This window comes from Dipodomys spectabilis, unplaced genomic scaffold, assembly GCF_019054845.1.
Source record: "Dipodomys spectabilis isolate Male_0828 unplaced genomic scaffold, ASM1905484v1 ptg000105l, whole genome shotgun sequence".
Lineage (NCBI taxonomy): Eukaryota > Metazoa > Chordata > Mammalia > Rodentia > Heteromyidae > Dipodomys > Dipodomys spectabilis.
In genome coordinates, this window is record NW_024870782.1 from 1,742,241 (window position 1) to 1,814,329 (window position 72,089).

The window sequence follows — 72,089 nt, forward strand, 5'->3', positions numbered from 1 at the left end:
TCTATCTATCTATCTATCTATCTATCTATCTATCTATCTGTGTGTCTGTCTGTCTCTCTATCTATCTATATCTCTGTAGAGATATGTATCTATATCTCTGTAGAGATATAGATAGATAGATAGAGATATATCTATATCTCTGTAGAAATATAGATAGATAGATAGAGATATATCTCTATCTCTATCTCTCTCTATCAGCCACTACTATGGCTTGTTCCCAGGTCCTCAGAACTGGCTGGAAGCTCAGTTTGCCAAAGGCTTTTGTTCTACAACTGACCCTTTCATGAATTGGGCATTGTGGGCTGTGAGTTCAAATCCCAGCATGGCCAAAATTTTATATGTGGTGTCAGAAGCCAATTTTGACACATTTTTTTCCTTGTCTGTGAAAGTTCTGGGTCTCAGTATGATGTATAATCTATATGCAAATAGATCCATGTGATAAGATGTAATAAATGAAATAGATGCTATATATGTATTATCACTAAATAAAATAAAAACAAGGTTAATAAATGTCATAAGTTTTGAACCCATGCACGTAAATAGATCTCATATATAGATATTACTTTTTTCAGTACTGGGGCTTGAAATTGGGCCCTAAAATTCTTGCTGAAATTCTTGTCTTCAACGACGGTGAGCTTACTCTCCGCCATAGTACCACAGAGTTACCCAGACCCTGAGTTCAAATCCCAGGCCTGCCAGAAAAACAGTGCAAATTCCAAGCCAGGGCCTTAATATATTTTGGCTATGCCTGGGGCTTGAACTCAGCTCGTGCAACTCTGTTTCAGTTCTGATCATCCTAGGCTGCTGTGCAGCTTCTGGACCCACAGCCCATCCTGAGATCCTAGGACCTGAGTTCAAACATTGGGACTATCAAAAAAAAAAGTAGAAGTGCTAGGAAGATGGCTCAGTAAACAGTGCTTGCCTTGCATATATAAGGCCCTGGGTTAGATTCCTCAGCACCATATAAGCAGAAAAACCTGGAAGTAGTCTTATGGCTCAACTGGTAGGGCGATAGCCTTGAGCTGAAGAGTTGAGGGACAGCACCCAGACCCAGAGTTCTGGCCCCCAAACTGAAAACAAAGGAGAAGGATAACACTGGGAAGTTCCAGAAGGCAGTTTTATATGTTTTTTTTTCTTTGCATTGCAACCATTTTGGTTCTAAATGACAGGGCCTGGAAAGTGTACGTGACCTTGCCCTGCTGAAGTTTGGTGGGCTATCAGGGAAGCCATAGCCAAAATCAGCAACCTAGGCCTGGGTGTGAATCCCAAGACTGCCACCTATGAATGGCAGGAGATCCTAAGAAATGCATTTTGATATATATCCATACAAATGGAATGTTGCAAAGTAATAATTACATTAGTAGTGTATGATTATATTATAAAATTATACACAATAATTATAGTATATTGACTAATTTTCAATTAATACTTTATTATGTATTCAACCATAATACTTAAATAAAGGAAGGAATAATTTATTGATAATTCGTAGTAATATAGTATATATAATTAATTAATATACAGACATCCCTGTCTTGTTTTATACATACATATATATATGTACTTATATATGTATGTATATACATATGTGTGTGTGTGTGTGTGTGTGTGTGTGTGTGTGTGTAACAATCTACATATCTATTTCTACACTTGACATTCCTGGGGCTCTGTGGTAGAGTGCTCGCCTAGTATGTATGAAGCCCTGGGATCCATTCCACAATATCACATGAACAGAATTAACAGCAAGTAGTGCTGTCATTCAAGAAGTGGAGCACTGCTGTTGAGCATGAAAGCTTAAGGATTGTGTTTAGGCCCTTACTCAGGCCCCAGGACTGGCACCAAAAACAAGTTAGAATATTCTGACTGCAAGTATAGAAGGCCAGGATTTCAAATACCTCATCACAGAGCAAGCTGCGAGTCTGAAGCCGATGGATGCCACCTAACATGACTTAGCCAGAGGTCAACAGCTGCAACCCAGCACCATGGAACCAGATGATGCTGGCTCACCCCTTGCTGCTTGGGGGATGATATCAGACACTGGTGGGTTGAATACTCAGCCCTGACAGGAAGTCTGCGAGACTCTGAGCTATGCCTCAAAATGGTAGAGCTCTAGCCTTGAGGAAAAGATCTTCGGACAGTACTTCCAACCTATGAGTGAAATCCCCGAGGCTGATGATACTCCCCACAAAAAAACACCCCTCTAAACCGTAAGATGTTATCTTGTGTGGTTTGTGATGTGTATGTGAAAGAGTGGTGATACTGATGAAAGCACCTTAAATCTAAAGACAGTTTATACTATACAGCTATGTGATGAAACCTTCCTGGGGTGCTCGGTCCTGAGTCTTTCACGGGGTGCTGGATCATTCATGGGGTACTGTGTGCTAAGTCATTCACAGGGTGCTATGTGCTGAGTCATTCACGAGTTGTATTCTTTCATCTGGTCCTTATAAGAGCTACACAAGTAAGATGATTATGCAGATGAGTAAGTTGAGGCTCAGATATGTCCCCAAGGCAGGGCCAAATTTATGTATATATTTAGCTCTAGTGATGTCTCCTGCAGACAATTGTTTTGGTTTAATTTTCACCATCATGAACCTTGAACTCACAGCCTAGGTGCTGAATTTCTTCTTGGGCTTATGGCTAAAGTTCTACCATGCTGAGCCAAGGACCTCCTTGCAGCAAAGTGTCAGGGCTTAGGTGTCTTTAGCTGAGGTCTATCATCCTGTCTGCTCAGGAAGCTGAAGATCTTGGTTCAAAGCAATTTCAGATCATGGTCCAAAGCCAGCCTGGGCAGGAAATTCCTTGAGATGGTTATCTCCTAAAACCACCAGAAAGCCTGAAGGGGCCCTGTAGCTCAAGTGCTAAAGCGCTAGATTTGAGCTGAAGAGATGAGAGACAGCACCCAGGCCCAAACTTCAACTCCTCCAACTTAAAAGAAAAGAAAGAAAGAAACCTGAAGTGGAGTGCTGGGAATTTTTCCTAGGGGTAGACTGCTTTGCATGTGTGAAACCCTGGGTTTGAATCCTCAGTACCACATCCATAGAAATGTTCCACATCCCTGAAATGGCACTGTGGCTCAAGTGGTAGAGTGCTGTCCTTGTACAGGAGAAACTCAGATACAGTGGTTAGGTCCTGAGTTCAAGCACCAGGACTGGTATATGCACACACACACACACACACACACACACACACACACACACACACACACACACACACGGAGGCATCGTTGCCAATAATGAATCATTTCATTAGGTATAGCTCCCTAATTGTCTACCAGGAGCACTCTTGAATTAATGGTAGCAGTTTGTTTCAACATTGAAACATAGTCTTATAAAGACAGGATGAGTGCAGGGAACTTGGCCTGCCCCGGGATGTGGCAGGAAAATGAAGTTTTCCTGTCAAAACAGAGCACTGCGGAGAGAGAGAGCTTGGGGTAAAAAGAGGCCTTTTTCTCCTGACCTTCAGAGCCTGCCCACACTCATTCTCAGTAATTGGCCTGGATGAATTGTTTGTTACACAGCTGTACAGGAGTGAGGCCTTTTGTCGGCCTGTTCCAACAATGAAGCAGAGTTCCTCCAGCAGCCTTGGGTATGGAGAACCCCTCAGGCTACTCTGGGAACATTGAGGGTAACCCCGGAATATGCACTGTTTAGAAAGCACTGTCTGTGCTATGAAACCATTCTATTCAAAGCAAATTTCCTAGCTGGGTGCCTTTCTTCATAGAACCTCTGGATGTTCACTGATACAAATGCATGCATACATACTCAGACACATGGAGTTAATGGCTTTTTTGTAGCAGGTTCTGAGGCTTGAACTGTTAGCCTAGACATTTTCCCTGAGCTCCTTTTACTCAACGAACCATTTTATTGTGTCTTAAACCATGATTATGATAGCCTGGGATGCAGCTTCTATACCCACATATGATCCAGGGAACCTAGGACCCGAGTTCAACTCCCAGCACTGGCAAAAGTACATCAAACCAACAAAAATGGAGGAGGAAAAACCCAGGAAGTTTCACACAACAATTTTACATTTGTTTCCTCAGCACTGTTACCCTCCTTGGTCTCAATGACTAGTCTTTTAATTGTAGGTGACCTTGCATGACAAAAGCTGGAGGGGTATCAGTAAAGCCTGAGTCCAACCCAGATATGTAGGCCCTGAGTTCGATCCTGGGACTGCACCTACACACTGCCGAAGATCTAGGAAACTTGTTCCTATGTATTGGAACACTAATAAAATGTTTGAAATGTACTAATTGAATTACTAATTAGTTAGTCATTCTAGTATAAGATTGTATGTAATAAATATAGGTCATTGATTAATTCTTCATTAACTGTTCTACCGTGATTAATTAATAGAGGCATAATTTTAGACCGAATAATTGGTAGTAAAAGAATATATTAAAAATAAGATATAGACATCACTCTTTATATAGGGTTATACACTAGAATCTACATAAATGTATATCTGTCTGTATATATTTATGGATGTATATACATATGTAAATACACACAAAAATGCACACACACACTGCAATCTAAACATCTATCTGTTTATATATTGGCCATTCCTAGGGCTTGATCTCAGGTCCTCAATTTTGCCTGCCAACTGCACTTGCATCAGACTACTCTGCTAACATTTAACCATTCATGAAGTGAATTCATGAGTTCAATTCACAGAACTGCCAAAAACTTAATCCTGGTGGACAAAATAATTGTCCCACTTGTTTTCCTTATCAGTGAAAGTCCTGGGTCTCAGGAATGATCTAGAATACATAGGGAAAATTTTGTCTTATGTAATAGGATGCCAAAAATGGTATATATAATCATGCTCACTAAAATGCATAAAAAAATTAATAAAACACAAAATAAAATGAATACACTAACCTTAATATGCAGTAAATATGTGTATGTAAATATAAATCATCTGTTAAAAATGTATATGTATATTATTCTTTTAAGTGCTAGGAATTGAATTCAGGCCCTAGGAACAGGCCTGGATTTCTTGTCTTCCAGCACGGTGAACTTCCCCATCCCCGACAGTGCTGCAGATTTACCCAGACCCTGAATTCAATTCCCAGGCCTGGCAGAATAAAGGGCATGAATTTCAAGCCAAGGAGCCTCATAATATTTTAACTATTTTTAATGTATGAATATATGTACCTATTTATTTATTTTTATTTTGTCAAGCACAGAGCTTGAACTCAGGTCGTGGCAATTCTGCCTCAGCTTTGATCATTCTAGGCTCTGGTGCAGCCACTGGACCCACAGCCGAACTTGGGTTTCTGGGCCCCAGAGGCTGACAGGAAAAAAATAATAATGCGACACAGAAAAAAAAAAAGGCAACTTGCAGATGGTTGACAGTTTTACATTTGTTTGCTTTGCAAGGTGAACATCCTATGTGTGAATGACACATTTGAAAAATGTCAGTAACCTGGGTTCACTGAAGGCTGGCGGGCTACCAGGAAAGCCATAGGCCAACACGGCAACATAGGCCCTGTGTTGGAAACCCCTTCCTGTCCTCTACCAATGGAGGGAGATCTTAAGAGTCTCATTCCTATTCATAGGAATACCGATGGAAGATTATGAATGGCAAGGTGGAATTGGTTGTTTCTGGATACTACTATACAATTAGACAGAGTGATTTTAGGAGGCCAATGGATATTAATGAGTTTTTTTAAACATTCAAAGAATATTATTACATGGACGCAATAGTTTCCAGACAGTGGATGATTTAATTAATAATTCATTAAGTATGAAAAGAAAAATATTAATTATATGGAAGTATACTAAATATCCAAGAATTGGTAGAAATGTGGTCAATATAACTGAAGAATGTATAGACATCTCTGGCACTCTATAAAGATCTATATTTTATTGTGTAATACTATCTGCTTGTCAATCTGTTCTTATTTTGTCCATCCCTGGGGCTCGATCTCAGGTGCTGGAAATGACTGTCAGCTAAATATGCTCCAGGCTGGCATGCTGACACTCAGCTTTGTAGGCTGTGAGTTCAGATGCCAGCACTGACAAAAATTGAATCATGTAGTAAGAAGTCCATGGTGACTCATGTTTTTCTTTTCTGTGAAAGTCCTGCATGTCAGGTGTGAGGTTCCATACATAGGCAAATCTATATCCTATGTAATAAATATTTCATGTGTAATAATCATCAATAAAATAAATGGTAACTAAATGAATAAAGCAAAAATAAAATGAATAACTATACTAAGTGCGATATGGGGGTCAGCATCTGGGGCTCTATCTCAGGGCCTAGGAAAGGCCTGGCAGCTGAATTGGCTATAGGTTGCTATGCTGACCGTCACTCATTCATGAATTGAACCTTCTAGGCCCTGAGTTTAGATCCCAGCACTGCCAAAAATGTAATTGTGGAGTTTAGAAGTTGAGTGTGACACACATTTTCTTTTTCTTTGAAAGTGCTCAGTGTTAGGTAGAATGTATAATTCAGATGCAAATCTATATGCTATGTAATAGGATGTCATAAATGGAAAAAATGACATAGGTGGAAGAATTGTCACTACAATTCTAATGACAGCTTGTTGAATAGAGCTATGTGCTGAGTCCTTCATAGGATGCTCTGTGCTGAGTCCTTCATTGGGTGCTGGGCGCTGAGTCTTTCACAGAATGCTGTGTGCTGAGTCATGCAAAGAGTGCCATGTACTGTGTCCTTCACAGGGTGCATTCTTTCATCAGGTCCTTGTAAGAGTTCTACAACTGAGATGATTATGCAGACAAGAATATTAACTCTCAGATATGTCCCCATGGCAGGAAAAAAATTATATATTTCTGAAGAGTAATGAGTTGTCTCCTGCAGACAATTGTTTTGTTTTGTTTTTTCTCAGTCATGAACCTCGAACTAGGGGCCTGGGTGCTGCCCCTTACCTCTTGGCTCATGGTTAGCACTCCACCACGTGGAACCAAGGATCCCCTTGCAGCAGAGTTCACAGCCTAGGGGTCTATAGCTGAGGTTGTCATCCCGCCTTCTCAGGAAGCTGAGATCTGAGGATCTGGGTTCCAAACTATCCCAGGCACAAAAGGTACCATGAGCCTATTTTCTCCAATTGACCACTAAGAAACCTGAAGTTGAAGTTGGGTGTTTGTTGCTCATGCCTGTCATACTAACTACTCAGGAGGATAAGATACAAGGATCATGGTTAAAAGCTAGCCTGAGCTAGAAAGTCCTTGAGACACTTAGCTCTGATGGACCACCAGAAAAACTGAAATGGCGTTTTGGCTAAAGTGGTAGAGCACAAGACTTGAGCTAAAGAGCTCAGGGACAGCACCCAGGCCCAGATGTCAACTCCTACAATAACAACAACAAAAAGACAGAAACAAACTAACAAACCTGAAGTAAAGGGCTGAGAATGTGCCTTAGGAGTAAAGTGTTTTTCATATATGTAACCCTGGGTTTGATTTCTCAGGACATCACTAAAAAAAAGCCTGAAGTAACTCTGGCTCAAGTGGGAGAGGGCTATCCTTGTACAAGAGAAACTAGTTATAGTGCTCAGGTACAGTGCTCAGGTCTTCACTTCAACCTCAAGGAATGGTGTATGAGTCTGCGTGCATGTGCACGCACACACACACACACACACACACACACACACACACACACACACACAGACTAGAATTGATGCTGTTACACAAAATGGTAAAACAACGGGCTTCTGTACTGAGCTCATGGTCAGCACCCCAGGCTTGTTTTCAAATCCAATACCTAGCCACCCAGGGCTCAACTAGGAGAGATCAAAGGTTTCAAAACCTGATGAGATTCACCAGCCCTTGATGACAGGTAGCTTTGATATCAGATTTGTGCTTGGATTTCCCAGGCTTCCAGAATCCTAGAGAGGAATCATAGGACCATCATCGCCGTCAATGAAACATTTCATGAGGTTCAGTGTCCTAGTTTTCTGCAAGAAGGACTCCGGAATTTTATTGAACACTGTATCTGAACACCGGAATATAGTCTCACAAAGGCAGGATAAGTGCACAGGACTTGGCCTGCCACAGGAGGTGGCACAAATGAAGGCTCCCTGTCAGTGCTCTCCCCGAGCATTGGGGAGAGAGATAGTTTGGGGTACAAAGAGACCATTTTCTCCTGACCTTCAGAGCCTGCCCAAAATCATCCTCACTATCTGACCCAGATGGAGTTGTTTGTTACACAGCTGTACAGGAGTGAGGGCTTTTGTCTGCCTGTCCATTCAATGAGAAAGACTTCTTCCAGCAGGCCTGGGATGCAGAGAAACCCTCAGTCTACCCTAGGAACAGTGATGGGAGCCCTGGATTGTACACTGTCATGAAAGCAGTCTCTGTTACGAGATCATTTTATTGAATACAAATTTCCTAGCTTGGTGCCATTCAACATAACAACTCTGGAGCTTCACCTATAGGAATACATCCATACATACCCAAAGACATGGAGGTACATGCTCTTTTTGAGTGGTCAGGTCCTGGGGTTGAGCTATGATCCTAAGCATTGTCTCTGAGCTCCTTTTGCTCAAGGGTAGTGCATTAACCTTTCTGTGATCTCTTAGAAATAGTAGTGTCATGGACTTTCCTATGCTGACTGGATTCAAACTCAGGTTCTTTACATCTCAGACTCCTGAGGAGCTGGTTTTAAAGTGAGAAGCCACTGGTACATTCTTTCTTTTCTTCTTCACTTTTTAATCTGGAAAATCTGACTTCTTAACAGGGTCATTCCAATGGTTTGAATTTATAGGTTAACTACCCAATATTCTTCATAGCTGCTTTCTCTAGGAAGGATTTTCTCTCTTCCTCTTCTCATCTGGTCACAGGTTTGTAGCCAAACGTGACAAATGAGTGTCACAGGATTTGGGAGCAAATGTCCACAGGACATGCCAGTACTGTCAATTAGCATTGAGCTGCAGTGAATTTTCCTACTCAGGATGAGAGGACTGAAAGCTAGAGCCATCCCCATACTGTCTGCATTGCTCCTTTTGCCTATAAAATGATCTAATGATTATGAGTGTTGTGTGTCTCCAACCTTAAGTATCTAGAACACACTAGAAGCATCTTCTTGTATCTCTTTTTCTCTAGTGCCTCTTGAAATTTAGATTAAGGGTTTGTGTGGAGGGGCTCCTCGGTGAATCCCTGAGGAAAGCCACTTGAAGACTCTTTGGGAGATTGCCGTTCAAAGTCAGCCTGAGCAGGAAGTCTGTCAGACTCTTATCTCTTAAAACACCAGAAAACTAGAAGTGAAGCAGTGCCCCAGAGGATAGAGCTCTAGCTTTGAGAGAGAAAGCTGAGCAGGAGACAGAGTCTAGACCAGGCAGGAAATCCTGGGAGGCAGTTATGTCCAATTAATGAACAGATGGCTGGAAGTGGATCTGTGGTGGTGGTAAAGCCTCAGCCTTGGGAAAAACAGCTGAGGAATGCAGTGGGCCCTGTGTTCAAGTCCTGGGATAGGCACAAAATTTTTTCAAAAAGAGAAGGCCAAGTTTATGTATGTGTCCTACCTAGTTATGTGTGTATATTACTTCCCTGAGTGCAAACAGACCATATGCAATTCTTCTCCTTTTATTTACTGGTTTATTTTTCAGATATGCTCCTTGCACATACTGCATCATTGCCTTCATTTCAGGCCGATGGCTTTTCTCTTCCAGGGTTCCAGGCCTGTGTCCTTATATGATGCACACAGAAGCTCTCAGCAGCCTTTATTTACATTTTATTATGGGGTCAATGCAAGAATAGTCACAAATCAGGCAGGGGAAGAGAAGGTCAGGTTTCATAGAAGTAACCAGTATTCAGAAAATTAAACTTGGGCATGTAAAATGGCAGCATACTTATGTAAAAACTACCATTAAGGAAAAGATGAGGGGGCTGGGAATGTGGATTAGTGAGAGAGTGCTTGCCTAGCCTGCAAGAAGCCCTGGGTATGTTTCCTTGGTAGCACACACACAAAGCCAGAATTGGTGCTGTGGCTCAAGTAGTAGAGTGCTAAAGAGAGTGTCCTGGCCTTGAGTTCCACCCATGAACTGGCAAAGAGATACCTAGGTAGGTGGGTGGGTAGATAGATAGATAGATACATACATACGTACGTACGTACGTACATACATACATACATACATTGATACATAGATACATAGATAGATACATAGATAAAAGATAGATAGGAGATGATAGATGAATCTGGAAAAGAAGGGAACAATTCCCAGTCATGAGGCCTTCTGCAGCATGCCAGCGCACCAGCATTGCCTTCACAAAACTACAGGGCAGGAAGACTGTCTGTTTCCCACTTCTCAGGCAGCAAAGGGCCCCAGAGTCAAAAGGGCAGAGCTCGGTTCTAACTCAGAGGCATGGAAACAGAAAAGAAAGGGCCCTGCCTCTCCCTGGATTGGGGATTTGCATTAATGATGTGGAGAATGAAGGAAGGAGAAAGGACTGGCAGAGGTAGAAGAAGGGCCTTCAAATCTGACAGCTGGAGAGTGAAAAACACACTCCCGAAGTCCAGAGAGCAGTGTTTTTCTACTCTGTTACTATGTCCCCCACTAAACTGGCTCTCTATTGTTAACCTAAAGATAGCCTGAGGCTCCCTTCACCTGAGGGAGGAAGGTTAATTAGTCATTGTTTGAAGAGGCTAAGAAAAGTTTGACCATAGTGTAACTCTAACAAATGTTTCAGGTTTCCCCCCATTGGTGGCTGTGCCTGGAATGATTGAAGTGGTTTTGCAGCTCACTTCCCTGCTGAATGTGTACATTCTGCCTCCTAATCCTGTAGGCCTGGTCTCTGCATCTAGCCTGGCTTTTGAAATTGTTTTCTGCCTTAATTACAGTGTTACACTGGAGTTCTTCCTGCTACCATGGCTAGGGCTTGGATCCTGAGAACTTCATTTGAATCCATGATGGGTCAATAATGTTTCTTGATTCTATAGCTCAAGAATTCTAAGAACATTTAAGTACCATGGGAAACACAGGAAGCTCTAGAACATCTGACCTTTCAGAAATGGAAGTCTGAGTGTCATAGACTTTTCTGCCCTGGCTGGCTTCACCCTGTGATCCTGAAACCTCATCCTCCTAAACTAGGGCAACGGGCCTGAGCTACTGGTGCTCTGCTAGGTTCAGAATTGTAATAACATTGACAATACAAATCAACTGCTTATCACAAAGGGCTTTGGGAGCATATTAAACCTTTCAACATTGGACCTTTCAGAACCATATAGGACACAAAGTTACAATGTTAGAGTCTGAGAGGCAGGGCATATGGATGTCCTACACTTGAACCTTGAGCTCTGACTCCTATTCTGGTGTAAATCAGTGTTGATTTCCCAAAGAATGTTCTCTTAATTAACAAATAGGAAAAGTACTTTGATTAATCCTCACTTTTTTCCAATTGTTTGTCTCTAACTCAAGTCTGGGCACTGTCCCTGAGCCCACAAGCTCATGGCGAACACTCTACCACTTGAGCCGCAGCACCACATGGGGTCTTTTCGTGCTTCACTGGAGATAAGAGTCTAACAGGCTTTCCTTGCCTAGACTTTGAACTCAGCTTCCTGAGAATCAGCTTCCTGAGAATCTAAGTTTCCAGGTGTGAGCACTGGCATCTGGCCTATTGTTTTTGACAGTCCTGAGGCTTGATCTTAGAGCCTGGGTACTGTCTCTGAACTTCTTTTTCTCAAGGATAGCCACTTGAGCCACTCCACAGCTTCTGGCTTTTTTTGAGTATGTAGCACTGAGGTTTCAATCCCTGCCATTCATGCATGCTGAGCGAGCTCTTTACCACTAAGCCACATTTCTATCTCCACCCTTACAATTTTATCCCTCACTTTCGTATCCTCAAGAAAAGGCTTCTGACCATAAATCATCTAAATAAATCCCAATAGGGAGATAAACATACTTGGGAGAGACTCTAAACATGTGAATACTGTGACAAATGCTTCCATTTAATTATGTATTGTTTCAACACTTAATAAAATAGTAATGAAAAATGACTCAATGTCCCAAATTATTGTGTATAATTTTATAATAGATGTGCAAAATGTAATAAATATTGTGTTTATAATAAATACAATAATCAATAAATGAGTAAAACAAAAATAAAATACAAAATCAATAATAAAAATCGTAATATGAAATTAACATACATATGTAATTATACATAATACATTACACATGCAAAGAAATACTTTTTCCATTGCAGAACCTTCATTCAGGTCCTGGGAATTCTAGCATGAATTTCTTTTCCTCAAGGACAATGAGCTTCGCCTTCACCCATGGGGCAAAAGAGTTACCTGGACGGTGTGCTCAAATCATAGCAATGGCAGAAATACTTGCCCATGTTCCAATTTTTTTAATGGAAGTATCTATGTTTATTCAGTTCCCTACTGAACATTAAAAAAAGACAGTGCAGAATTTTTTACAGCTATTCACACAACCTTCCTTTACCTCCAAAGTGCTTGTCGGAGAACTATATTGTTTCTGTGTTTTGTACTTTTTTATTGTAAAAATGTTGTACATTGGGGATACAGTTACAAGAGCAAGGTAATGAGTATATTTCCTATTGAACATTGTTGATTCCTCCTTTGTTTTCAGCCTACCATTCCTTCCCTCCCATCTCCACAACTACTTTCCCCTAAGTCAGTGACTTAGTTTTTCATTTTTGTTTGGCATGGGATTTGAACTCAAGTAGTGGCAACTCTTCCCTGACATTACTACAGATTTACTAGGATCCTGAGTTCAAATCCCACACTAGGAAAGAAAACTAGTAGAAATTCCAAACCAGGAAGCTTTATTTTTTTAATTTAGTTACTTACTTACTTAATTAATTAATTTGTTTATTTATTCTTTTTGGGGGGCAACCATGGGGCTTGACCTCAGGTCGTGGAAACTCTGCCTCAGCTTGGATCTCCCTAGGCTGGAGTGCAGTCTCCAGACACAGAGCCGATCGTGAGATCTTATGCCCAGAGGGCTTTCAGGAAGAAAAAAAAAGCTGGAAAGCACAAAAAGTGGCGAGCTGCAGAGGGCTGGGTTTTTTCAATTGTTCTCTTTGCACAGTGACCATCCTGGGTCTGAATGACAAGGCTGCAAAGTGGACCTGACGTGCCATTGCTGATGGCTGGTGGGCTATCAGTGTCAACATAGGCCCTGGGTTCAAATCCCAGTCCTGACACCAATGGCAGGAGATCACAAGAGACTCATTCCTATAAATAGGAATGCTGATTGAAAGAGAAGTTCATGCATCTGTCTAATCTAAAATTGGATGCAATAATCCTAGAATGCTAATTGATCTTAATTAATAGTTTATTAAGCATGAAAAGAATAATATTCCTTCTGTGGTGGTATAATAAATACCTAGGAGTTGGTAGGAATGTAGTAGGTGTCATTCAATCATAGATAGAGGGCTGGCACTCTTTACCAATATGTATTTATTTGTATACCACCGTCTGCCTATTCATGTATCGCTGTTTTGGCCAAACATGGGAGTCAATCTCAGTGCCTGGAAAACACCTGACAGCTTCATTGGCTAGAGGCTGCCATGCTCAAACTCACTCATTTATGAATTGGGCATGCTAGGCCCTGAGTTCAGATCCTTGCACTGCCAGGCATGATGGAGAACACATCTAAAATCTAGATGCTATGTGATAGGATGTAAACAATATAATGAATGGTATAGGTGTCATCAGAGTCAATAAAATAAATGGTAAATAAATGAATAGAACAAGAAATAAAATGAATAACCACAACAAACACAGTATGGACTGAACATCTGTATAGAAGTATAAATCCTATATTTAAAATGTATATAAGTAGTATCATTTCCAGGCCTGAGGCTTGAATTCAGTCCTACTATGAGGAGGGAATGTCGGAAGATCCTGACATACTGGTGTCTGGTCCTAGAAAGGGTCATGGAATGCTATCGATCCCATCGTTGACTGAGTAGTTACTGCATTATGTGAGTAGGAAATTATAGGTATGGGGTATAGATTATTTGTAAAGAAGAGTTGATGAAGCATGACAATAATCATCACAGTCATGAAATGGAGCCATCAGGAAAGATCCAAGAATCAGTAGTCACACGGTAGATTGGATTCCATCACAGGTCACCATCTCTACTACTCTATACAAATATGTACTTACTTGTATTCTACCCTCAGCTTATGAACGGATGACTATTGTGCCCCCCACTCTTCCCCCGTGGGGGGGGGGCTCAATCTTAGGTCCTGGGAATGGCCTAGCTCCTTCGTGGCTCACAGGCTGGTTTGCTCATGTGGAACCATTTACCAATTGGACCTGATAGAATCTGAGTTCTGATCCCACCCCTGCCAAAAGATTCATCTTCATGTCAGAAGTCAATTATTGCACCTGTTTTCCTTTCCTGTGCAAGTCCTGGGTCTCAGCTATGATTGAGAATGTGTGGGCCACCCTGTGGCCATAGGAATAAGTTGTTATCCATGTCAGTCCAGTTATACCTGTCATCATATACTCAAGAAAATACACAATACATACATGAATAGCATACAAAATAAAGAGAATAACTACACTCGATGCACGATGCAGTCGACTCACGGATGTGGATACATATCCCATGTTTAAATGATGCATTGAGGAATATTTTGGCCTCCCTGGGGCTCAATCTCAGTTACTGGGAACGGCCCAGCTCCTTAGCGGCTCACAGTCTGGTGTGATCACGTGGATCCATTGGGCATTTGGGCCTCCTAGGCTCTGAGTTCGATTCCCAGCACTGCCAAAAATTCACCCTGATGTGAGAAGCCAGTTGTTGCACCTGTTTTCCTATGCTGTGCAAGTTCTCGGTCTCACCTAGGATGGAAAATATATAGACAACTCTATGCTCATGGGAATAGGTTGTCATCCAGGTCACCAGCGTTATATCTGTCATTCTATACTCAAGAAAATACACAATACAGCCATGAATAAGACACAAAATAAAGAGAGTGACTACATCGAGCCCAAGATGATGCCCACCCATATTTGGAAATATAGATCTTCTATTTAATTATGAATTTATGGCTATATTGGCTCCCACCAGGACTCCATCTCAGTTCCCAGGAATGGCCTATCTCCTTAGTGGCTCACAGGCTGCTGTGCTCACCAGGACCCATTCACCAATTGGGCCTGCTAGGCCTTGAGTTCGAATTCCTGCACTGCCAAAAGATTCATTCTGATGTGAGAAACCCAAGGTTGCACATTTTTTCCTGTCCTGTGAATGTCCTGGGTCTCATCAAGGATGGAGAATGCTATATGAGCAACTCTATAGATATGGGTACAAGTTGTCATCCATGTCAGCACAGTTATATCTGTCACCATGCTCAATAAAATACAAAATAACATCCATGAATAAGACACAAAATAAAAAGAATAACTACACTGAATGCAAGATGCATACCACACCTGTAGGTAAAGACAGGTCCTATGCTTAAAAAAGGTGAGCTTGCTATTTTGTCTAGTGCTGGGGTGTTAAATCAGGCCCTGGACCAGGCCTGACATTCTCATCTTCAAGGATGGTGAGCTTCCCCTTCCTACACAATGCAACAGAGCTACCCAGACCTGAGTTCACATCCCAGCACTGACAAAAGATTCATCCTTATGTCAGAAGCCAGTTGTTGCACATGTTTTCCTCTCCCATGAAAGTCCTAGGTCTCAAGTAGGATGGAGAATGCATAGGCAACCCTATAACCATGGGAATGGGTCATCATCCATGTCAGCACATTTAGTATGCTGATATTGTGTCACCATACTTAGTAAAATACACAATATCTCCATGAATTATAGACAAAAAAGGAGAATTGCACTGAATACAAGATGCTGTACACACATGTATGTCAATATAGATTCTATGTTTAAATTATGAATTTATGTCTACAGTGGACCATTGTGGGGATCAATGTCAGATCCTGGGAATGGCCTACCTCCTTAGTTGCTCACAGGTTGGTATGTTCACCTTGACTTATTGGCCAATTGATCCTGCTAGGCCCTGAAATCAGATCCCAGTACTACCAACACGTGGATCATGGAGTAAGAAGCTGAGTGTGAAACTTGTTTTCCTTTTCTCTGAGAATCCTTGGTGTCAGGCCTGATGGAAAACATTTCTACAAATCTAGAGGCTCTGTGATAGGATGTCATCAATGTAATAAACTGAATGGGTTTCATCATAGTAAAATCAACGGTAACTAAATGAATAAAACAAAAATACAAGGAACAACCACACCAAACATGTATGGACAGAACATCTATAGGTAAGTATAAATCCTATCTTTACAATGTTTATGAATAGTATGTTTTTTAGGGCTGGGGCTTGAATTCAGGACTAGTGAACAGGTCTGACTTTCTCATCTTCAAGTACAGTGATCTTCCCTTTCATCCACATTTCTGCAGATTTACCCAGATCCTGAGTTCAAATCTAAAGTCTGGAAGAATAAACAGTATGAATTGCCAGCCAGGGAGCTAATTTTTTTTTAATTTTACTTTTCTCAGTACGGCGCTTGAACTCAGGTCATGGTAACTCTGCCTCAGCTTCTATCACCCTATACTGGGGTGCAGCCACTGGACTCATAGCTGATACTGGGATCCTAGACCCCCAGGCCTTTCAGGGAAAACAATGCACAGAAAAAATATGGCCTTTTTAAGTTTTCTTCCTTTGCACGGTCACCCTCCTGAGGTACTTCACCTTGCATTGCTGAAGCCTGGCAGACTAACAGGGAAGCCATAAGCCCACGTGGCAACATAAGCCCTGATTTCGAATCCCTGTCCTGACACCAACCAATGACAGGAGATATTAAGAAACTGGTTCCCATCCATAGGAATAACAATGGAATGTTATCAATATCACGGTTGAATGAGTTGATCATGAATGATGCTCCTATAAAATTAGACTGCATCATTTCAGGAGGCTGATTCATTTTATTTATTATTTATGAAGCATTAAAAGAATATTATTACTTACAGGAGCACAATAATTTCATGGCACTGATTGATTTCATTAATAGTTTAAAGATGAAAACAATAACATTATTTACATGGAGGCATAATAAATACCCAGGAATTGCTAGGAATGTAGTCTATATAACTGAATAATGTATAGACATCTCTGGCACTCTATAAAGATATATATTTATTAACATACTACCATCTGCATGTCAATCTATTCTCATTTTGTTAACACCTGGGGCACGATCTCAGGTCCTGGGAACTGCCTGTTCACTCAATTTGCCCCAGGATATCGTGTTGACACTCACCCATTCATTAATTTGGCCTTGTAGGCCATGAGTTCAGATGCCAGCACTCCCAAACAGTGAATCGTGAAGTAAGAAGCTGATGGTGACCCATGTTTTCCTTTTCTCTGAATGTCCTGGGTGTCAGGTATGAAGTGGAATACATATGCAGAATTATATCCTATGTAATCAATGTAATCAATGTTCTATGTGCCATAATAGTCAATAAAATAAATGGTCAATACATGAATAAAACAAAAAATAAAATAACTACACTGAACACAATATGGAGTCAACATATGTATACAAATATAAATCATATATATTAATTGTACATGAATAGGACGTTTTCTAATGGTGGTGATTGATTTCAGGCCTAAGGAACAGACTTGAATTTCTTGACTTCAAGGAGGCAAGCTTCCCCTTCTCACACAGTGCAACAGAGTTACCCAGACCATGAGTTCCAATCCCAGTCATGGCAAAAATAATGACACCTTTATACAGTCTGAGGCCCAATTCTTAGGTATTTCATTATACCTCCAGTTTATGAATGTGATTATTTAAATACTTCACAAAGTATAACTAAAATCGATCAGTGTCTTGTAATATAATTGTGCATAATTTTATCCTGGAATCATTCAATAACTGCGCATTAAATCATGACATATATCACATTCCATTGGTAATCATATGGATAGGAACAAGTTTCTTAGGATCCCCTGCCATTCGAACTGTGAGCTCTAGCTCCCACCACTTCAACCCAAGGATAGGGAACTCACGGGTCTGTCCAAGAACATCAGAAAGACCAATTATTAGGCAGGCACCAGTGGCTCTCAGCAATCCTCTTTGATACTTACAAGGCTGTGTTGTGAAGATCATGGTCAAAGTCACCCTAGGCAGGAAAGTCCTTGGGACCCCTGTCCAACATCAGTGTCAACAAAGCCAGAAGCCCTGTGGCTCCACTGTGGAGGGTGAGCCTTGAGCCAAAACAGCTCACAGACTGTGCCCGGATCCTGAGTTCAAAGTCCAGGAGTGGCAACAAACAGACATACACAACTATCAGTGCAGCCATACAGCTAAAGCAGGTCAACCTCTTGTCCCCAATTGAATTGGACAGAGTTCCATCAGAAAGGGCTGGGGGACCTGCTATCATCTTGACTCTGCCCATGATGCTGGCATCACAGGATTCCAGCCACACCTCCATTCTTTCATGTTTCTTTCTGACCAATGAGATACAAGAATGGTGGCCACGCCCATATTCCATGCTGCCCAGTAGCACCTAGATTCCCTCTGTTAGTTTATACCACTACCAGCAGTTGAGGAATGTAGAGGTGGCTGAGTGGTGAGCAAGAGACTCGATGTGACTTTGGAGTATAGTAGGAAATTGATGCGCCAGCCCACTCCCTGGCCTCCTCCTTACCTTCCGGAGGTGGTGCCAGTTTCAGTCCTCAGACAATGGTGCGCTGCCAGCTGACCTAAGGCCCCTACCAGGTCTCTGCCTCTGGTCCTCTGCTCTGGGCCCATATGTCCATAAGGCTGCCACCATGGCTGCTTGCCCCACCTGGAGCAGACACCAACAGCTTCTTCCAGCAGCATAGGTGAGTGACTGCCCCAGCACCACTCCTACGCATGTCAGACACCCCTCTGGGGTACCATGACCCCCTGCTTGTTTCTCCTCCCTGGCTCTGAGAAGCCACCTTTCTGTTTTGGGCATTTCTAAAATAGAGACTCAATATATGCTCAGGCTGGGCTGGATTGAGGTCCTCCTATCTGTGACAGGTATGCTCCACCAGACCTGTCCTCTGTAATTGGAATGGTAGACATGTAGTGATATGCTCAGTCATAGGTTTTGATGGATTATACCAAACTCTTAGTCCACAGCAGCTGATTCTTGACCACTGGTGAAGCTCTGGGTAAGGCCTCAACCATTGGACCTCAGTCTCCTCACAGGAGAGTTGTGAGGAAACAATGGATTTATACAGAGGGATCTCTGTAGCACGGCTAAGCACAGAGGGAGCAGCCTTCAGGTAAGGTTCTTAGCAATTCTGTGAGCATATGACAGGAAGATACCTGGAAAGGACTCAAGTGGGGCCAGTTATTAATCGTGCAACAGGTGGGAATTATGAAACAAAACATGGCTATCTTTCATCATTACCCTATCCCCATTAGGAAGGGGATCCTTCATTCTGTTGAGTTTTGCAGCTAGGGAAAACGAGGCACAGACAAGCCAGGTGACCTACTTATGACCTCAAGTTCACAGGAAGCTCAGCCTGAGGTCTCTACCATGCTCCCTAGGACAATGGGTGCTATTCAGTCCACTTCTTGTGGTGGGAAGTCCACATATTGTTAGTCGTGGGGTTTGCACTCTAGGCCATGGGCGCCATCCCCAAGCTTCTCAGCTCAAGGCTAGTGCTCTACCACTTGAGCCAACAGAGCCTATTCCAGATTTCTGGTAGTTCTTTGGAGATAAGAGTCTCAGAGACGTTCCTGCCTGGGCTGGTATGAACCATGATCCTTATATCTCAGCTTCCTGTGTAGTTAGGATTAGAGTTCTGAGCCACAGGCACCAGACTTACGTGTAATTCTGACTTTCTTTCTCTCTCTCTCTCACAGGAACTGGTTGAATGGGTGCTGGAGGAGGTGGCAAAGCATCCCCATGTGGCTGGAACCCAAGTTGGCTCTCTCATTCTGGAGCTGGTCTGGTCTGTGGGTCAGGAGCTGTCTCACCTTGAGGAAAAAAAAAAAAAGGTCAGGAATAATTCCGTATCCCTGAGTTTAAGCCTCTGGTCTGGCAAAAATAAAATTGGTTAGTAAATGCAAAATAAAGAACCCATACTTGGAATATAGAATTGTTCCTTCCATTCTGACACCTGACAATAGTCCCTAATTCATAGGCTTTACTTATATTAGGATACTGTGTTGAAAAAAAAGTTTTGTTCATTTGGTCACAGAAATTAATGCCAGGAATGTGCTTAGATGTCACGTGAAGATTAATTCTCGAAATTCAAAGATTCCGGGATTTTGTGTGGTGACTGCTAATCACAAAGAGAAGGGTAGTCTAAGTGATATTTGGAAATGCTTTTGGTCAGTCATGACACCAAAAAGGCAGAGTTGTGACAGAAGAGAAGGAATAAATGATAGTAACTAAGGCATAACAGAAACTTTTCTAGAGGACCATTTTTGGTTATTGAAGAACTAGTTATCAACTAGGCTTATTCCTCATTGCCTTTAGCATTCTAAATTTCTTAGGCTAGTTCTTAATCTCTGTGTGCTACATGTATCTCCTTCTATGCTATTTTTTCATACCTGATCTCCTTTGCTTTCTAAAAATCTCAGTCTTTTTGTATTTCTCTATGAAAATTTCCTGATACTAAATACACCTATGTAGAACACATGGGCAGCAAAGATGGTGCTGGGAGAGAGAGTGGGCAGAGCACAGTTGACCTTCTGATCAGTGCCTAACCAGCCAGTGAAGGCTTAGGTGCATGATAGGGTGTGACCTTGACAGTGATTGGTTCCTCTTCCTCCCTTGCCATGCCACCTGCCTTTTTTGACTTTAAAAAGGGCTGCTCTCTGTTTATAAGCAAGTGTTCTACCTGCTGTATTTGGCTTCCCGCTGTGTCTGATTGTCTCCTGGGCTGAGGGAGGCTGGGGAACAGGTGAGCGCCCCACTTACCTTTCCTCGGACCCGTCCGTCTTTCGTGGGACAGACGAAGACCCAACATCTGGCGCCCAACGTGAGGCACAAAAGGAAAAGATACCAGCTGAGGCTAAGCGGTCTCTCGGGGTAAGTGAAACCCTAAATATGGATAATGCTATATCACAGAAAAAGGAGGAGGAGGCAACATTAGGCCTAGAAGGAGTACAGGAGGACTTGGGAAGTGAGAAGGAAAAGGAATGTGTCAAATCCGATCGAGAACACACTGAAACGTGCACAGTGGAAGTCAAAATGAGTAAAAGTTACCCCCTCTGACCCAGCTGATACTGATGGTCCTAGGCCCCCTCCCCATTCCCCCAAATGGAGGGGAGGTATGGCGCCCTACAAGACCTGCAAGAGGGACTTGCAAGACCCAGACCCCTACCAACCTTCCATGGAGGGGCCGAGGGCTGGGAAAGTAACCTACTCGGAGACCTCCTCTGGAAAGGCAGGGCCACTCAAGAGCCCAGACTCTAGGCCACAGGATTCACTTCCCCAAGTTTATCTGGTCAATCTGGCACCAGGAGCTAACAGGCCCTTGGAATGGTATCCATGGGAAGCTAAGGATCTTAAAGAGCACCGCAAAGCGGTGGCAGAGGATGGCCCAAACTCTCCTTGGCCCAGACCCTATTACAGGACATTGCTTATCACCCATGTGTCCCTAAGGACGGGATGGATGTGGCCAAAGTCGTTCTAACTAGTTCTCAGTTTATTAAATGGTGTGCTTTCTTTAAGGAGGAATGCAGAGTGGGAGCGGAGAGTAACTGGCAGACTCAACCCACAATACCTATTACTTATGTCATGTTAGCAGGGACGGGGGAAGCCTACTCCACCGGCATCCAACAGGTCGAAATACCTGGCCTGTACCATGACCAGGTGAGGCAGGCAGGACTTGCCGCATGGTACAAACTGGATTGATGGGCCTACTGAGTCCCCCATGGCAGGAGTGAGACAAAAACTGGGTGAGCCTCTACTTGATTTCATAGACCGAGTCCAACAGAGCATTCACTGCAAGCTATGGGCAGGGAACCTCCGAGATCAGTTTGTAAAGCTGCTGGTCTGGGAAGGGATGAATGCACACCACCGCATGGCCTGCACAGGATTGAGAGAGAGTTCCCTGAGCAGATGGGTGGTGGCCTCACAGGATGTGGGAACACAACAGCACCAGTCCCAATCACTAGCTTTAGCTTTACAGGCTCAGACATCTGCAATGACTGAAGCTATTACTCAGGCGCTGGCAGCCCAGGGCCAAGGTACCCCAAGAGCATAGGGGAGAGGGACTTGTTTTAAATGTGGGCAGGAGGGGCACTTTAAGAGGGATTGTTTACAACAATCCCCCGCCAAATGGCCCGTGGGTAAACCGCCCTCTATACCCTGCCCTAGGGGCAGGGAGGGATACAAGTTTGATTTAGATGGAAAGCCTTTTAACTTGGGGAGGGGCATCCTCTAGCCCTGTTAACTCAAGGAGTAACCCCCACTGCTGTGAGGCCCAGGCAGCCTCGTGGCAGGGCAGCCCAGGCCGATTGGACCGTCCCCCTGGTGGATGGACTCCAACCTAAAATGAGTATTCTCATATACAGAAAGAGGTTTCACAGCTTAATTGACACTGGGGCAGACCGAACCATACTCAGGGAGGAGGAAGAGCCCTTGGACTGGAAGCTTGCACCTGGGCCCCAGACATTGGGGGTAGGGTGCAACTCCCAGTCCAAAGAAATGGTTGCCCTTATGACATTGACTAGCCGAGATGGAGAACAGGGAAAGATACACCCTTTAGTGGCAAAGAACCTCACTGTCAATTTACTAGGGCAAGACATGCTAAGACAAATGGATGCCGTGATCACTACAGACCATCGAGCATCCTATGATGATATCCTGGATGGGGAAGAAGCACAAAGGCTTAAACAGGATCTAGAAGGAGTTAAGGAAAGGGATTTTTTAAACTTTCATAATTACAGAGAAGAACATATGGGACCCGCTCAGGTGCACCGCCAATCCTAAAGGCCACTGCCCGCCGAGTACCTCCCATTAGGTGGAAGCCGGGAAGCCCAATCTGGGTGGAGCAGTGGCCATTGACCAAACCTAAACTTGAAGCCTTCCACCTTCTGGTGGAGGAACAAATAAACCTAGGACATATTCGCCCTTCCATAAGTCCTTGGAGCACACCCATATTTGTTATTCAAAAAGCCTCCGGGCTTGGCGTATGCTCCAAGACCTACCTAAGGTAAATGAAAGGATGGAGCTAGTAGGAACACCCCTAAGAGGCATGCCCTGGACTCCTGCTATACCTTCAGAATATACCTTGGTTGAGATTGATATTAAAGTTTTTTTTTTTCTATCCCTCTGCATCCAGATGACTGTGAGAAGTTTGCTTTCTCTATACCTTCTCTTAATTTTTCCCAGCCTGATTGGAGGTTGGAATGGACAGTGCTGCCACAGGGAATGGCCAATAGCCCGGCCTTCTGCCAACAATACTTGGCCACAATTTTAGGGCCTGTGCTGGGTTCAGATACCTCCCTTGCCTATGCCTAAATGGATGATATAATTCTGGGGCACCGAGACCCGAGCTGCCTGGAGGGCCTTCTGGCCCAGGTTCTTGCCATATTTAAAAAAAGGGGTTTTTACCATAGCCCTTAATCAAATTCAAAAGGTAGCTCCTTTTAAGGTGCTTGGGACCCACTTTACCTTGAATCAGGCCAGCCCCCTTAAGCCTTTGCTGGATATTCCAGCCTTTCTGACCTTAACTCAACTTCAGAGTCTTTTAGGGGAAATCAATTGGCTGTTGCTATGGGTTTCTGTCCCTAAAGATAGTCTTGTGCCCTTATTTGCCCTGTTAAAAGACAGGACGCCACAAGAAGTTATTACAATTACAGACAGCCATAGGGCAATATTTTTGCAGTTCCAAAAAGCCCTGGATAAATTTTCTCTAAAGAGGTATTCTATTAGTGAGACCATTTTTCCCTTTGGTTGTTTGCAGGTGTCATGTTAATTTCTGCAGTTTTAACTCAAAGTGGGGAGCCATTAGAGTGGGTTCATATTCCCCTGGGAGGCACACCTCGAGTGTACTCTTAAGCAGACCAACTTGCAGATGATATTGTGAAGGGAAGGACGCAAGCCCAAAGTCATTATGGCCTTGACCCTCACTCCATTGTTTTTCCTTTTCGGATGGCATATGTTGAGTGGCTCACTCGAGCCAATGCTCGTCTTGCTCTCTCCTTGGAGGGGTTTCTAGGCCAAATTGACTGCCATTATGGGCCATCCAAATGGACTGTCATTTTATGGCGACTTCCCCTCAAAATGCCATCTCTATTTTCTTCTACGCCTATTCCTGGCACCCTCCATGTTTTTACTGATGGAGGTAAGGTAGGCTTTACGTATGCAGCCTTTGAGGAGCAACAAAAGACTCCGAGCCAACAAAGATTTCAACCTTGTCAAGGGTCAGCACAATATAAAGAAATGCTGGTCATAATTATGGCCCTTCAGGACATTCAAAAACCATTTAATTTGTATTCTGATAGCTTATAAAACAAAAAAGGGGGAGTTAGCCCCCATATACATTTACAGAGAGCTTTGTTTACCATTAACATTTTAAATTTTTCAAAAGAGGCAACTAAATCCAGATTTCAGAAGCACTGGGGACAACTAAACCCGAAGCCCCATGTGAAAGTCAGGTGGAAGGACCCCCTGACACAACAATGGAGAGGACCTGACCCCCCAGTTACTATGGGCAGGGGATTTGGATGCGTTTATCCCATAGGGGAGACAGCCCCCATTTGGATCCCTGCCAGGAACCTTACATTTTTACCCATATCCTCTATACAAGAGGATGCCTAAGAATAAGCTAACCAATAAGGAAAGAAAAACGGCCATGGCCGAGGCTTGTGTTTTAAAGAGAAAAGGCAGAAAGACAATTAGTAACCATCCCCAAGGGCAACCAGCCCTTGAGAAGCTCTTGTGTTCTCTAACAATTGCAGATGGCGATACTCCAGCTGTTGGCTATCCTGACTCTCCCAATCCTGGGAACGGTCCTATGGAATCTGCATCAACCTCAACAGGTGACCTGGGCAGTGACCAACGCTGGCAATGCAGAAATCGTCAATAGCACCACAAAAGAAGCTGTCCCTTTGACCTGGTGGCCTGACCTTCATTTTGATCACCACCTTATGGACTTTAATATTTTTGTAGGAGTTAATTATTTTAATGTCACCTGTTTTAATTGTTCTTTTACTAATTGCTTATATAGTGGCATTGAATCCATACTTATTGTTAAACAACCACCTTTTGTTATGCTTCCAGTTTAGATCTTGTCCAACCCCACAGGCAAATAGCTGGATTAAAAAATCCCCACCTCTGGACTCTGAAGTGGCAAAGACTGCTATCCCATCCTTCACTAGTGTTAAAGGGCTAGTAGTGACATTTCCTGGCTTAGTAATGCTTTTGCTGATGGTTTTTTCTATGCCTTCCTTGCATTATATGTGCACTACAAAACTCTCATGAGCTTAGCCAGCCAGTTATCAAGCTCCAAATGAATGAATTTCCCCCCCCCCCAAGAGGAATCGCAACCAGAGATGGGTAAGAGGGTGTGTCAGTCTGAGCAACCTAAGATAGGCCCTTCAGCTTCTCTCTGAAGAAGTTCCCGATGACGGGTAACGCAGACAAGGCAATCCACCCAACCTAAGACAGGTGGGTTCACTTCTTTAAACAAAGACGGGAGGGGGGGGGGGAGATGATGTTGTGAGCCATTGGGAGCTGACAGTAAAGCTCAAAGTTCATCTTGACCCCTGTGCTAGCTTAAAGGCACGTACAAAGAACTGGCTTACTTAAGAGACACCAGGTGCCCAGGAATTAATTGAACTGCTTCGGACATTTCTAACTGTGGTGGGACTAATGTTTATTACTGTGCTAGGTGGGGATGTGAGGTAACTGGGACGGGCTCTTGGATCATGCACAAGGGCCCTCCCTATCCTTGTCTGTCGAATCTCGACCCCCAGACTTGCCTGGAACCCCCTGTGTAGCCAATGCTATCCCTACCAATGTAATCCTGTTAAAACAACCTTTACAGAGGAGGGAAAAGCATAACTAACTGGGAGTTGGGTCTGCCATTAAAACAAAAAAAAGGGGGAATCTGTAGAGCACATGGGCAGCAAAGATGGCACTGGGAGAGAGTAGAGTGGGCAGAGCCCAATTGACCTTCCGATCAGGGCCTAACCAGCCCTTGTAGGCTTAGGTGCATGATAGGGTGTGACCTTGACAGTGATTGGTTCCTCTTCCTCCCTTGCCATGCCACCCGCCCTTTTTGGCTTTAAAAAGGGCGGCTCTCTGTTAATAAAGGAGTTTTCTACCTGCTGGATTTGGCTCCCTGCTGTGTCTGATTGTCTCCTGGGCTGAGGGAGGCTGGGTAACATGTGAGCGCAACACTTACCTTTCCTCCACCCTGTCCATCTTTCGTGGGATGGACGAAGACCCAACACACCTATACAAATGGCAGAGGATGTTAATGTAAGGGTCCCATAGGTTGAGTCATTAATGTAACAAAATGGCAAAAAGAGAATATATTTATTGCTAATTCAAATTTTCTGAAAAACTGCAATGTCATCATTTGGTTCAAATTTTCATTCTTTGGCTACATAGTGTCATTCAGTGCACATAAATGCAAATATGAGCCAGGTCCTGGTGGTTCATGCCTGTAATCCTGACTACTCAGGAAGTTGGGATCTGAGAATTGTGGTTCACAGCCAGCCTGGTCAGGACAGTCCAAGAGATCCTTATCTTTAATTAACCTCCAGAAACCTGGAAGTGGTGCTTTAGCTAAAGTGGTAGATCACTCAACTTGAGCTGAAGAGCATAGGGATAGCACCCAGGATCAGAGTTCAAGCCCCACAACCAACAAAAAAAGTGAAATATGAGTTTAAATTTTCCCCAAAGGAACGACAAGATCTTCCCAAGCAGAAAAAATAATTCTAAAATGATTCAGTACACCTACTTCTGCTGAGTTACTTAAGTTATAGCTTTTTTTTTCTGGACATAGTCTTTTTTAAAAAATTGTCAAATATTAGGTTTATAATAAACTTCATCTAATATTTCTTGTTTCAAAAGAGAAATCTATACAGTTGATGTCACTTAGCTGTCTTGATATCTTAGTTCAATGCCAATCTAGGCAGGAGAGTCTGTCAACCTCTTATCTCTAATTAAACACCAAAAAACCAGAAGTGGAATTTTGGCTCAAGCAGTCGTGTACTAGCTTTGGGGGCAGGTGTGCAGGAAAGACAATTGTTCAGGGACAGGCTCCAGCCTCTGGGTCAAGCCCCAGAACTAGCACAAACCAAACGAACAAACAAAGAAAAAAATCCCAGATATTTCTTTGAGACCCTCCTTAAAGGTGCACTAGTCTGAGAAGAGGCTACTTTTACTTATCATACTCACTGGATCCTGCTTTTTTGGAATCTTCATTGCTCTGGAGAACTCAGGACCAGACTAAAGGAATTGATCAATGGCTCCTGCAACAAGAGAATCATCTCAGGGGTGAAACATCCATCCATAAGACACTTTAAAACCTCCATGTCTTTGTTTCTTTGCTGTAGAACCCTTTTAAAACAATGTTATTTCCTTTTGTTCTATGCTGGACTTCACATGGCACATTATTTCTTTTTGTAATCCTCTCAACTACAATTTTAAAGAAAAGTTTTATATGAGTAGAGAACACAGTCAAAAAAGTCAGGGACAGAGTTTCCTTCAATCCTTGGGATTGTTTTCTTGTACAGTAAAAAGGAAAGCACAAGTTAACATGAACTTTGTCATTCCTCTATGTTCATTTCCTTTCCTGGGATCAGTTTCCACATCCAGTAGCAGTTACCTCCAGTAACAATAGATGGTGCTGCCTGAGTTATGATGAATGTTTTCTGGCTTCACTGAAATAACACAAGAACACCTTTGGACCTGAGGTAACACGTTTTTCAGAGATAACTTAGTAAAGAGAAAATATGAAATTTATGTTGCATATAAATACATTATCCATGAGTACATTGAGTTCAAACTTTGTAAGTTCTCTGTAAATTAAGGCAAATTTTAAATGGGAAGAAGGTTCTCAGATCATTCTTTTTTTGAGTGTATGTGTTGCGCATTATTTCCCAAGTGTACATGCATTAACAGTAAGGGAAACAATAGCAATAATAGGAGATAAAGAAGTTCTGTGTTTAAGTATAAGGGGTCAGTATACTATAAAAGACTCTACAAATAAGACAACATTGAAACAATAAAGCCAAGTCCAGTATTTCGATTTATGGGAGTGATATAGAGAAAACATTACTCCCAGGTGGCACACGAATTATGAGGGCACTCCCTTTCTAAATCATGCTTGCTAATAAATCAACTTTGTAGAAAGAAGAATGGAAGTATAATTCTGCTTCCAATGCAAGTCAGATATAAGAGCATGGACTTAACTGGAAAAAAACGTCCATCTCGAGAGAGCAGGGATTATACTAGCAATGAACTGGTGGCTAAGATGACATTTCTTTTTCTATCCTTTACTTATATAATTTTTTGTTGGTGGTCATCTTGGCAATTGAACTCTGGGCCTGGGCACTGTCCCTCTGCTATTCCACTCCAGGCTAATGCTCTACCACTTGAGCCACAGTGCTGCTTCCAGTTTTCTTCAGTTAATTGGAGAAAAGAGTCTCGGGGACTTTTCTACCTGGGCTGGCTTTGAACCCCAGTCCTCAGATCTCACCACCACCCAGCTTAGGATCACATTACTAACAGTGTACACTCAGCATATGTAATGTGTATGTTCATCTATCTTTATATGGATTCTTGAGTTAAAAATCTGGGCTGCAGTATAGACTTTACACTCATAAAAATGTTTGAAGTTTAAAAGTTGATTCTACAGGATAAATAAAACCTAAGAATGGAAAGGAGTCTGGGAAGTTCAGTTTACATCCAGCCTGGGCAGACCAGTTTTTGAGACACTATCTATAATTAACCAGCCAAAAGCTGGATTGGACAAATGGCTTAGGTGATGGAATATGAGTCATGAGCAAGAATGATGAATAAGAGCTTGAGGCTTTTGCATACATACATATTAAAATACACATACACACAGAGGCACTTATATGTGCACACACAAATACACAAATGAAGCAACTCTCAGAATATGTAGAAAAGTTAGAAAACAATAGAAAATATGTCCTGAGTAAGACTAGAATCAAGTGATAATTTTTAAAATTAGAAAGTCTTCAAGTGAACTTTCTTCAAAAAAGTTTGAGAATATTATCTATGTTGGGACCAGAAATAGTAAGAGAGTCAAGTAATCCTTATTAAGGGGATCAGATCCATGGAGGAATGAATCAGAGACCCCGCAGGTGCATTTGAAAATGTTCGTATCCTGTGTCAAATGTTAGAACATCTTTGAAAATAGTACATGAACAGTCTGAGAAGTCTAGTGGATAGTATCACTGGAGAAGTTCAGAATTGCTAGTCTGTATCTAGATTAAATAAACCAAGAAACTATGCCAAGGCAGTGTGATACAAGACTAGAATTCTAGCACTCAGACTAAGACAGGAGATTAGAGAGTGGAATTACATAGTGATAGCTTCCTTGGACCAGGTAATATAATTTTGTCTTAATAAAACAAACCAAACAAGAAAGGAGTGCACAGTTGGAAGTTTGGGCTAATTTTGTCACTATGATTTGAGAAGTCAAGTTTCCTACTGCAATGCAACTCATATATAATCCTCAGTTGTGTTTTAAATGCTCTCTTCATTACAAATGGCTCATTATTTCCATGCAAAATTCCCATCCAAAGTTATCATAATTCTGTTGGATTCCAAAGAATTAATGAAGGATTACAAAAGCTTAAGCCCAGAGAAAAAGCAAAGTTTGACTAATGTAGGACTTTGTAGATCTTGCTAAATTAGAATTTAGATTTAAATTAAATGTTTTTAATTTCATATTCTATAGGATACTACAAAATTCTTTTTAATAGAGGGTTTAATTGACAAATTCACAAATGATTCTTGCATTCTATTTGCGTAGAATATTCTTTCAAGTGAGTTGTAATTAGAACTTAGTTAACAGATAATTCTAACAGTTCATGTATGAAATGATAATGTGAATAATATAGACAGAGTTGCCAACAAATAGATTATATAAATTTATCAATTTAGAAAGACAGCAATTTTTGAGGCTGTGGTATAACATGCTATAAAGAGAATAATTTTGTGACATCTTCTTTCTTCTACCTGCATGTAACACAGGAAGCAATTTCCTTAATTAGGTACCTTTGTGTACTATGAAAAAAAATGCTTAGGTTTGGGGTTTGTTTAGTTTTTGTTTTATTGGTTTGTCCTACGGCTTGAACTCTGGGCCTGGACACTGTCTCTGAGCCTGTTTATGCTCAAGGCTCCTGCCCTCCCACTTCAATTTCAGTGCCACTTATGTCTGGCTTTTTCTGAGAAGTTTATTGGACATAAGAATCTAGGGAACATTCCTGCCTGAGTGGGCTTTGAACTGTACTCTTCCGATCTTAACATCCTGAATATCTATGATAGTTTAAAAAGAATAAATATAAATAATATTTGCAAGTATTTTGATCTCAAGAATACCACTGGTGGAAAAATGATACAGCCCAGTTTATTGTGGTGTTCATTCCAGAACACGGAGGGCAACACATTAACAGAGGTGTAGTATTTTTTCACAATAGAGATAAGCTATTCATGATGTAAATTAAGGGAATTTTGAGGTGCACACTACATGTTGGAAACTGTTGGGCTTGGATGACTTTATGGCATAAATCTTGGGATTGATGATCATAGAAATAATAGCTTAATCTGATAAACAATTGCTTACTCTTGAAGAATTAATTATTAAGATGCTTCATTGTTTTATCCTCTACCACAATGTGGCTATTTTTCTGTTGACTTCTCAATCTGTAACATCCCATTGGAAACTGCATTTATTGCAGAATTTCATAACATGCAAACAGAAATGGAAAGTTCAGAATTTGAAAATGAGTAGTTATCAGTCATAGGAATTTTGAAGAACACATATATTCTCTCCTCTTAGCAATACATTTTCTTTCAAAATTTATGGGTTTCTATAGAATTACAATGTTTTTGGTTTTGGTATGAGAAAGTAATAAACTTATTCTTTTTTCAAAATAATGGCAAGTATATTGTGAAAATATTGTCTAGTTGGATTCAAGTTGATGGTCCTCTTATTAAAAAGGGGTAATTAATTCAAATTAGATGCCAAATAGTGTTGATTTTTAAAAAGTTACTACACAAAGAATAATATGTACTATACCAATACAGTGAAATTATATTTTATGCAGCTTATTTTTTAAATTTAATTGTATTGTCAAAGTGATGTACAGTGGGGTTGCAGTAATTGTAAGGTAGTGAATACATAACTTTTCAAAATAATTACCCCTCTCTCATTTTTCTCACAGTTTTCCTTCACATCCAAACCCCTCAAAAGTTGTAATGTACATTTTCAACATATTGTCTTGTCTCGCCATTTTGTTGTTCATCTTCCCTTCCCTAATTAAGGTAAAGGTATACAGAATACACAGGGTATCAAAATCAAATACAGCAGGGGATAAACCATAAGGGAAAACCCCAAAGAAAATAGAAATCACATAGTATATTAAAAACAGCAACTGCAAATAATATCTGTTTCCATATCTTGGAGTTCATTTTGCTCAGCATCAGCTTATATGATCATATATATGCATAACAAAACCACTGGAAAATAATATTTTCACCGACACTTTATCATGACAACAATATGTTAAGTGTTTTTGATGGTAAAGGTGGAATTAGGATTGGTGAATTCGCAATTCTGATAAAGTAATTTCAAAACAGTTTAAAAATTGTGATAGGTAAATTTTAACTGTTTAAACTTTTTAACAACTTAGCTTATTAAGGAAATTTAAAATTGCCTGGGAAAATAGGCTTTCATGCAAAGAAATCCATGGAGACTAAGCTGAGAGGGAGCAATGTGGGTGAAGATGGCTCATTTTCACAGTAAACAAACAAACCTCACAAACCTTGCTATAAATCCTGTAGGTTCCCGTGAGAATTGTTCTTACCCAGAAAACATATTCTCACTGTGAAACAATGTTGTACTGGAATTTAAATTCAAATTTCCTTTTAAAAAGGCATCAAAATTTATGAATTGACCTTTAATTACCAAACAGTAATTCTCTGAAAAAAAAATAATTTGGGCCAAAATATTTAGGGAGAAAGTGCCCTCCACAATGAAAGCAGGTATTGGGTATACACTTTTCTGATTAAAATACTTTCCACAATGTCTTTGCATGTGAAGCACTGAAACAAAGAAAAAAAATCTGATTGGATATCTTAAACCAAGGATTTCTCATTTCTAAGTAGCTCACAAAATATAATATCCTTATTAACATGACATAGTGAAGACTTCTCTTATTACATAAGCCAAAAAGTTTTGGGATCAGAAAATAATTGAGCAAATAAGAAAACACATTCTTAGAAGCTCTGGCTAAGCGTATTAATTTCAGCAGTAGAGGGATTCCAAAACTTTTTGAAATAGATTGTGTTAATATTTTTGCTACCTAAAGTGATTTTACAGAGCCTATTTGGCTCACTACAATGCAGAACAGATTGAGTGAAGACATGAAAATAAATTCCACATCCAAATAAAAAAGTTTAAAAAGAAAAACCAAGATGATGTAGCAGTGGGGGATGCCTTATAGTCCTTCAGCTTCACTAGACTTGAAGCCAAGAAGCTGTGATTAATTGGAAATCAGGCAAGAGCTAAGAGGAGAACATAGAAGTAGGACAAAGAATTATTGTCCGTTGTAAGAGACACTGTCACAAGGTATGGATGATTTAACTCTATTCTTCTCCATACATCTTGTTGAGCAAATGCAAGACCAAGAGAAAAATAATCTATTGAAATAATTTTTTTTTTCTTGTCGGTCATGGGGCTTGAACTCTGGGCCTGGGCGCTGTCCCTCAGCTCTTCAGCTCAAGGCGAGTGCTCTACCACTTGAGCTACAGTGCCACTTCCGTCTATTGAAATAATTTTACAAAAAATATCTTCACTGTTCCTCATATGGTATCTAAGGGGAATCTTTTTTTATTGTGAAAAAACTGTACAGAGGGGTTACAATTACATGGGCAAGATAATGAGTACATTTGTTATCAAGCATTGTAGCCTCCTCCTTTGTTTGCCCTTCCCATCCCTTCCCAGACTCCCCCCTCACCCAAGCCTCCCCCACCCCCCCATCCCCCCACCAAAGTTGTAAAATTCATTTTCGACATGTCAACTTGTACTTCTCATTGTTGCAATGGCCCAACTTGTATCCTTATTTAAACGACTTGTTTTTCCCTTCTCCTCCACAAATTATACCGACATCAAATACAGTGAAAGCAGGGGTTATACTGTCGGGGAGGGACATACAAAACAACAAAGAAATAATCTTATAAATGCATTGGAAACAAATGCATGAAATAAAAAAATTTAAATACATATCTTAGGGTTCATTTTCCTATCACCTTATCTGACCTTTTCTGCTTGACTCATACATATACTAACTATTGCAAATAAGGGAAACCATGGGACCTATGTTTCTTTGGGCTTGGCTTACTTCACTTCACATAATTTTTTTCCAAGTCTAAGGAGAGTCTTAAGAGAGAAGATAAAAGTGGAGTATTCTTCGGTTTCCTTGAAGCATCTTGTTAGCAAAATATATCTTTGAGGTTAGAAGTTATTGAATCAAAAAGTGGTGGAGTCCTTATTTTTGTGGGCACTTTAAACACAAGAAGACTTTCACGGTAAAAGAAAAAGTATAGCTAAATATTTCTGATCACAGCTCCTTGGACTGTTTTTTCAGAGACAAAGTTTTACATTAGAGTTTGTCCTCATTAATATAGATGTTGGGTTTTCGTGGCAACCAAATGAAAGGGTAAAGTTTAATGCACTCTCTTGGACAAGATAACAGCATGATAGAAAAAAATGGTAAATAAAATTTAGTGAATTAGTTTGACTAATTACTTTGCCAGAACAAAAAGGAAAGATATAATTCAAAATCACTTGACTTAAAAGAATGATGAAAGAGTAGTGAAGAGAGATGAGAGAAAATATAGAGGAGTGTTCTGTCTCCAGTATTGTAATGGGTTCTTGATCTTGTTTCTTCCAATCTATCTTCACAAGCTATCAAGTGTGGCTTAGGACTGGAGTATCCAGTGCAGAGAAAGAGAACTCAGAGAAGAAAATATTTGCAGCAGATGCAGGTGATTTATAACCTTAGACAATCTATTTAAATCTGTTCAAAATTCTCTGCTACCCCAAACTTCCCTCTTTGAACAGTTTTGTTTGCTTTTCCCAAGACTACCCTTCATTAAATATTTAAAATTTTGAGAGGTCATATTTATTCTATCTAGAGGTTGCTGTTTGCTTGTGATTTTTGTGTGTTTTTGTTTTTTGTTATGTTTTTAACTGAATTTCAAAATGTTGTGCAAGTGTATTACAATAAATATGTCTATCTAATTTTCCAATGCTCCTGGGTCAGGGTGACTCCTTCTATCATTCTCAACCAACCCCTTCTCCAAGATTTATTTCAGATTTACCACTTCTTTTGTCACATGTGTACATTGAGTATTCTAGGTGTACTTGCCCCTTGTTCCATTTTTCATTCATTCTATGTTTTTACTATTATTCCTTTCTGGTTTCAACTTCCTGGTAGTCATTCTGTTAAACTATCTGTTAATACTTTGAAAGGTTTATATACATTCCATGGAGTTTCAATCCTGCATATACTTGAACGTATGTCAGCTTATATTTCCATATTTCATTCATCTGCAATAACAATTTGCAAGACTGGAGATGTGATAATATTCTCATTCATTTGGAAGATTAATCTTTAGTCAACAAGAAAGTTTAAAAATGGCTCAGAATATATTCCTAGCAACCAGTTTTTATGAATGGATTTGTACAAAGTTTGTGATTATTTTATTTGACATGGGATAATATTTTCTACTACCTATAAGTTTTGGAAAAGGAAGAAAACTAAAATTTACTATTATAGAGGAATTTGAGTGAAATAGAAGACAGATTTTATATTTGTCACATCTCTGATGAGTACCCATATTCAAGATTTAAAGTCTTATTTCATACTATGTTAGACAGATAGGGAAAACATAAAACAACATATGATAAGGCAACTATTTGTGACTTTTTAAAATGTACCTTATTAAGTGATGAAATTTACTTTATTAGCTAGTGTTTGGGTTTGAATTATGGGAGGCTGATCTATTTAACACATTTCTGGAAGGCACCTACTGAACAAAACAAATATTGGGGGGTACTATTTCTACACTTTAATGAATGGTTGAACGTGTTTGGCTTTAGTGCTGGGTAAATAATTCAACTCTATTGTAACTTGCTCCCTACACTTGTAAAACTTGTAATGTCACTAAGTATCATTTACTTGTCAAATGTTATTTTGGTGAATGTGATTTTAAAAAGTTTTGAAAAAGAATTTTCAGGAGATTAAAGGTAGGTTATCATTGCCTTGAGAATGATAGCATTTTTAAACTACAGAACCAAGATTTACTGTAGTACCAGTAGTTTGAAGCATTAAGGATCTTCTCAATTAATGTTTTTCTGAATTATAATTGACCTGTAAGTAAAGTTTTCCTAGCCTTGGTAGACCAATTATGGATCTATCGTTCCCAGAACAATTTTTAGGCCTACTTATACTGGACTGAAATCTTTCAGTAATCATTAGGAGAGGGGTATTAAAAATAATTTTGTGACATTTGTGATCTTGTTCACTCATATGGGCTGGGCATCTGTAAATTTAAAGTTGTAATTACTGTACTTTCTCTCAGATATTGTGATCTCATCTTTCATTTTAAGTTGTCTTGCATTTCACAATTGCTTACTGCTGCGGTCCTGAAATACTATAGGAAATGAGAAATTGAGATGGATTTTCAATTACTTTCTGTTGGCATGTTGCATGGGCCTAGGTGAGAAATCTTGCACTTGTTATCTGATGATGCGGATAACTGGGACCTGGGATCCTAGGACCCTTGGGTCCTGCAGAAGAATAATACCTTGTAGACATCATATCAGCAAAATTTGTGTATAATCATTAGGAATGCTTCAAAAATATGGAGAAAATCAGTTTGGGACCAGTGATTTAAAACAATAAACAGAGTAGCAGCGTAAAATCCCTTATAGATTAGAGGAAAACTATTTTTTTTTGCAATGTGAATTCAGAAGACCAAGAACATTAGAATGTATCACAAGTTTATACCAAAGATATTGCATTGATATTTTTATATTCTAATATGTATTCTAAACCTAATTATTTATATTCCAATTCCATTTATTGGAATAAATACCTATTTATTTGTCAAATTATCAATTAATTCTAGTAAGTTTCACTGTGTGAACTAAAATATCAGCACATATAAATATAAAATGTATAACTATATATAAGTAAAAGGCACACGTTTTGCAATATTCTGTTGTGGTTAGAGTATCAAATTATTTAAAGTATTTAATGTATTATTTCATTATCTCTACCTCAGTGTTTGGTAGAGTTGGACCTAAAGCTTTACCATTTGAAGATTTACAGCCCAGTGGCAAGAGGAAACACTTTGATTAAAACATTAACAATTTAAGGCCTAATATCGAGGAGAGACCTATAGACTTCTCTTGTAACTCTGAAAATATTTGGTGATAGAAATGCAGTAGTGTAAATTCCTGCCTGGTTGGATGGTAGACTGGCCAGGACATTAGTTAATCATGCATATGAACAATTTTTTCACCTTCTTGGCTTTAGATACTTTTGAAATATTAGGTATAATAACCAATTATATTTTGATAAAATACCTTCTAGTCTAAACATTTCTATCTAAACTGTTCCTGTCTCTATGATCCCTTGTAATTAAGATTAGTTTTGTTCCAGTAAGAAAATCTATGCTGTCAGGGTAAGATATTCTGGTTCGTCTGTTCCTAAATGGAAGACAGGTAAAGGGTCAGGTAGACATTTGTGCCAATAAGATCTCATATAGGAATTTTTAAGCTGCAGAAGTTTAGAAGTAGCTCTTAAGCAAGGCTTACTTTGAATCCTTAGCTCCACAAAGCTAACTCAGCTGATAAATAAGTACTTGAAAAGCCATCACCTTTGGACCTAGCTTTAAATTCTTCAAAGTATGATGAAATCTAAAATGAAAAAGATTTAAAATACTCATTGACAAAAAAATTGCAAATGTGAGCAATCGAACAAACAATATAAGTTTTTTTCCAATATACACAGAATTTTAGAGAAGTAATATCAATAGCATTTTTAGGAACAATAAGTTTTCCTGGTTACAAATAGTCAACCAAGGATATATGCCTGTATAAAGATTGCTTCATTAACTACTAAAATTTAGAGGATACTACATGCTTCAACAGCACATCTACCCTAATTGCAATACAAAGTTTAACACGGCACTTGCACAAGGATGATATGAAAATTTGTGTAGTATTCCATATTTTTCATTCTTCAGATGCAAGAAATGAAAAACAGTTATTAAAAATTGATTACAAAAATACAGTTGTAACGATACATGTAATTCATTAAATTGATAGTTTGACATCAGTGTATTAAATCATCACCTTAGAAAGGCCTTTACATAGCATAACCTTTACAAAACTTTTGAAATTAGATAACATTTTCAATTTATCCCAAAGAAATAAAATACTATAAGGACCTAGGGGAAAAAAAAAGAATCTTAAACTATTTCTATATCGAATGCTATCTGAAATGACACATTTATTAATGAACCTATATATTATGAAACAATGTAGAATTAAAAGTATTATATCTAGGAGAGAATGAAATAGATTATGGATATTATACAAACAGAATACAGATTACTTTAAAATATCCTTTTTCAGACAAGCAACAGAAATATCTTTAGTTTCTGTATTACTCATTTCAACAGATAAGTTAAAATTATTTCTGATTATAAAAATCACAAACTCTGCAGAAATCATTATACATGTATACAAACAAATCTTGAATACATTTTGACATCGAAGTTAGGCAATTCACTTGGAAGAATAGCATGGAATCCATGAATATTTAAAGTAAGATATTAATGTGGCTTTGTATTGTGAAAATATTTTGTATGGACACAAAGATGGATAGGCATTTTTGAAATTTAAGAAACTTAACCAAACCATTATGACTTAGGAGAAAAATTTTTGCAGCCTTCCAAAACTTCAAAGAGGTCATACATACTTAACCTTTTGGCAATATCAAATGCAGCTTCTTCCAAGTTGTTCTTGACCTGGTTTGATATAATATTTCAATAGAAGCAGATCCAGCGTACCTTTATTTCTATTCCCAGCAGCAAGATGCAAGGTTGTCAAGACTTCTTTAGTTTGGGCATTGGTATCTGCATCATGATGCAGTAAGAAAGAAGCCACTCTGGTATTATTCCACATATAAGTATCTAATGTAGGCTTCTGGATGAAGAGAGCTATACTCATCATCATCCCTAGTATTCACATGAGTGGCCTTTTTGGAAAGTAGTCTCTGCACTGTAGTAAGCCGATTATTTTCAACAGCCCAATGAAGAAATTTGCTTGGACACTTCTCTATTTTTTTCTAGCAAATGATACCATTCCTCACTTTTTCATCTAGTTCCTTGTCTTCATCAGAATTGCCTAACTAGAGACTTGAGTACCAGTGGGAATGAGGTGTACATGTATTCCCCAATAGTTCACGTTGGTTGAAGTAGTCAGAAAAATCCAGTGAATTTTCTACTTCTGTTTTTTCACCATGATTTTTTTCTCTTTTTCCATTTTTACTATTTGAAATTATTCTAACTGGAGAATAGGGAATGCATAGAGAGCAGAAGAAATAAATCCAAAAACAATCTTCACAGAAGCAAATTCTCAGAGCTATTTCATGACTTTGCAAAGGATAAAGTGGCTGAAGTTAGTATAAATTTAGAAGTATGAAAATGGGAGGGGGGACCAAGATGGCAACAGGGCAGTAGGGAAATGCCACAGCTCTCCCCAACCAAAAAGAGAGTTAGAGTTCCTAAGCTTAACCTCCCCAAGAGACCGACAAAAACAAAAAGATGAACACCCAGAGAAATACTGGAGGTGGAAAATAACAAAAAAGAAAGAGAGAAAAAGAATTTCAGAACAGAGAAGCACGAAGACTCCACCTCCAGTGCTTACTGGTGGCAAGCAGCGCAGCAGGGGCTGCTGGAGTCCCAGAGAAAAAGGAGGCTGCCTGCAGATCACCCATGCAGAAGGACTTAAGAAAAGAAGAAACAAAGAACTTCCACTCCTCTGGTCGAACCACTATTAAATAACCCCATGCTGCTGATCACATGTATGGTGTATATGTGTACACCATTATATGTTACAGACCGTGATAGACAATTTGCTCCAGGAAAGCTACAATGAGTTTGTGACTTTAAATGAGCATCATCATCCCAAAATACTGTGAAAATTGGCAAATTTTGTAATCACTTAATTACAACAACAACAAAAAAAAAAAAAAACCAGAAAACTACAAGTGGAGCTATGGCTCAAGTGGTAGAGCATGAGCCTTGAGCTGAATTGCTCAGGGACAGCTGCCAGGCCTAGAGCTCAAGTCCCACGACTGACAAAAAAAAGAGAGAGAGAGATCTTTCATGTGATTGATTCTAACATATTTATAAAATTATGTTTTTATTGCTTTGTATGTCCCTCCCCCATGGTATAACCCCTGTTTTCACTATATATGAAGTTGATGTATGTGGAGAAGGGAAAAAACAAATCGTTAAAACAGAGATACAGGAGGACCCATTTCAACAATGAGATGTACAAGTCTTTATGTCGAAAAAAGAACTTTACAACTTTGGTTGGGGGGACGGTGGGGAGGATATGAAGGGATGGGAAGGGGAAACAAAGGTAATGTGCTCATTATCTTACCCATGTAATTGTTACTCCTCTGTGCAGTATTTTCACAATAAAAAGAAGTATGAAAATGACAAAAATGTAAAAAGATATTCATATATTTCATTATATAACCCAAACCAGAAAGCAAATGTTGTTTAGATGATTTCTTAAAACATAGTCTTTCAGAAGCTGGGAAGGTGGCTCAGTGGTAGAGTGTTTGCCTTGCATGCATGAGGTCCTGGGTTTGATTCCTCAGCACCATAGAAGAAGAAAAAGACAAAAGTGGTGCTGTGGCTCAAGTGGTAGCACCATCTTTGAGCTGAAAAGCTGAGGGACAGCACTCAGGCTCCAGAGTTCAAACCCCACAAAAACAAAAACCAAACCAAAAAACTAAACAAAACACAGCTCTCACATTTGTAGCCTCAATTCTGTAAAGACACTGCTTCAGCCTAGGACTAAGATTTTAAGTGTATACATTTATCAACACTTCTGATTCAGATTTCTACTTGAGAAAATTTTAAATCAATATTTTGTTCTTAATTTTTCTCTTTGTATATTCACATGCATCAATAAAAAATGGTGTGGACATCCCAGTAACATTCTCAAAGTACCTCCTGATGATGAGTTATGAAAAGTTGTATTCCATTACAAAAAGGAAAATAATGCTACAAATAAAGAAAACCAATAATTAATTATTAATGTTTAATAAAATAAAAACCAAACACCAGTGTTTCCAGTTTTTGAAGTGTTCTACATATTAGATTTTACTATTTACTCATATTCCTGTACATTTAAAACTGGCTAAGATTATGATTTCACAAGAGTTTTGTAGGCTACGGGTAGCCTTTAAAGTTACCCACTAAGGTTACTCTTTCTTTATGGCTCATCTCATCATTTGTATATGGCTTATATCATCATTTGTTTCTCACTAACATATAAAAGAAGCCCTCAAGTTTTAACAGAAACTGTGTAGTTAAAATCTTAACTCTTCTCTCTGTTTCTTTACACAGACTTTGTAACTTCTCATAGTAAAGTTTCTATAAACTCTGAAATGTACATACTTAGTAGTATATGTCTGCTACCATAAATCTTAAATACTTTATGGAAAAGATTTATGACCTGCCGAACAGTCTTAATTTTGGCATACATAAGCAAATTCCCAAAATTAAACATATTTAAAACAATAAAATTTTTAACAAACCTTAGGACTTGCTACAGTGCTCATTATGACAGGTGCCATGTATAGAATAATTGAATTTCTACTCTTACACATCTCTTGAACAACAAATATCTGGAATTATTTTGTTTTTGACATATCTAACTTGACTTTATTCTTAAATGTGTGCTTACATAAGAAATATATGGTTCTAAAATTTCACGACAAGTCTTTTGAACTTATTTTTGTTGAATTTTCTAGTTTAGGAAAATCAATTCCACTTTATGTATAAAAAATGTTCCGTGCTCAGTTTGGCAACACATACACTAAAATTGGAAAAATACAGAGAGAATTAGCATGACGCCTACGCAAGGATGACATGCAAATTCATGAAGATTTCCACATTTTTACAACAACAGATGCTAGAGGGTATGTGGACAGAAGGGAACCCTACTCCATTCTTGGTGGGAGTGAAAACTTGTTCAAGCACTTGGAAAGAAGTATGGCGGTTCCTCAAAAGATTCCACATAGAGCTCCCCTATGACCCAGCAATCCCACTTTTGGGCATTCATCCAAATGATCAAACAAGACCATACTATAACTACCAGCACATCTATGTTTATTGCAGCATTATTTACCATAGCTAAGATAGGGAACCAAACCCGATGCCCCTCAGAAAATGAATGAATCAAGAAAATTTTGTGTGTGTGTGTGTGTGTGTGTGTGTATGTATTTTCCTATCTATCTATCTATCTATCTTTCTATCTATCTATCTATCTATCTACACATACATATATATGTATATATGTTTGTATATATGTATATTTATATACATAAATATAAATATAGATTGGAATGTATATATATGTAAGGTATCCCTTACTTGGAATAAATAATATAAGCAGAAAACTGGGATAAGCAGAAAAGATCAAAAGCTATATGCATATTACTAAATAAGATGATGTTAAGCTAAATGAACCCCAAGATAAGGACAGAAATGTTTTTTTTTATTCTTTCTTACTGTTGTTTCTAACATATTTATAATGTACAATGTGATTTTTTTTGTTTTTTATTTGGTCCTCCCGCACAGTATAAGCCCTGTTTTCACTGGATTTGATGTTGGCGCACCTACATCCTGAAAATACACTTCTCTAATTTGGGGAAGGAAAGGGAAAAATCAAAATGCTTAAATAGAGATAAAAGTTGAGCCATTGTAACAATGAGATGCACAAGACAACATGTTGGGGGGTGTGGGGGTGTGGGGATGAGAAGTGTACATGTGGAGGTGGAGGGGAAGGGATGGTGGGGGGAAAAACAAAGGAGGAGGTAACAATGCTTGATAAGAAATGCACTCATGACTTTGCTCATGTAACTTTAACCCCTCTGTACAGTACTTTTACAATAAAAACCATTAGAAAATGTTCTGAGATGGAAGAGTTTATTTTATTTTACCCATATAATATTGTTAACAAAGAAATTAATGGGGGGGGAGGACTGGGTGGGGGGCCGGGGAGAGGCTGGGAAGGGATGGGAAGGGGAAACAAAAGAGGAGGCTACAATACTTGATAAGAAATGTGCTCATTATCTTGCCCATGTAATTGTAACCCCTCTGTACAATATTTTCACAATTAAAACACACACATACACACACACACACACACACACACACACACACAAACAAAAAAAAAGAAATTAGTGGAAAAGACTGACCCAAAAATATTTTGAGTAAGTGTGTGAGTGTGTGTGTGTGTGTGTGTCTGTGTGTGTGTGTGTGTGTGTGTGTGTGTGTGTGTGTGTGCATGCCTGCATGTTGGTGTGCTCAGAGTTTTAAGTCAGGGCTTCATGGTCTCGCTAAGCCTTTTCTCTCTAGATTGGTGAGCTACTATATGAGCTACATCTCCATTCCTGGACCTTTGCTAGTTTATTTAAATTTTGGAAAAATAATCTTAGGAATTTTTGGCCTGATTGGCTTCCAACTCTTATCCATAATTCTCAGGGTCCTGAGTAGATATGCAGAGTAAACAGGATTACACGTGTGACCAACCATCACAATGCTTTCAGAATAATTTTAAAAGTAGAAAAAAATTTACTTCACGGGGGGACTGTTTTATCATTTCCTACTTTTAAAGCATTTTGGAGTGATTATATGTGAATTTATTTCATGTTGAGATTCTTAAAAGAGAGTAAGTGATAGTATTTAAAAGTTTTAGTACTTTTTTAAAAGAATACTGGAACTGTGGGACAGAAGAAATTTGCCTCTCTTTGGACCTCAATTTATAAGCTCAGCTCTGTGCACGATAACCCAATGTCACCAACACAATCTGTGTTGAAGACAAAATGTGACAGAAAACAATTACCATGGGCAATAATTGCTATGCTATTATTTATTGGACAATATGAATATTGAATTGAGAGTGTAAGAGAATGGAGATATTTCACCTACCGTTTTTGTATTGCTGAAAGGCTTTTGGAAACTTTGACTCATTTCCTTCCTCACTGTGTGTCTTTGGGCCATGCACTTAGTGACTTTAATTACAATTTTTCTCAACTCTAAAATGGTAATAACATTAGCATCATAGCAAATGGTTTTTTAAGAACTAAGAGACATAAAACTTGTGAAATACTTAACATAAATTACTAATGAACTTTGACTTTAGCCAGCAGTTTTTTTTAATACTAAACAGAATGTGCTATGTATTACAGAAATCAATACATGTAGTGAGCCACCAGAAGTAACGTTATCTATTGACTATGCTGTGCTTCCAAGGAAGCCAGGTGGATAACTTCTCATGCTGTAAATCAAACTGCTTATCTTATGTCTTGATAGTGCTAAACTATCAGGGTCAGAATAATGAAGGAATTGTAGACTGAGCTAAGGTCCATATGAAAATGTTCAAAATTGATAAAGCCTAAAAGTAACTAAGCAGTATATTGTGTTTTTCATTATTTAAGTTAAATTGCAAAGAAAGGGAAGACCTAGAAGAATGAATTCTCTTTTTGATAACCTATCATAGGTCCTTAGCAGGATGAACTCTTTCCTCATTCTTGTAGAGGCATCATCAGATGAGAGGAACTCTATGTTTTGGTTGCGTCTTTCAATTTATTCTTCAGTTTGAAATCTGAACTACATGAGACTGAAAGAAACCAAGGAAAATTAGACACACAGGCTTTGGAAAAAGCAATCAGAGTAAAATAAACTAAATACATATAGCCTTGTAAAAGGCTTCACTAAATTGAGTTATATAGTCTCAAGCATAAGCAAAAATGATTTAAGCAATATCATGTTATTGAAAATTGAAAAATGTTAGGTGTTGCTCAATTTTTTCCTTTCTACTACCTGGAATGTATTATTGATTTTGTATAGAGAGATTAAAGATGAGATTAACAAGGAACTTGATTAAAAATCGATAAAAGTTCTGAATAGACATATTTTCCAATATGCCCTGAAAATCACCAGTGGCTTTAAAAAGTTGTGTTTAATATCACTTCTATGCTGGCTTAATGCTGTGTGAACAGAAGTCATTAGAGAAATGCAATTCAAAATTACTATGATACTACTACATAACTATTATAACTCTTATCAAAAATATTAGAAGGAACTTGGTGTGGTGGTAAAGGCTTGTAATTCCAAGCATTTGGGAAATTGGAGTAAGAGGATTTCAGCTTAAGGCCAGCCTGGGATACTGCACATAGTAAAAACATGCCCTTTAAAAAAAACTTAAAAGGTAATAATGTTGGTGAGAGTGTGGAGCAAAGGAAATTTTCTACACTCTTGGTCAAAATATAGGTTAGTATTCTCGTTGTAGAAAGTAGTATGCAATTTTCTAAAGAAATGCAAAGATGAAATATCATCTGACCCACCAATCATATGATTAATTCTCTCTGGGTAACTCGTAAATATATCTGTAGTTCACTGTTATTCACATTTTTCACAACAGGCAAGATATAAATCAAAGTTATGTGTTCAACTACAGACTAATAAAGCAACTGTGACACATGCACAAATATAATTTTCTGTTTCATCTTTAAAATAGCAAGAGATTTCTCCCATTAGCCACAACTTACAATGACCTAAAAGATGTAATCTAAATGATGTAAAATGTTGCTTTCTGATCTTTGTAAAACAACACACACACACACACACACACACACACACACACACACACACACACACACACCAACCTAAGCAACAGAGAAATTTTTCAAAAAGTAAAGCAACTGATATTGCTGGGACATTTAGGTCACAATATAGATGATAGTGGATATACAGGATGACCAAGTATAGAGTTGTAATGTATAACGTGAGGATACAGGGGACAACACTGGCCTTACATAGGAATGAAGGTAAATATGTAGGAGTTGGTCTTCCTTGTAGGGGTTTCTCTTTTAGGTGTTCTTCCTTCAGTAATGGATGAGATAAACGTAATTCTTTACATATACTTGCCTGTTTGCAGAAATAATAACAAACAATATAGCAATAATGTTTTATGCTCAACATGGAACAAAATGCCAAATTAATGTACATGAAATTATCCTTGATATAAACTAATTATTATTAATAAGGGAACCCATGGGACCTATGTTTCTTTAAGTCTGGCATCACTTGATGTGATTTTTTTCGACAATCTCCTATTTCCTTACAAATGAGGTGGTATCATTCTTTCTGATGGAAGCATAGTATTCCATGTGTATGTATGTGTGTATGTGTGTGTGTGTAACATTTTCTGGATCTATTCATCTACTGAGGAGCATCTGGATTGATTCCATATCTTAGCTGTGGTAAATAATATTGTGATAAACATAATTGTGCTGGTAGATTTAGTGTGGCCTTGTTTGTGATCACTTGGGTAATGCCCAGATGTGGGATTACTGGATAATAGGGGATCATGATTGTGTACATCAAGGATAATCTTAGTAGATGAGCAGAAGAGGTCAATTGCTATGTAGATATGACCATATAAGGTGATTCCAAGTGAAATGAACTTTAACACATGTTCTTCGTTGTTGTTGTTCTAATGTACTATGTGATTTCTTTTTAACTTTTTGTTTTTCCCCACTTATGATTTATCCCCTGCAGACACTATATTTGATTTTGATACCCTGAGTAGTGTAAATATGTTGAGCTGAACTAGGCAAGGGAAAGGGAAAAAACAAAATGGTGAGACAAAGGAAAAAGGGGGAACCTAGGTAACAGTGATACTCACAAGACAATATGTAGGAAATGATCTTGGTGTGGGCATTGGGAGGGAAGAGGGAGAAAAATGAGGGACTGGGTTACAGGTTAGAAAAGAAATAAATCTATTATCTTACTTACATAACTATAACCCTGCTTTAAATTACCTTGACAATAAAATATAAATAAAAAATAGAATAAAATATTCAAGAGCAGCAATACAGGAGATGGGAGTGGGGGAAATACTGTACTATACAAAGAAGACTACAACAGCTGTGGAGAACAGGAATTTTACTTTATCATAGGAAGTAATAATCTGGCGTACAGATTTTCAGCCTCATGTCAATCACTAAAAAGGGAAAACAAAATGCACAATCAGCAAACCAATAAAATAGAAAATTAAACAAGGTGGAGAGATGACTTGGACGAAGAGAAACAAATGACACAACTAGGAAACAAATAAAAAGCTGGTAAGTTTTAAAAATATTACCCATAATTCTAATAAATGTTTTTTGCATCACAATTGGTTAGAACTATACTTCAAATCACAGTTTAATAGTATATCATTTTAATAATAAGTTACTCATTATTGATTTCTTAATATTGAATGCTTAATATATAATTTTAATTTCAGCAGCTATAGAAAAGAAGAAAGTGAAGCTAATTTTAATGATATATTTTATGAATTGTAAAATTGAGAAGCATTAGAACTTAAATAATATATATTATTGTTTCATTTCTGTGAATTAATGTAGTAGTTCAAAGTGTATTCTACACTTAGCACTCATCTTAACATCAAATAATAGATTATTCCACAATACACTTGGTTTTAGGTGGAAGGGTTCAGCACTATGGTAAAATTCACACCACACAGTACACGAGAGTATGACTCCTCTCATCTAGCTTAAATGGTGGAAATTTGATTTCTGCATGCATGTTAAATACGTGTCTAGGTGATATCTATTAAATTATATACATGAGGTGCATTTCAGATGATAATTAAAAGTCATACTCATTAATTAAATTTTTATTATTTTACAAAATAAATATTTATGGAGACTGAATTTCTGAGTAGATGATGGGTTATGTGTGCCAGATTATACATATTGAGGCTTGTTTTATATTCCTGACATTGTTTCTACAGTTAGATTTAATTTTCCATAAGGGGTTAAGTGTATTATGTTGGATATATGAAAGTAAACTGAATGTTTATTCCATTAATCCTTTGCAACTTGTCTAATCCCAATATAAATTATCCATGTGCTTGAAGTAATGAAAATAACAACAGATATAAGCAACAGATATGAATCAGTCTTAGTAGACAAGTATTTTCACCTTTATTTTTATAGTTGATCCTCTTTTACACTACAGAATATTATTGGGAAAATGTGCTCCAGGCTGACCACAATTGCAGAATATTATGGTTTGATCTATCATAAGACAAGAAAGGAAGGGGAACATTCCTTCCAAAATTCTCCTTCCAGGGATGTGATCAGTTTTATGGTGGTAAGTTGGAAATGAACATTTTTCACAGTCAACCTTGAAAAGCCATCTTGGTAGACTATTTCTGCAAGTGGTTACAGATGATTATTCATGGATTTGCAAGGATGCCAGATTGCCTCATTTTGAGACAAATAAAACAGGAATTTAGCCAGCTGTTTTTGTATCTTTAGGAGAATAACACATTGACTGTACACCAGGGGATCACTGGGGCCCAGAGAAGCTAATACATTGAATAGTAATCCTAGACCTCTAAAAACAAAACAAAACAAACAAACAAAAAACTCCAGTGAGCACAGCCAGTCAGGGCTGCTATCACAGCCTACATTAAATCAGGCAAAAAACAAAAGCTGAAAGTCATTTAGCTGATAACTAATATATTTCTTATGAGGCAGACTGAAATGAGAGTCCCAAGAGTGGGTCAGAAAGACTGATTAAAGAGACTAAAATTGGTAATACAAAGATTGGAAAATAGAATTCCTTGTAGAACAAATAAATCATAGAATGACTGTGTGTGTAGGGACAAGACAGCAGACCAAATACCAGAAATGCACATTTTCTTAGAGGTCAGCTTAATGAAATATCAATGGAACTCTTTGAATTCTTAAATATTTGACCACATGTGGAAGAAAGCCAATTGCTAAAGAGAAAGAAAAAGTCATCACTCTGTTAGAAGGTCCAATGAAGTAATCAATCACAGATTTGTAATAAAAAGAGAAAATAATTATTCCAAATGAGGTTTTCATTTGTTTTGATGTAAGTGTTCTTGATTTAGGTGATAGAAATTACCATACAATTGATCCAGTCTCACAACTGAGTTGATATTGACTGCAGTATTCCCACATGAAGGAAAAGAGAAAATTTACAAATGTCTGATGAAATGAGTTGAGGATGAAGTGTTTTAATAGTGATAGTTGAGGTTTAGACACTAGTGAAGAGATGAGTTTTCTTTTATTAACCCCCACCCCATTTTTAAACTGATGAAAGTGGATCACAGCTGTAATCCTAGATACTCAGGAAACTGAGATTTGAGGACTGATGTTGAAAGCCAGCCTGGGCAGGAAAGTCCCTGAGACTCTTATCTCCATTAAACCACCAGAAAACCAGAAGTGGCACTGAGGTTCAAGAGGTACAGACCTCACCTTGAGTTGAAGAGCTCAGGAACAATGCCCAAGCCCAGACTTCAAGCCCCTGGACCAACAACAATAAAAACAAATCTCCTTTTTCTTGGACTGCCTACATCTTTTCCTAACATTCAAAAAAGCCATTTTATCACCCACTATAGTTAAGTCCTATCCTAGCTGCTGCAAATAGGATGATTTGATATCTTATGTCAAAAGTTTCATATTTGAGGAAACAAATACCAGCAGTGGTAACTTTGCTTCCCATCCTTGAACTCTGAGACTGGGCCCTTAACATGTTTATGCTGGTAGCTTTAATGTGAGGTTGGTTGTTATTTATTGGATTACTGCCCATGAGAGGAATTAATGGGTCATAAGAGATCTATGTTTAGTCTTTTGAAGAAACTCTGTACTTCATTCAAGATAGGTTAAAAAGTTTAATTCCCCACCAACAGTCTAATAGAGTTCCCATTTGGCTACATCCATGCCAGCATTTGCTATTTTTAGTTTTCCTCATAGTGGCTATTCTAAGTGGGACGAGGTAGAATCTGTCATGTTTACTTGTACATTTGTTGGCACCTTCTAACTACCATAAATGAATGAATCTATGAAACCTATATTGCTCTGAGTCTTCATTCCTTTCTCTTTGTAATTTTCCCAAGCCTTTCATTTTCCTTAAGACTGGTGAAAAGTCATCCTTTCTTGCCGCGGACGGGCTCTGTCGGGACAACGGAGGACACCTAGTGGAGGAACTGGAATAGGTGGGGAGATGGCAAACAGACAACTCACACACAAGAGGAGTGGATGCTGAGTGCGATTTAATGCAGAGGATAACAAACTTTTAAAGCAAAAGTCTCCATGAGAAAGGGCAAAAGGTTACACAATCTTGCTGCAGGGCTTCATTCTTGGGTGGTCACCAGCTGGTTGCCTGATATACACTTGTTTCAGGCTTTACCTCTATTTTTAAGAAATACAATGGGTTTCGATGTTTATCACCAATTAACCATTACTTTTTTCTATAGAGGCCTTAACTGTCCCATAAGATCTTTCCTGTTCCTTCTTTAATAGTAAGCACCAAGGAGGCCTAGATCTAGCAAGTCTCTTAGTAAATGAAACAGAGTAACAGGAAGTTCTTTCTCCTAAGTAGTTCTCCCAGCAATTGCCATACATTCTTTCTGTTCTAGACACGCCTACAGCTTCTTGTAAATCTCTTACAAACAATTCTTTCTGCTGAAATGAAATCGTGAAACCCCCAATACTTTTATATTTACTTATGATTTGTCTACTAGCCTCCATAAGAGTGGCTTTCAGGGTAGCACTTAACTCTGGTGAGTTAGTCATATTTTTAAGACACTCATCAGATGTTGGAGTTGTCAATACTCTTAAGAAAGAGCCTTGAATAAGGGAACGTTGAGCATGAGTAAGTACAATGAGCAGCAGGAACAGTAAAAGATTAATAGGCACTCCTATACAGTGAAGAAAAGAAAAACAGGGACAGAAACACATCTTTCCCAGGGGCTTGCCAGCCTTTCCAGGAGGTAGGCCTCTTTGAAGCCCCATTCTCTGAGGTAGACTTCGGTGAAGTCCCATTCTCAGAGATAGGTCTCTGTGAAGCCTCATTCTCAGGTCTGAATGCAGGTTTTCCAAGCTAAGCAGACTCCACCGGAGTAGGCGTGGCACTTTCTGATGGGTGAATAGAATTCTATTGTGTGTGTGGGGTGTGTGTGTGTGTGTGTGTGTAAGATGACAATAGGCCCATGAGTTCCTTTCTAAGCCTTTTGTTTTAACTGTAATTTTGTAATTCCATATTAAATTTGGATTGCTTTCTCTACTGCATTGAAGAATATTGTTGGGATTTTGATAGGTATTGCATTGTCAATTGTTTGGGGGGAGTATTGCAGTTTTCACAATGTTAATTCTTCCAACAAGGAGCATTGAAAAGCTTTCCATTTCCTTGAATCTCCTTCAATTTCCTTTTTTGGAGTTTTAAAGTTTTCACAGTAGAGGTCCTTCACATTTTTAGTTAAATTAGTTCCTACTTTTATTGTTGTTGTTTTGTTTTGTTTAGGTTTGATTTGATATTGAGGCTAATACATATGAGGTGGTTTTTTGGATTTCAGCCTGTGTCTTCCAATTGTTGGTAACACAGAAAAAGTACTGATTCTTGTGGGTTCTATACCCTGCTACATTGCTGAAGGTTAGCATCACCTTTACTAACTTGAGTTAGGAAGCTATAGGGTCCTTTAAATACAGGATCATTTCATCTGTGAAAAGTGATAGTTTTACTTCTTCCCTATTTAAATTCCCTTTATGTTTTTCTCTTACCTATAGCCCTTCTAGAAAGTCCATTACTATTTTGAAGAATAATAGAGAGACATCCTTTTCTCATCCATAATTTTAGTATCTTCATGCTTCCACCATTAGGTACATGCTTATTATCTCTTTTTCATACACATACTTTAAATTATATTGAGGAAATTTCCATGCGTTCCTAGCTTCTCAGACATTTTAATCATAAAGTGCTATTTGAGCTTGTTAAAAGCTATTTCTACATCCCTATAGATGATCACGTGGTTCTTGTCCTTGCTTCTGCTGATGGTGTGCGTTATGTTTATTGACAAGTATATTGAATCCAATTGTATCCTAGGATGCATACTGTTTCATCATAGGATATGATTTTTTTGATAGTTGCTGAAATTGGTTGGTGAGAATTTTATTAAGAACTTTTGCATCAATGCTTATAAAAGTGCTGGGTTCATAGTTCTCTTTCTTTGGTGAGTCCCTATCTGATATGAGGAAGAATCTAATTCTAGCTTCATTGAATGTGTTTGATAATTCCATTTCCCTTTCTATTCCACTGAAGAGTTAGATCTGAGTATTGTAAGGTATATGCATGTCTTAATTTCATGGTAAATCCATTGAGTCCTATATTTTTCTGGTATGGAAAATTGTTTATTGACATTTAATTTTCATTTCTTCTTATGTATCATTTCTTGGTTCAACTATAGGAAAGCATCAATTTCTCCAAGATTCTCCAGGTGATTGGCATATGGTTTTCAAAGTTCTCTCTTATCACATTCACAATTTTGCTAATTTATGTTGTGATGTCTCATTTTTTTCCAACTAATTTTATATATTTGGGTGAGTTCTTTTAGGAGCTCTTAGGAGCTGTGCCTCATCTACTCTTAATGTATTTACCTTGTTCTCTGGTAGGGAACATCTTATATTACCAGTTTCTTTTCTTCATGATCTTCTCTATGTAGGATACATTTGATTCACTTCTATCCTGCTGATCTGGTGGAGATAAATTGTTTCGTTTTCTTTGTCATGATTTTTTTTTGGGGTGGTGTGTTCATGGGACCTGAACTCTGGGCCTGGGTGCTGTCCTTCAGCTCTTCAGCTCAAGGCTAGCACTCTACCACTTGAGCCACAGCACTGATTCTGGCTTTTTTCTTTTTTCTTATGTGGTGCTGAGGAATTGAACCCAGGGCCTCAGGCACGCAAGGCAAACGCTGTACCAATTAGCCACCTTCCCAACCCCATGAAATATTTTTATATATCCTTTAAATATAAAGGAGAGTTTGGCTTGGGATCATATTCACGGTTGGTAGTTGTTTGCCTTTAATGTTTGTCATCTATCATGCAAGCCTCTTTTTTCCTTTTTACCATATCAGCTAAGGAATCTGTATTTATTCTGACTGTATAACCTTTATAAATAATCAATCTTTTCTCTATGACACCTTTAAGAATCCTTTCCTTGATTGTAGGACACATGGGCAGCAAAGATGGCGCTGAGAGGGAGTTGAGTGGGCAGAGCCCAATTTACTGTAGAGCACATGGGCAGCAAAGATGGTGCTGAGAGGGAGTTGAGTGGGCAGAACCCAATTTGCTTTACATTCAGTGCGTAACCAGCCTGTGGAAGCTTAGGTGCATGATAGGGTGTGACCTTGACAGTGATTGGTTCCTCTTCCTACCCTGCCATGCCTCCCACTCTTTTTTGCTTTAAAAAGGGCTTGCTCTGTTAATAAATGAGTTTCTTCCTGCCTGACTTGACTCCCTGCTGCATCTGATTATCTCCTGGGTTGAGGGAGGCTGGGGAATGGGCGAGCGTCAGCACTTACCTTTCCTCGGGCCCCATCCATCTTTCATGGGATGGACAAAGTCCCGACATCTGGCGCCCAACGTGGGGCACAAAGGTAAAAGATACTTGCCGAGGCTAAGCAGTCTCTCAGGGTAAGTGAAACCCTTACTATGGGTAATGCTATCTCACAGAAGAAGGAGCAGGAGACAACATTAGGCCTAGAAAGAGTACAGGAGGACTTGGGAAGTGAGAAGGAAAAGGAATGGGTCAAATTCGACTGAGAACACACTGACACATGCACAGTGGAAGTCAAAATAAGGGTGAATGTTACTCCCTCTAACTCAGATGCTGCTGATGGTTGTAGGCCCCCTCTCTATTCCCCCTATTAGAGTGGAGGCACGGTGCCTTATGCAGCCTGCAAAAGGGACTTGCAAGACCTGTACCCCTACCAACCTTCCATGGAGGGGCTGAGGGCTGGGGAAGTAGCCTACTTGGAGGCTGCCACTGGAAAGAAAGGGCCACCACCCAAGAGCCCGGACCCTAGGCCACAGAATTCATTTCCCCAAGCGTATCCAGTCAATCTGGCACCAGGAGCTAACAGGCCCTTGGAATGGTATCCATGGGAAGCTAAGGATCTTAAAGAACTCCGTAAGGCAGTGGCGGAGGATGGCCCAAACTCCTCGGGCCCAGACCCTATTACCAGACATTGCTTATCACCTGTGTGTCCCTAAGGACTGGCTGGATGTGGCCAAAGCCGTCCTTACTTGTTCTCAGTTATTAAATGTTGTGCTTTCTTTAAGGAGGAATTCAGAGTGTGAGCAGAGAATAACCGGCAGGCTCAACCAGCTATAGCTATTACTTACTCATGCTTACAGGGATGGGGGAAGGGTACTCCACTGGCATCCAACAGGCCGCAATACCTGGCCTGTACCATGACCAGGTGAGGCAGCAGGACTTGCCGCATGGTACAAACTGGATGATGTGCCTACTGAGTCCCCCATAGCAGGAGTGAGACAAAAACCAGGTGAGCCTCTACCTGATTTTATAGACCAAGTCCAACAGAGCATTCACTGGAAGCTGCCAGCAGGGAACCTCCAAGATCAGTTTGTATACCTGCTTGTCTGGGAAGAGATGAATGCAAACCACTACATGGCCTGCACAGGATTGAGAGAGAGTTCCCTGGGCAGATGGGTGGTGGCCTCGCAGGATGTGGACATGCAACAGCACCAGTCCCAATCAGTGTTTTAGCTTTACAGGCTCAGACATCTGTAATGACGGAGGCTATTACCCAGGCACTGGCAGCCCAGGGCTAAAGAACCCCAAGACCATCGGGGAGAAGGACTTGTTTCAAATGTTGCCAGGAGGGGCACTTTAAGAGGGACTGTTCACAACAATCTCCTGCCAGCCAGCCTGGGAGCAAACTACCCCCTACACCCTGCCCCAGGGTCAGGGAGGGATACCATTGGAAAAAGAATGTGTATCCAAGTTTGATTTAGATGGAAAGCCTTTAAACTAGGGGAGGGGCGTCCTCTAGCCCCATTAACTCAAGGAGGAATCCCCACTGCTGTGAGGCCCAGGCAGCCTCGTGGCAAAAAGACCTCAGCCCATAGGATCGTCCCCTTGGTGGAAGGACTCCACCCTACAAATGGATGCCATGTTCACTACAGACCATCAAGCATCCTATGATGATATCCTGGATGGATATGAAGCACAAAGTCTTAAACAGGATCTAGAGGGAGTTAAGAAAAAGGATTTTTTAAACTTTCATAACTACAGAGAAGAACAAAGGGGACTCGCTTGGGTGCACCCCCAATCCTAAAAGCCACTGCCCCCCGAGTACCTCCCATTAGGTGGAAGCCGGGAAGCCCAATCTGGGTGGAGCAGTGGCCATTGAACAAACCTAAACTTGTAGCCCTCCACCTTCTGGTGGAGAAACAGATAAATCTTGGGCACATATGTCCTTCTATGAGTCCTTGGAACACATCCGTATGCCTCAGGGGATTGGCTTATGCTCCAAGATGTAAGGTTAATGAAGGGATGGAGCTATTAGGAACGTCCCTAAGAGGCATGCCCTGGACTTCCTCTCTACCTTCAGAATATACCTTGGTTGTAATTTATATTTGTTGGGAGCCGACAGTAAAGCTCTAAAGTCATCTTGACCCCTGTGCTCACTTGGAGGCACGTACAAGGAGCTGGCTTACTTAAGAAACACTAGGTGTGCTGGGAAGTTGGCTCAGTGGTAGAGTGCTTGCCTTGCATGCCTGAGGCCCTGGGTTCGATTCCTCAGCACCATATAAGCAAAAAGAAAAAACCCAGAAGTGGCGCTGTGGCTCAAGTGGTAGAGCGCTAGCCTTGAACTGAAGAGCTGAGGGACAGTGCCCAGGCCCAGAGTTCAGGCCCCACAACCGGACCAAAAGAAAAAAAAAGAAAAAAAAGAAACACTAGGTGCCCGGGATTGCTTTGCTTTGTCTGCAGAGTTTTTTTTACTCTCTATCAGTTGACCTTGTCTTGTTTTTACTGCACTCTGTTTTTCCTGAAATTTACCTTGTTTTTCTGGACTATTATAGCCTTATGTTACCTCTTGACTTCTAATAGTATATATTAGGAAAAGTTAAAAATAAACGGTGCTGCAGTCTTGAGCTGCAGACCTCCCAACCCCATCCTGTGTCTTATGTCTTTATTTTTCCGCATCCTCGCCCCCTAATTCAGGATTGCCTTTCGTTGCCGGCAGGCTCCAGCAGATATTAAAGATTGGTTTTTTTATGTCCCCCTGCATTCAGATGACTGCGAGAAGTTTGCTTTCTTCATCCCTTCTCTTAATTTTTCCCAGCCTGATTAGAGGTGTGAATGGACGGTGCTGCCACAGGGAATAGCCAATAGCCTGGCCTTCTGCCAACAACAGTTGGCCACACTTTTATGGCCTGTTCTGGGTTCAGATACCTCTCTTCCCTATGCCTACATGGATGATATTTAATTCTGGGGCTTCAAAACCCAAGCTGCCTGGAGGGCCTTCTGGCTCAGGTTCTTGCCATATTCAAAAAGTGGGGGGTTACCATAGCCCTTAATAAAATTCAAAAGGTACCTCCTTTGAAGGTGCTCAGGACCCACCTTACCTTGACTCAGGCCAGCCCCCTTAAGCCTTTGCTGGATATTCCAGCCTCTCTAACCTTAACCAAACTTCAAAGATACAGACTGAAAATGAGGGCCAGTGGTGTCTTCATATGAAGCTTATTCTAAGAATGAGAAAATATGAAATAATGCCTTCTATGTAAGTGATTTGGGAACTGGCAGAGCAAAAAGTGAAATGACGCAACAAAAAAATATAAAAACAAAATAAATTAGGATAATTATTGAGCAGTCATATTATCTATGAGAACCATGAAAGGAAGAGGAGAGAGACAGATGTGCAATAACCTAGCTATCCACAAAATCCATGCCTCTGATCAATTTATAGAGTAAACAATTGTATATTATCTGAGTCAAGCAGAAAAGGTTAGATAAGGTGATGTTAGGGAAATGAACCCTAAGATATGTATTCAAATGATTTTTTTTCATGTGATTGTTTCTAACGCATTTGTAAGATTATTTCTTTGTTGCTTTGTATGTCCCTCCCTCACAGTGTAACCCCTGATTTCACTGTATTTGATGTCGGTATAATTTGTGGAGGGAAAGGGGAAAAACAAATCGTTTAAATAGGGATACAGGTGGACCTATTGCAACAATGAGATGTACAAGTCGTTATGTTGAAAATAAACTTTATAACTTTGGTGCAGCGGGGGGGAGGGTGGTGGCAGGGGAAGGATGGGAAGGGATGGGAAGGGGAAACAAAGGAGGAGGCTACAATGCTTGATAAATGTACTCATTATCTTGCCTATGTAATTGTAATCACTCTGTACAGTATTTTCACAGTTAAAAATAATAATAAAAGAGATGGAAATAGAATTTATTTATTTACTTGAAATTAGTAAATACATTTTTTAGTAGCCTATATAAAGAGACATAGCTGTGAGCAAATCGCAGACAAGAATCTAAATCCGATAATTCTAGTAAGAGATATGACTGAAATCAGTTGAATCACACTTTTCCTGTAGAGTGAAGGAAAGCAGCTAGAGAAGGCATGTCGATTGTATCTGGGACAAAACTTTGTGGAAAATGGGATCAAGGATTACTTATTTGTGATCCACTGGCGCTAGATGCGTGATCTTAACAATTGCTTGCTGATTCTGAACTATTGCTTTAACCATTATATTCTCCAAGAAGAAAAGGTGAGATTTAATTGATAGCAAAGGACTACTAATACACTTTGACTTCTCAATAAGCACATTCAATCATCAAAATCACATGAAGACATAGACAGGCCTACTTTTTTAGATGAAAACAAGTGTCTTTTAAAAATCAAGGAATTTAAGTATGCCCACAAAATACTTCTATTTTACTACTGCATTATACACTTTTTTTTCCTAATGTTGGGTAACAAATAATGGATCTATTAGAAAGCTCTTAAAGCTCATATGTTCAATAGTGAGTTCTCTTATATTATATCATGATATTTTTTGTTTATGGTCTTAAGAAGAAATTTACTAGCTTAAATTTCTGACAGGATAATATCATCACTGTACATCTTGCTTCTATAAAGTTTTAAATTACTATCTAAGTATTTGCATTAAATAACTACAGAGGAAAAAGTAGACGCCACATTGTTGGTTCATGTCTTTAATCCTAGATAATCAGAAAGATGAAATCTGAGGATTGTGGTTTGAAAGCAGACCAAGAAAAAAAAAGTCCATTAGATTCTGATTTGAAAGTCACCAGCAAAAGTTAGAAATGGAGCTGTGGTACAAGCAGTAAAACTCTAGGCTTGAGAAAACTAAAATAAAAAAACAACAACAAATTCTGGGACAAAACCAGCCTCTGAGTTCAAGCCTGAGTATTAGCACCGAACAAATGAATTATTAAATAATTAAAATAAATTAAGTGGTCACATGTGGCGAGGCAAGTAAAATGTAACACCCATGGTGACTGGATTGTGCATTATTTTGTAATAAGGCAAATTATCATTTGTCCTAATCACCAATATTTTATTTGTACTTTTTTTGGTACTAAATCCTGAATTTGCATGCATGTATATGTGTGTGCATGTGCACACGTGTGTATGTGTATATGTGTGCGTGTGCTGTTGCAATGTTGCTTGCCAATGTGGACAGAATGAGGATGAAAAGAGCTAACTGTGTTGCCATGTTTTTATTTATCAGTGTTCTGTCATGTCATTTCAGTGGAACCACCCTTCTGTACATTTTATTTGTCAAATAATATCATCACAATATAAGCATTTACAACATTAAGTTAGATAAATGAGATCACTTTCAGCTCTTAGTGTATATTAGGTTAGAAGATACAGATATAATTAGGTAGAAAGTTATTGCTGTAAGATGACTGTCAGTACAATATATGTATTTGACCTATTAAATTGGTTATACTTTTAAGATATACTCAAGGAGTGCGTTTGACCGAATTGACCAAACGGGTATTACTCTCTGGTTATTCCTATGAAACACAAGGTTGATAAACTCTTTCTGGATTTCTGTTGAAAATAACTTTCTTTGTAAAATCATATCTATTCTCACTAAGAGATAATCAACCCCATATTATGTTTGAATATCCCATCTAATTGACTGAAAATAAGTATTGTTAGATATTCCTTTCAAAAATGAACAAACAAAAAGCATGTGTCATCTTGAGATTATGGATGTATTTGAAGTTGTTTTGTACATGCACAAGGATCTTCACTAATGGTTCTTTTGTGGGAGTAACTATCACAACTTTAACAAATAAGGTTTTTTGAATATCTTTTCCAGTATACATAACATCCCAGAGAGGCTCTTGCAATTTCTGAAAGGCGTTTGAATATTTTGGTATTCTTTCAGTTCATTGACTATAGAGCTAAAATTTCTGAAATAAATATTGTTAAGATATAAGTGAAAATGTAAGTGGGTATATAAGCTTTTTTATGAGTCATTTTATGAAAACCCAGTTTTTATGAAAGTAAATGAAATAGAATAAAAGAATGTAAGTGAGTTTGTTAAGCTAATTATTATATAACTTTGTTTTCTATTAACACACTCCTTTGATGTATGTGATGTAGTTAAATTATTTCCTTTGTGTCTCTCTACTTCAGTTAGTTTTGGAATCTTTCTAGTTATGAGTGAATTTTTAGGATAAATAAAGGTCTTTGAAAATGATTAGGATTAATCTTGGGTTTTGTGTCCTACTCCCAAGAAAATGAGTTATTTTCAAGTGTTAATATTTTATGATTGAATCTTCAATATCCAAGAAATTTTGAAAATATGCAGTAGTATTGATGTCTTTTTAAATCAATGGTATTCACAAGTTTGAGTGTCTTTAATTCGTGCTTAGGTCTTGGTGTCTATGATTTTTAACCTCTCATTCCTAACATTAATGAGGGGTCAGACTGCGTTTTTGGGTATATGAAACGTAAAATATTTATCTGGGGTCAAAGCTGATTTTTATGTCAGTCTTGTTTTAATAGCATTTTAAAGTAGTACCTTTCTCTCAAAATGTTAGGTAAGAAAGCAATCAAAATACTTCTAATGGTAAACAACTTAGGTGAGCTACAATGTGGAAATGATTCGTGCATAAGTACTGTAGTCTGTTTCCATCAGGAATTGGGCAAGTCATTCTTTCAGTATGACTGTGTTAAACAGTGATGGGGGGGTCTCCAGGCAGTGCAGTTTTGAGTCATGGGATAGCATCTGATTTCTACAAGTTTGAGCTACAAATAAAAATGTTATAGTTTAACAGCTCCTTTCACCAGGGAGGTATAAATTGATTATGAACTTGGAGTTTTCATATTACATTTACTTATTTCCTTTTTGTTTTTATGGTTGGTCGTGGGGCTTGAACTCTAGGCTTGGGCACTCTCTCTGTGCTCTTCCTCTCAAGGCGAGCATTTTACCGCTTGAGCTACATTGCCACTTCTGGTTTACTAGTGGTTTATTAGAGATAAGAATCTCTCAGGCTTTCCTGCCTGAGCTGGCTTTGAACAGCCATCCTCAGGTCTCAGCCTACTGAGTAGCTAGGATTACAGGCGTGAGCCACTGGCATCCGGCTCAGTTACCTATTTTCTAACAAGGATAAAGTGAAATATTATTAGAGTGAGGACAGTAATTCTGGGAAAATTTCCTAGATTTAGTAGACTAAGTGCTGGTATTTTAGTCATAAAATAGAATGAAGTTATTTGATACAGTGGGAATGGGCCGCAGGCTAGCATTTACCATGTGTGCAATGTTGTACTAGTAATTCCAACTCTGAAGACCTCAATATCATCATCTGAGCATTAGAAATAGATGTAGTTCTACTTCATGGGATTATTGTGAGGATTAAGTTAGATACTATAGGTAACGTACTTGGAAAAACAATCAATCAACATTTGATATTTTCTACCTGTTATTTTATCATGTGATGAATTCTAACATTGTGTTCTCTTAAAACATGAGTCAAAATAATAGTTTCCTCCACAGAAATTTTCTTTGCAGGTATTTTCCTCATAATGACAGAAAAATGACCAACACAATGAATATCAATATATCACATTCCATATCCTAAATGCTGGATGCATTGGATCATTTACACCATCCTGCACTATCTAGACACTAAGATTTGAAGGACTGCAGGATCCAGGCAAGCTAAGGTAGGAAGCTAGAGACGTTGGTTTGCAACTCGGATGCCATTGATGATGGGAAGGATAAAAGGACAGATCAGGTGCATGTTCTTGTGGAAAGGAATCCCTATTCTAAAATTAGCCACTGATATTATGCCAACCTAGCAAGAACAATACCGAAAGTTGAAATACCCACAATTTCCCACAACCAAAATAAGTATATACATTAACATCCCAAAACTTAGTACAATCTGTTCTTTGTTTTAATATCATCTTTAACTGATTATCATATGATGTGACAGAATAATTCTTTATTAAACTTATGATATATTTTAAAAGACCTAGAAAATTAATTCTCACTTATTATGTGCAAACGAATGGAAAATTGCCTCATTTCTTACATATTTGACTACCACTAAAAATTCATATAATGATCATTATAGTAATATATTCTGATTTACTACTTAACTTTGTAACAGTTTTTAAACATTTTGCTTCTCTGCTGAAATTTATGTATTTATATATTATCCTCAAAATATATCCCTTGGGTAAGTGGGGCGGATTTTACAAAGTTTTTAACAAGTGGTTTCTAAGAATTCTTAATTGGAATATTATTTGGTTCATTTTTTAATTTCAATTTAATTTTATTATGAAGGTAATGTAGAGGGGGTTACAGTTACATAAGTAAGGTAATGAGTACATTTCTCATGGAAGGAACATTGTTATCCCCTCCATCAATTTTATTTATACACTCAACTACTGTACTTTTTCTTTCTTTGTTCATGTATTTTTATTATTAAATTTGATATACAGATGGTTTGCAGTTACATAAGTCAACTAAACAGTACAATCCGTTTTACTGTGTAAATTTCAAATTTTGAACTTAATTACTTATTTTCTTTTGTTTCTTTAGGGTAATTCTTTTTTCATGGTTGTAGGATTAGTTAATTTAATTTTGCATAATTTTAACACATATAAATTATTCAGACATATATATTTTACTTTTAAAATATTTAATATGTGAATATCTAAAATTATTTTCTGAATTTTATATGGTTGGTGAATTTAAATAAATTTATTTTCTTATAGTGCTAAACATATTTTCCAGGTAACAAATACTTACTGTATTTCTAAGAAGCACATACTTTTAATAAGAAAGGCTTCATTACCTGTTCACTTTTTGGTACTTGTATTTGGTATTTGTACTTGAATTAAAAAAAGGTTTGAGCTGGGCATGGTGATTTGTGGCTTCCATTTTTTAGCAATGGTAGGAACTGCGAATAGGGTTTGTAATTCGGGAGAGCCTGAGAAACTGAGACCTAATTATAGAAATATCCACATTGAGATGATTAGAGATATAGCCATCCCTAGTGAGATATAGAGCAGCCCGTTATCATATTCTAAATTTTGAGTTAAAACATCAGTAGCATCAATCTTTTGTCAAAATAAAAGGATAAATATTTCAAAATGTTTCTAATTTAAAACTTGTTTGCAAAGGTTCTCATGTCTTCTATTTCTTAATTTTCAATTAACTTCATCAATAAAAATCCAAGTATATTGTGTCTATTTTATTTCTCCTAAATTTTTAAATAGTATGAGCTATATTATGATTTCATATATTAACTTACTTTTACTATTTGTGATAATTTTCTCTGTTTAATATGATAATAACAATATTCCAAATGTGTGTATGTGGTGTTTGTGTGTGTGTGTGTGTGTGTTTATGTTGTTTTTGTGTGTGTATGCTTTGTGTGTACTTTGTAATGCTTGGGAGATCACACCATTGTTTCACATATGCTAGGCCAAGGTTTAACCACTGAACTATACTGTGTAGTTATAATGCAGTGTTTTAAATTACAACTTTTAAATTTTCATCCCTAGTATGTTTTTTTCAAAATTATATATGCTAAAATGTGATCTATATTCTATCCATGTTAGCAATTTTTATTATTCTATTGTATTTAGAATATTTCCAATGCCTTTCCACTTCCAAACTCTTGCATTTGTTGTTGATAAAGGTTTTACTTTTCTTCTTTTTTTGGCTTCATTCTTTTTCTCTTTAGAGATTACCTATTCTTTCTCTTATTTCTTTGGAAATTATTTTTCATATTCCTATTAATATTTCTTTACATTGTAAGTGGTCTATACAATGCTTTATTTTCTATTTTATTTTTTCCCATCTTCTCTGACTTTCAGTCCATACTATTAGGTGTATTAAAAAGAAAATTGATTCAGGACCCTTTGATTATTTTCCTCCTTCTCTTCTCTGAAGAGTTTCTGATTTTTGAAACACAATACCAATGACATACAGCTCCTATGTGGTCCATCATTCTATTCTATCCCCTCTCACTCTCTTCTGTAGTACAGCTCAAGTCATTATCATTCGGGTTTATTATGGTATAGTGCTATTCATATATCTAAATCTATATCTAAATTTTAACTCATTCCTAAATTAATTTTAGTTGTTTCAAGCATTCTCTTAAGACTTTTTCCATATATAATATCTGGGGTCTTGTGTTTTCACAAAGTGCACAATATGAGTGACTATCAAACATCTAGATAACTCTGTAGAATATTGGTCCAGCTGCTCAATAAACACATATGTAAATTCAAGGAATACAGGACAGTCAGAACAATTTTGTAAAATGTAGCTTGAGCCCCCATACTAGATTTGAATCTTATTACCATGTTTAGTGGTGAAGACAACATTGCTCTACTATAAGGACAGACACATAGAAGAATGTAACAGATTTATCAAAAATAAATTCTTTGATTTATGGTCAATAGATTTTGAAAAGGATGCCATGACTTTATGAAATAAAAATAGAATCTTAAATGGGTGTATTGGCACTATTGCCTTTCTAGATCTTAGACTACTTCCTCAAAACTTAAACAAAAATTTAAAATAAAATATGATTATCAAACTAAATGTGAGATGTAAAAACCTATAAAACATAAATGTAAAAATTAATGACATTGGATCAGTAAAGGTTTCTAAAAATTTGAAATGGAAAGCATTAGTGGCTAAAGAAAAGCAAGAATTAACTGGTTAAGATCAACTGATAAGTTTTCATAATTCTATGAAAGAAGTGAAAACATATCCAACAGATAGAGGGCACATATTTGTTAAAGCTACAATGATACTGAGTGTTAAGTACTTTTATATCTTCTAATTTTATATAATTTTTTCCCAAACAGGACATTTCTTTAAAGAATATATGTAAATTAATAGTGAATAGGAGGAGCATATGAAATAAGCTCCTCTTTAGTATCTAAGAAAAACTAAAATGAAAACTCACTAGTATGACCATAATATAAAAAGATGACACAAAATATAGTAATGCATTTGTGGAGAAATTTATATACTCCACATATTGGATTGATTTGTATAATTCTGCAATCATTTTAGCAAGCAAGTTGTCAAGTCTTCAAATGGTCAAAGAGAATTGTATAAGATCCAGCCATTACACTTTTATGTATGTATTAAAGAGAATTAAAAAAAAACTTGTTTGGACAGAGAATGTAGTTTATTGACAGGGCACTTGAGTAGTCTGTGTGAGACCCTGGAAATAATCCCCAAAAACGAATTTTGAAGAGACACACTAGAGAGGATGTATGCTGGACAAATTCTTGTAAGTGAATTTTATATCTATTTTAATGTATGTTCTAAAATTTACAGCATTTCTATTGGAAGAATCGCAAGTTTGTGAAAATTAGGCTTGGCAAAACTATGATTGTACAATTCACTTCCAAAGCACTAAAATGTATACTATAGATGGAGATCATATATGGCATGTGAATTACATGTCAGCCAAAAAAAAAAACTATTGTTAAAAATACTTCACAAAAATTGCAGAATATCTGAAAAGATGTTTTCGGTGTTGGCTAAAAACTATTTGTAAACTACAACTGTTTAAACAAATATTTGATTTCTGTTTATTTTGAGTTTTTTGGTCTGTTTATTTTGAGTTTATGCAGAGATAACTCAATCAAAAAGTGTATGTGATAACTAGAATACCTGGGAATTGTGCATCACTTATAAGTAATTGATAACATTTTCTGGAAGAAACTTTTAGCAAATGACAGAAGACCCTAATCTGTGCATCTGCATTTTATGAAAGCCATATGTTACTTGCTGAATCCAATTGCTTTTCTCTACTTTGCTAGGAAAAAATTATTCTCAAGGTAAGAGCCATTAGCAGTAAAAAAGATACAAAATACATAATCATCATGATTTATTTGTGAAAATAACTAATTAAATAAAACAATTCTTCTTAAGCAACTCCAATATTAGTACCCATGAAGATGTTACTGAATGTCAATATCCATTGAATTTTTGGAATTTTAATTCCTACGAATTAGGACAAACAGAGCCTTAGCATAAACCTTGGACTAATTTTCTTAATTGTTTTGAAATTACAAAAGAATTGATACCATTAAGAAAATGATTCTTTCCTATGGAAATCACGTAAAAATATTTATCACTTATTATAATTCAAATAACAAATAAAAGTAATTTACGTAATCATTACAAATATCATTTTATTACTATTGTAAAATAGAATAAAAACCAGTCTCAATATATTATCATTATTCTTAATTCCTAATCATTACCTAAATATCTTAAACAATTTAAATAGTCATGTATTTAACATAGATGTAAATATTCTATACTTTTACTTAACATTTTCCAGGGGCATGTATACATGTTTCTAAGAAATGTTCACTGCAGTTAAAAGATGCTTTTGTGAAATTAATGTAATATATTGTGTTGCTGTTGTTGTTTTGTTGTTTATAAGGCCTCGGCATTGTCCCTAAGCCTTTTTATGCTCAGTTCCAGCACTCTACAACTTGAGGCACAGAGCTAATTCTTGTTTTTAGTGGTTAATTGGAAATAAGAATCTAACAAGTACTTTCCTGTCTGGGCTAGTTTCAAAAACAATTCTAAGATCTCATTACCCAGAACAGCTCCATTTATAGGCATGAGTCACTGGCACTTGGTTTGATGTATTTTTTTAATTTTAATTATATTTTAGGATTTCTGTTTCAGTATAATGTACACTTTTCTATACATAAATTTAGATATATAATTATATATATACATATGATGACAAATAATCTATAAAAATGTATGTCTTTCTATACACACATATGTGCATATATATATATATATATATATATATATATATATATATATTTCTGAAGACAGACACCTTCTAAAACTTTGATGCTACTAATTTTTGACCTTTTTCACTTCTAAGATATACTGTCTATTTTTCCAAAACTTTCCTAGAATAAAATAACTAACCTTCAATAGAAAGTAGAGTTTATTATTTTCAAGGGAATTTTAGATATACACATGATATTGTAGTGATATTTGCAGTATATTACTTGAAATGATCCCGTTAAAACTCTTAAATATTTGTGTGTAGTGCTGGGAGAGAGGAAGTTAATTCATACTGGTTAGGAATTTGTTCATAGGGAATTGTTCAGAAATTGTTCAAAGGGAAATATAGAAAGACAGATTTTTAGAAAGCAAAGGAGATCAGGTATGAAAGAAGGATATAAAACTTATCTCAGAGATATTAAGAACTAGCTGAAGAATTTTAGAATGCCAAAGGCGATGAGGAATAAGCCTAGTTGATAACTAGTTCTTCAATAACTGAAAATGGTTCCCTAGAACTGTTTTTGGTATAACTTAGTTATTATTATCATTTATTCCTTCCATCTGGAGTTATTCCTTCTCTTCTGTCAAAACTATTAATTATACTGTGCCTTTTTGGTGCCATGCTTGACAAAAACATTTCCAAAATCTCACTTAGACTACCCTTCTCATTGTGATTAGCATTGAACACTCAAAAGTTTGGAATCTTTAAATTTCCAGGATTATTTTTCAACTGATATCTAAACACATTCCTGTCATTACTTGCCGTGACCTATTAACAAAACTTTTTTTGCTCAACAAAGTTTTTTTTTTTTAAATATAGGTAAAGTACATGAATTAAGGACTATTGTCAGGTATCAGTATGGAAGGAGCAATTATATATTCTATGGATGGTTTATTTTGCATTTACTAACAAAATGACTTATTTTGCCAGTCCTGGAGCTTCAACTCAGGGCCAGGGAACTGTTCTTGAGAGTTTTTTTTTCTCAAAGATAGCACTCTACCACTTGAGCCACAGTACCACTTCCAGTGTTTCTTTTTCTGTGTATGTGGTACTAAGCAATGGATCCCAGGGTTTCATGCATGCTAGGCAATAACTGTACCACAAAGCCACATTTCCACAGCCCTAAATGACTTTCTTAAGATGGCATTACTTTTTCATTCCGTTACTTTGTATTATAATTTTGGCCAGGTGGTAGAAAAGAAGTGCAAAACAATACTAAGTTTAGTTAGCTGACATTCCTATCACATCACTAAAGAAGTACAGTGTTAAGACCTGCAGGACTCATAGGGCTGTTACATATGACATTATTATGTAAAACACCATTAACAGTCATCTCTAACATCCATAACATTCTGCTTCCACTTTCAAGGTCAAGAGCTAAATATCTAAGACTTTTTATTGATTGGGTGTGTTTCCTAGGAAGGAAGAAGGAGGATGTGGAAGGTGATGGTGGAAAAATACGTATATTGGCTTCCTGTCCACATTTTTTGCATTTTTAAAAAGTGCTACTGATGAAATCCCACATACATATAATTGACTATGCTACCTGCAGAAGATGCAGATAAATGAAGACATTTATTCTGGTGGAGAGTCACATATGTTAACAAAATCCATTTCTGGAAAAAATACTAGGTAAGAAAGTATAAAGTATTGTATATAAAATGGTTTCTTCTCCTAGCAGAACAAAATGTAGTATTGAAATGATTAATCGAGGTTTCTTTGAGATTTTCTGCTGTCTCAGTATCAAAATATTCTCTAACTCCTGTAACATCCAAGCATAAAATCATGATTTGAGGATCTCAGTAATTTTAGAAACAAAGGTACATAATACTTCCTTCCTGCAGAGACATGTGATGGCAAATATGATTGATTGTATTATAGTTCTCTTCTTTTTCCTCTTTATCACAAGTGTTGTATATCTTGGCATATTTCTCTGTCCTGCTTCCTGTAGGTGAGATTTACCTCTACTCTGCAATGTCAAGATGGGTCATGTGACTTACTTCAGCTTACAAAAATGAACCAGAAATGGTCAAAGGGTATTTCTAGGGGAAGATTTCTATCCCATTGTCTGTGTCTAACAGATGATTTATTTTCCCTTAGCCCTAAAAACAGCATATTTCTAAAGGGAAATATCTTCTTTCAGCTTATATAGTGGAAGAATATAGCATGTGAAGTAGAGGCAAAACTCAAATACAGCCACACACACACACACACACACACACACACTCACACACACACACACACACACACACACACACACACACACACACACACATATATATATATATATATAAACAGGCAAAACTAAGCTAATATTAGAACATGATATTAAGATGTTAGTTTCTTACCATTCTTGTATAGATTTATGATAGATGAGTATAGCACTAAACAAATAGATAACACTTACTGTTTGATGCTATTAATTTTTTTGTTTTATATATAAGCATTCTCACCTGTTTGATGCTATTCTTTTTTATATATAAATAAGCATTCTCTATGTGATCATTTGTGTGGTTATCTTTTTCTAAACATGTGTTTAATCACTATAGACCACTGTATCTAATATCCACAATCATTATCCAGACCTAGTCATTGTGATGAGGAAGAACAAAATGTCTAGATTACTCCTTTTTTCTTCTTCTACTTTTTCTAGTGTGAATTCTTATCCTTTCTCCAAATTCTCCTATTAATAAAGTAAGAATGCACATAGTAGATATCAAGCAAAAGGCTTCAAAGCCAGAATTTCATTCTTTCAAAAATAGGTGAAGTAAATCAGAGTAGCTTAAGGAAGTATAAAAATATGACTTTATTCCCTGTCTGGCTTCTAACATAGGGTGGGAACATGACTCTAAATATCTAATAAACCATTTGCCTTGGCTAATTTTTTAAACAGTTTTTAAAATAAATAGTAATTTTTAAAATTTTTTAAAAATAATTTTAAAATAAATAGTAATTTGCTGTTTGAATAAGACTGCATTATTTTTTGAGTTGAGAGGCTAAATTTTATCAGAATCGAAATATAATGAAAAAAATAATTTTAAGATAAATAGCTGGTAGTTACATTTTTAACGTGAAATACACACAGAGACATCTTTTTTCTTCTTTTTCTATCCACACTGATTCAAATTCAATAAGCAGTTCATGTAATTCAAATAGCTGTGTATCAGGAATAGATTAGACTACAAAAAGTTAGAAAAAGAGAACCAGTATTGGGTGGTGCATTCTTTAAAAATAACTGTCAAATAAATATTAACTATAATTCCAAAATAATAGCAGGCAAATTCTCTTGAAAAGAGAAGATTTTAAACAGAATGTATCAAAAGTGACAGTGCCTGCACTGCTTCAGGAGATGTTCTCTGGGATTTAGAGTTTTTAGTACATGAGAATGTTTTAACCAAGATTATTTGCTTTCAGGGACTAAAATTTTTAGTTATATTTCATATAAGAAATATGTTGTTCAAATTTAATGAAAGGATAACAGCTTATAGTAGAAAGAATGCTACACACTCACTGTAGTAGGCAGCAAAATACCTTCCCAAAATATCTATCGTCTTGAAATATCTAATCCCTCAAATGTAGATTTGCATTTTATACATACATATATATATATATACAACATATATATATATATATATATATATATATATATATACAAGTTTGTAAAATAATCACCCTTCATTACCCAAGGAACGCAAATTTGAATAATTATCAGATGGGAAAATTATATTCAAATGGGTACTTAAAAGTCCCAGCTGTAGTTGGAAAGGGACATGATTCGGTAAGAACCCTCAGAAAGATGTAAAGATGCTACATTAGAAGATAAAGGAAAAGACAACAACCAAGATTCTGAAGTTTCTGGAAAGAGGAAGTAAGTGCATTTTTGCACTAGAATCATCTGAAAAGTATTTCAGCTCTCTCAGTGACTCGATTTTAATCTAGTGAGACGTCTTTTAGATTTCTGTCCTTTAGAACTGCAAAATGATAAATACGGATTATACAAGCCACTTAACTTGTAGAAATTTGTTACAAAAGATTTGACTGAGTAAACTAAGTCAACTACAGCCTTTTCCCTATGCAACTACAGGGACACCTCATGTCCTAGTTTCTGAGAATAAGAAAAAGTTGCCACTGGCTTTGTACACATGTGTGGTGTACATACTACTAAGGGCCTTGCATTAATGAAGTCTTGAAATTTTAAATAATATCTAAATAAAAAGCTCCCTATCTTTATTTTCACATTTGGGGATCATTAAGTACTAAAGTTATGCAGAAGACCAGGGTAAGAATATAGAAATGAAATCTGTCTCCTAATATTATAAAGATAATTTATGTCATTTTGAATTATACTCTTTAAAGTAATAAAAAATAAGGTAAAACAGAAACTCAATTTTTTATCCTTCCTAACTTTGCAACAGAAAATAGAAAATCCAGTAAAGATACAACAATCCCAGGATGGTATAGGATGTTATAGGATCACTAGATGTTGAAAAAGAAGATAACAAAAATGCGTCCCTTGGAACAATGGGAAACAAACTCCACACCGAAAAATTGTGATATAGCTAGAATATAGTTTCCACTATTCTCTCTTTGATATTTTAGGTTTGTTTACCCAGCAACTTTCCTCTCTTAAGTAATGACTATTTATTAATACTCAAGGGTTTGCAGCATATATCCCAGCAACAAATAATGCTTCTAAATGTAAAAAAAGAATGATACTAAGAGTAACCAAGGGTATTGTGTTGCTATAGCTGATAAATAAGAATGATTTTTGTGAATAGTCAACCATTTTGATTTTTTTCATACCTTTCCTCTTCTCCAACATGAGAAATCCTAGTCAAGATATGCAAAATATTAATAAAGGATTTTATATTTTTATTGTTCACACTAAAGCAAATACACTTTTCCTCTTTGCAAGACTGATTTTGAAAGAGTCAGAACCTCACAATTATTTTTATAGACAAAAGTTTACCGCTTTGGCTTAGGTGTTTTCCTGCCTTTGGCCGTTGCTCTCCATTATTTTGGCGACTACACAGAAAAACAAGATAAATCCATTATGCTTATATTGAATTGTTCAAAGTCAAAGTATCTCCAAACAAAGTTTTCTCTTCCCTTCTACACTGCTAGTTGAAGTTTAAATGATAACAAAAATGTCATACTTTAATGTACATTCTCATTGAAACCAGTGAAAACAGGAATGTCTGTGATTGCTTTTATAAAATGCTTTCAAGTATTTTCCTTGGCTATTTTCATTATTGCCTTTGTTCCATCCTCTAATCAGGAACACAAGGTTACACAAAAAGATCTTTCTAAGGAATACGATGTTAGTCAAAAAATAGATGTATAATTAAAGATTTTCATCACTTAAGAGATTGAAAAGCTCAGAAGACATTTTGCTATTACTGGAATGGTTCTTAAACTAAGTGAAATGCATGTAAATGTGACAGTTGTTCCAAACAATGATTATGGCTTATACTTTTCTCCTTCAATGAGATGAGTAACTCATGAAACCTCTGACAACGTTGGAGGGCATATCGATTTTAGGGTAGAAGAGTTAATGTTAGAAAGCCAAGGGAGATTCCTTAAACAGCACTGGCTATCACTTATCAGTTAATTATACTTATGACATATAAGTATACAAACATGTAAATATGAATTGAGTGAGAAATGTGTGATTTACACAATTGATTCAATGACAACTAAAACTAGAAAACACTTCCCTACATTTATGTAAACTATTATATCTAGTGAAGATTTAAAGTTTTAGAATACATTTTAACATTTACATCAAAATATTTGTTTATTTCTAATTTTTGTCGATCCTGGGGTTTGAAATCTGGGCCTGGACGCTTTCTCTCAGCTGTTCAGCTCAAAGCTAGTGCTCTACCACTTGATCCACTGCCAGTTTTCTGGTGGCTCATTGGAGATAAGTGTCTCATGGACTTTCCTGCCTATGCTGATTTTGAACCATGATTCTGAGCTGTGCGACTCCATAGTAGCTAGGATTACAAATATGAACCACTGGCACTTAGCTACATAATTATTTTTTACACACTTATGAAGTATGGAGTGGTAATCCCATTCATTTATAACTTGTGTAATGATCAAACTATATCATATCTATTAGTTTCTGTATGTAACATTTCTTTTTAGTGAGGCTGCTCAACCTTATCTTTTGGCTGTGATGAAATGTCTATTTTTAGCTATAATCACTTTGCTTCTTATGGTATACAATTAATATATTAACTTTTAGTCATGGAAGTCTGTTAATTAAAGTTATATAAAACATGAATTGTAATGAGAAAGAAATTCATGAATCTATTACTTGTTTTAGGAAAACAATTATGCCTCTTGTTTTCAATTATATTTCTGTGGGAATGTGTAGTAT

General features: G+C 37.7%; 1 non-coding gene and 1 pseudogene across 1 annotated transcript; both read left to right on the forward strand.

Moving 5' to 3' along the window:
- The first annotated feature begins 37,325 nt into the window (after positions 1 to 37,325).
- Positions 37,326 to 37,422, forward strand: LOC122114092 (annotated as a pseudogene).
- Positions 37,423 to 41,285: 3,863 nt separating this feature from the next.
- Positions 41,286 to 41,392, forward strand: LOC122114063. The gene has a single exon (XR_006148518.1). It is a non-coding gene; the product is annotated as a U6 spliceosomal RNA (small nuclear RNA).
- The last annotated feature ends 30,697 nt before the right edge of the window (positions 41,393 to 72,089 follow it).